We start from the raw sequence: 72,089 nt of genomic DNA, 5'->3' as shown, positions 1-72,089 counted from the left end.
GACACATCGATCATTATATTCAAGCAATGTGCCGGAATCCAAGACAACAGTAGATGAAGGCGTGCAGAAAGAAATATGAGTTTGTGGGAGGCAAGTAAATGAAGCAATGCTGTTTAGGTTGATGGGATCAGTAAGGGCACAAAATAAAGTCTTCAGGAAAAGCAGACAAGCAACAGTATCATTTTGCAATGAGTGTAACTCGCTGATCCGGTTAAACTTTTATAAATCCACTATTTTAATGAAAAAAAACCAAACATGTTTGAATAAATGCTTCTGTGAAATGCAATAATATTGATAATATTGAAACTTTTTGGTAGTTTTGTTACATTAAAAAAATCACAGAGCGCAGACTCTCATAAATGTGTCTTGAATGCGTTTGCATGTATGTAGATTATGAGGGAGAAAACAGTATTATATATTGGCAATTTGTTTCCATGGGAAATAACCCTCTGATCTGGTGATGTATAAAACCTTTACAAAGTGAGAGTGAGGACAGAGAGAGGGGGGAGTTAAAAAGAAAAAAAACATGAAAAAATAATTTAGAGGATGGTTAGCAGAAGAGGAAGAGCTTGCATGGTTAACAGGAGGGAACTAAGCTGAGGGAACCAAAGCCACTTTTTCAGGAACAGTGGCTTGAATCCTGGTTCCAGGAGAGACAACTTTGCTGTATTAAACTCAGTCTCCCCTAGGTGTGCCATGCAGTGGCCTGAAACCTTGTCTCCTGAAACCAAGTTTCAAGCCACAAAGTGGCTTCATGTTCCCTTAGCTTGGTATCATTAACCTGACATTCTGTTGACACTTTGGCTGACAACTTGTTTCATATACAGAAGATGAAGGGAGACAAACTAATGCCTCTCACTGGCCTGTTGGCATAGAGATGAGCGACAGCAGCTGAGCTGTTATAAAAATCCAAAAAATAATAAGACAGTCAGAAAACTATCTTAATTACGATCATATATTATTTAACGTATTCATTTAGAACCAAGCTGGAGGCTGGAATGCTATTTGCCACTGTACTGGTATATGTGCTGGAACTCATTAGGATTCAGTGCTGTTTTTATTGTTATTAGTTGGTGAAAATTAACACCATCCACCCTCCAGACACCCGTGCTTTGTCACATTCTACATGAACAGAATAACTGCTTTGAATGTTCACATATCCAAAGACTGCTTATAGACCTTTTATATGGATTTTGGATGGATTTTATATGAATATTTCGTTATCATCCAATAAGCGGTTGATTCTAACATTTGTTTAAAATCTCTCAGTGAACACCTGAATTACAGTAAAAACTGCTTAATATAATACCTGGTTATGAATCAACTGTATATTGTAATCAAACATTCCCTTCTGCGGTTCGACCACTACAAAACCTACCATGTGATTAAAATGAAGATGTACAAACATCATCACATTAGGATATGTTCACTGTATTATCAATGCCTTACAAAAACAAAAAACAAAAATAATAATAAGATAAAATAAAAGCAATGTTCTCGGAGGGTCGGTTTAGTTTTCGTTAATTGTGTATTATTATTATTTCGTTAACTACGAATTTTGAAACCAATTAGAATTCAAGCATTTTTTTTCTTCATAAACGTGACTGAAGTGTATGTAGGTGTACAGTTCCCATGATATATATATATATATATATAAGATCTGATTAAACTATTGCTGTGAACTCAGTAGCCTTGAAGGCTGACATTTAAAAAAAATGAGGACCTCAAAGAACATCCAGCAACCTTCTTTATCTTGTATCTTTAGCACAGCAACTTTTTCTTCTGCTCTGCTCTCCTGCTTTGAGTCTCAGTTCACATGATAAGGCAGATCCTGCAGCCGGCAGGATGAAGAGCCAGTCCTAGTTTTCTTTTTTTCATGTCTTCCGGGCATGCCTTCAAACTCTTATCGGAAGCTACAGTCCTCCTGCCAGTGTTGTTCGTTGTTTCAAGGTATCAAACAACGCTAGAGAGCATGTTGCTGCCAATGGCTTGATTCCCAGCCACTGAAGTTCTGCAGGTGCTAGAAGCATTTACCCGTTTCCACTGAAAATTAAACGCCTTTACAAAATCGGTTCCTATGTCTTAATGCTGAAAAAGGTAGCTGTAACAAAGTAAGATATTCGATATTAAACATTTTGGTATTCAGCAATTTACAATATGACTTTGGTTTCATATTCTTGGATATATATAAAAGAAGTGAAACAGTGAAAATAAGACAAGCTAACTGGGATTTAAACCTAATATAATAACAAATAGCATTAAAAAAACAAGAACAAAACATGTGTTTCTTTCACATCTGCATGCAAGACCTATACAGCAAATAGAAATGAGCGACAGAAAATATTTAAGGAATTATTACATAAGCAACAGCCAGTTTATTCCGAGATCCATTGTGGAATGTTCTAATAGTCCATTTAAGGTAATTGTATTGCACGCTCAGAATGCATTTACCAGGGGATCTTTTCACAATGTATTTCTGATATTTTAAATGCTGATTGAGCATGGCATCGGAGGTCCGGCACTGAATACACAAAGCGATATATAACTATTCTCAACGCATTTCAAACGCAGTCTCCAGAAACAGGTCAAGGTAGACTGGCACAGAAGTTAATTAACAGGTTATCACCAAAAAAAAAAAGACAACCCTTAGAAAAAAAGAAGAGAATAGTTCATGCATTAGCACAATGACAACATCCACTTATTTGAATAAATGTCCAGTATATTGCATACGGGCAAACTTGGGATAAAGTAACATGGGCATTGGCAAGTAATCCATCAAATCGTAGCTTTACTATAGAAAAAACATATATAGCATCCAAGTGATTCAGTATCTCCTATTGTATTGGTACTGTGTCTTCTCTAAAGAGTGCAGTGTAATAGGCAATTGGAATGTCTATTTTGCTTTATAAAGTCCCAATACCTCATCTTCACAGTCACCCTGATCTTCAACCTTCTCAGGTTTTCCTGAAGAAAGGAAATTGTTACATGCTTTTCTGGTGTGATCCTTGGTCGTCAGTTACCACTTCATCACTAGCACTAAATTGAATTGAGATTAGTTCAGGTAGTACATTATAGGGTTATAGGACAGCGATTGTCTGCGTATGGCGAAATATTGGCACCAATAGAAGGGAATGGACCGAGGATGAAAGTAGAGGTCTGTTTAAGTGCTACAAGTCTCGATATACTGTAACCCATACACAGTCGCTCAACGCCCTCTAACTATATTATATACTGCTTTATTATTAATACACAAAATCCACATGTATTTGTTTTGGAATCATTAACCTGTATTTAGTCCCTTGTCAGTTTCATTAAAAAGAGAGAAAAGGTTGATGAACAGAATATCGTTAACTGGCTGAGTTCGACTTTGCAGTTGAATGAAATTCCAAGAGGTGCCTCAGGTATGATTTCTGAAGGCATGAAGCAAGTGACGGGTGATGTCATGAATAGGGTTTCTCTGTGATGTATCGTGGAATACAAAAATATCAAGTTAGGCTAATTCTAATTGGGGTCTGTGACACCTGTTATAGAACAGTAAAATGCTAGGATTTTAAAACTGCTAAAAATGAAATTAGTGAATAACAAAATTTGCTCAAAAGCGAACCAGTGCTGATTTCCCATCTGCAACCAAATGTTAAACTCTGTAAAGCATTAGCTCTTTTGAACACCCAATCCCAGTCAGGCAGTCCAAGCTGTAGAATGGATACAATGTAGAGCGTGCAAGACCCTACCTGGCCTTGGCTGTGAGTGATACAAAATGGTCCGTCACAATTCAGCCTTGGAGCTCCGCAAATAACAACTGGCTTGTGCTGTGTACTTGAATCGACCGGCTGATACCTGAAATGTCTTTTTAAACGTAGTTGTAATTATGCACATATTTAATTTATGATACTTCACATGAATCATGTAGCTGACTGATAAGGTCATACTGGAAAAGGGAATGTATATTCTGGCACAACGAATAACACATTGTGGAACACATACTGTCAGAAACCATAACACACTGGATAATCTGTAGTAAAAACAGCAAAGGGATCTAACTGTCTGTTTCAAAAGTTTCCTAATGTAGTTAAGGTCAAGAAATATGTCTATTGACAAGGTGTCACTCTCCTGCAATATTTATTTGTTTTCGCTGTGTGCATGTATCTTCATGTGAGGATAATAAAACATGAAAGAGATACATATTGCCATCAGAATTTCAAAAGCGCTAGAGTAAAACGAATACGGGTCTGGAACATTGTTTATATAGTATTTCTGTACAAGCTGACAGCCACAACGAGAATAGATAAAGTTTAATACTACTACTACTACTACTACTACTATACTAATAATAATAATAATAATAATAATAATAATAATAATAATAATAATAAAAAAAAACAAGTTTGGCACTTTGGTACACATTGTGAAAAATGGATCCCCTAGGGCATTGCATCTCGCAAACCCAAATAAAGTAAATCTCACAAACAAAGCAAACCAAAGGCAACATTTTAATAATGTCTCCTAGCAATGACGGAAATGGAAAAAAAGGAGTGACATTTTATAATTTTTTTTCTTATATTGTTCAATGCTTTTGCCTGTAGGGATTAAGTTGAAGTGCTTGAATTTCCAAAAGCCCAACCACAGCATCTGGCTGCGTTTAGTTTTCTGTAATTTTGGATACTTTATGAAACTGACTGAATCTGTGGATGACCTTCGTATAGCAGGAGTTCCCCAGATAGTATTTGTAACCCATTTCAAATTGCTTAAGTTAATGATAGAATATGGTTAAGCGATTTTTGTCATTAATATGTTAAACCAACAAAGAACAAGAAATCTTAAGGTGATAGGAACGTTCAAGATAAGTAGCTACGCAATTTACTTTGTTCCATCTGACAAATAATGAACACTATCATGATCCCAATAATTCCGATGCTACAAAGTTTGTCAATTGACCTTTAACCAACATCGTCGAAAAATAAAGCAGCTAATAATAATACATTAAATATATTCGACATATATAAATATATATATATATATATAAAATATATATATATATATATATATATATATCCATCCAGACCAGCATCAGTCTCAAATCCGGTATCAAAATACTTTTCAGCTCACCAATTCGTAAAAACAGATACTGACAATTTGGTTTGTTGTCTTGTTCTTAGTTCACTTCCTTGCAGTTCAAGCTCATTCACGATGCGTTTAAATGCATTTCTGTATTATTACTTGTAGTACTAGGGTTTTCTAGCAGGTTTTCAACAGCAGTAGCTGGATCAGGTGTTGTAGGTGAGGATGGTAAATGTACCCACTCCCGTGAGCAGGAATGTCATTTGAAAAAAGCCTGTATACACGCGGATCGATTTTAAATTTGATTCGCACTTGGTGCTGAGATGTCCCAGCGGGCTTCTACTGTCTATTAGAGCCTGCTAGAACTGGAAACTGATTGGCTGATGGTATGGAATCGTTTTCTAAGCATATATACATCCCTCCACTGCTAGTCTTTTCCACGTGCCCTTTATCTTCAGCTTAGCATGTAAACACTGCTTGTGCTTCAGCAACATTACTGCATTATACAGTGAATGTCAAAAGCACAGCAGGGTGTCTCATTTGTATTATATACAACCATTCAGATCTCTAGGGGAATGTGTGTGTATGGATCTTCTTGGGCAACACTTGATCTTCTCAAATCAGAAGAATTCTAGGGTGACCATGTTCACCAGACCATTTTGAGACAGTTTTTAATGTCAATGGCAATGCATTCTGGGTACTGTTTTACCTGTCTCCGATACCTTTCACGTGTCTCTCCTTTCAGAGAAGCATGACAACACTTACCAGTCAGGGCATTGCACTGTGGGTTAAAAAAACCAAACTGTCCCAGTAACACGAAACATTGTTTACATTAGACATTTCTTCTAGAACAATTAGGGATGAAAGCATTTTCAAAGTTCTTTTTGCAGTGACAGTGTAAAAATCACGTTTGCACGTGCTCTTCCGTAAGAAGCCGATTGGTAACACTGCTCAGAAAAAAAAAATATATATATATATATCAGGTCTGTCTGGGACTCACGCTCTGTCACTACAGATCTAGTAGATCTGTCTGCATAATTATAAAACCGACACTCATTTAATGGCTTACTGGTGCAGTAAACTACATTTAAGTAAAGCTTGAAATTAAAATGTAAATGAATAGGGATTCACGTTTCAGGGTGCTTTTATCAATAAAAAAAATACTACTTATTTCAAGGTATGTGATATAAACTTGTGAAGGAGAAATAACTGCTGGCATACAGGAAGATCCAAATGCTAATAAGTTCCTGAAAGGGCCACTAAAATGCTTCAAGTACTGTTCACTCTTAAATTGGCGATGTGCTAAACTTTTTTTTTCACTGGGGAGGCCACTTACTGTAAAACTTTCCAGCCACAATTGTTTGATGCTGTTGTTGCAGCATACAAATATCCAGAGACTAATTATTTTGCTTCTGAGCCATGATTTTCACATGCACTGTGCAAATCTTTCATTTTTATTTTTATTAGGAATGTGCCTTCTGATTTATCCACTGAAACAGAGGTCTGCTAAACAAGCCTAATTCATCTTTGTTTCCAGTTTGCTGCTCCTTTCAAAGCTGCCACTTTGTCGCCGATATGCTTTGGATGATAAATATGGAATGAAGGACGGGATCCAAATAGTCTCTAGATGTGCAATTGAGCGAGCAAATTAGCCAGGATACCGTTCAATTAATCAAACTCAATTTGTATCAACAAGGACCATGAGTGCTTGATTCCATTCTATTAAAACCACTGATAGTGCAATTAAGTAAAATACAACAACTGACACATGCCTAACATTCTGGCCATAGCAATTAGAAAGCAACAATGGGACAGCTCTCTCTACCAAAGTAAAAGGGAACAGAATAATGCATGTATCAACGTTTTACATTGAGACGACACTACAACATGAATTGGCATATTCTGTGGAACTGATTAACCTAAATAACCAGCGAGAACTTAAGGGCTACCTGTGTGGTGCTGCCAGCTAGGCTAGGTTTCTCTTTCAAAACATCAACATTATTAAATTGCCCTGTAAATATACTTCAAAATACAATTACCTGTACTGTAGTGCAATGTTGTTATATTTAACAGACGCACCTGGTGCACGGATGTAAGTCTGTACATTAGCATGCATTTAACAGTTATTATGTGGAGCATATTATTTTGTTGAAAGCATATGTGTATATTAAATAATGGAACAGCAGTGTAAGTACAGCTAATGTTAACATTATCACTTGAAAGAAAAGCCAATAACCCTACATTAAGTGTCTCTAATTACTTTGTTTGTCAATAGTAGTTATGTTTTAAATACATGTGCACTTACATATAATTCCTGTGTTACAGAATAGTCCCTCATTTGCAAAACCTTTGCAGCTATGGAAGGTAAGTTATAATAACTTTGAAGCTGTTATACGATACACCACTAGTACAGCAGAACTAACCTCGTAGCAGGATATATCAATTGAAGCAGCTGCCTAATTGCTGACTGCAGTAGATTCAATATGCTGATCCAGCCCCGTTGGTGGTGAGACAGCTACTTTCAATTAGAGTCATGACAAGTTGTACCATTTGAACCAACTGCAACAGACAGTAATATAAAGCAAGAGTTTTGTCTGATCACAGTCTACAAACCCATTTTAACAGGCTCTGTAAATCTGGGATGGACCCTTTACTTAGTATTTTATTTTCTGTCTGCATTTAATTGGACCTCTGAATCATAAACGAGAGCACATTGTAAAACACTATGATGTACTGGGGTGTTGTTGGCGTACCCCTGTATTGCTTTATGTTTATTTTTGTATCGTATTTGTGCTGTGCACACCAGTACTAAATAATAATTCAAACCATGCAGTAAAACGTTAAACCCTGCGTCTCGGGGATTACCTCTAGTATTCTATTCCTTTGGGCTAGACCCAAAACATCAATCCAGGAATTGCAGCTCCTTAAAAAGCAGATATATTTTATATGAGTCTTTTCTACATTTTTTTTTATTGAGAGAGGAGCCTGTTTAACTGCGACAAGCCAATTCTTAAGAACTGAGGTCTGTGAAGAAATATTGTTTTAGTCTGCCACTATTTATAATGATTGGATATAGAACCCCCCTATACAATGACTTCTTACAGTAGGGACTGTATTACAAGTCACAGTAAAATATCCGCTTTTTGCAAAATTTGGTGGTGCTTCTAAACATATTACAGTACCTTACTGTACTCAAAGCTAATGAATATCATCAAAAGCATGGAGAGGAATATGAAGGGAAGCACCACGATGACTGTCAAAGATAACATGGAAACTGACCTTTTCACTTTATCGGGAAATAGATAATGGTATTGCATAGGCAAGATGAACCTGAAGAAATAAAAAAACACAGCTCTGGAACACAAGATAAACAACGGGATGTTGCCACCAGTGTAATCTGATTGAGCTAAACAGCCTTTTACTAATCCGATCTAATGCAATCTGTACTAAACCCATAGCCTCTCCCTCGGATCAATAACAAAGCCTGTTTTGAGACTAATCTGCTCTATAGAAAAGTATGTTCTGTGCAGGTTTGATTAAAGAGTGTTGGCATGGGATGTGCTCATGGCATATCAAAAGCATGCTCCAAGTTCAAATTAATTATTAGCACTGTGCCTGGGTCATGATGCACCATTAAAAGTAGTCTAGGTCAGTTCACCTTTAACAGTGTGCTGTGTGTTCAGGATCAGATTAACGGTTGTTTTTGAGTTAAAAGGTCGATGTGTTTATTGATTTATAGCAATTTCACATCCTGCTGTATGTTTGATGAAATCATACTGCTTTGCAATGGCTGCACCGGCACAGATCAATTATGTCTCCAATATCTCCAAAGAACATATATGAACAAGTGTGTCTTTCTATCCATCTTCTACACTCGAAAACTGCCATTCAAAAGATGTGAGCAACTTCCAAAAATGTCAAAATGTAGTTTATAACTAAATTCAGACCTTATTATCTTATTACAGTGTAATTCAGAGATTCTTCACGTTAAGTCTGTAGCCAATGTTTTGTTACTCGTCTAAGTATTTCATAATATATTGCAATTCAGTTTCACCCTGACAGGCTGTTTTAAAGCTGTAGAGTATGTTCTCAGTATGTTTCAAAGGCTGATCTGCTTTGTGGTGTTGAAAAAGGACCAGCCTCAAAAGAGATTTTCATCTGCAATAACATACTTATGAATCGCATAAACCCAAGCAAAGTAGATCAAAATATTACTCCAGGCTTCTTTATATTAAACAATGAATCATGTATCTGGATAACAAGCACACCCATAACCGTGAATGTAGGCTAACAGCCATTTGCAAATATTGAATCATAACCAGGAGGTCCCCCCTTCAAATCCTGGCTCACTCCTTGTGTGACCCTGAGCAAGTCACTTAACCTCCTTGGAAATAAATATTTTCAAATAACAGAATCCTTTTTTTTGTATTCAGTTGGTTTGTACTGGTTTGCTGGTTTAGCACAACTGAAAATCAGTTTGATTTGTGAAATGGATATTGTTGATTAAGTGTATTTCTACTTGAGGTATGAGGTGAATGTTTATCACCATTATTAGTATTTTTAGGTATTCATTGTTTATTTTAAAATTGTAGTCTCCCCAATTTGGAATAGCCCATTATTTTTAGTCTCAGCTCACCGCTCCCCGCGCTGACTCGGGAGCGGTGAAGACCAACACACATTGTCCTCAGAAGTGTGTGCCATCAGCTTACAGGAAAGCCTGCAGGTGCATGGCCAGACCACAAGGGTCGCTGGTGCGCGGTGAGCCGAGGACACCTTAGTCTACCTAAGCACTCCCCCCACCCCGAATGGAACTCAGCCAATTGTGCACCGCCCCCTAGAAGCTCCCGTCCACAGCTGGCAGTGGAATAGCCTGGACTCTAACCAGCAATGTCCAGGCTATAGGGCGCATCCTGCACTCCATGCAGAGCGCCTTTACTGGATACGCCACTCAGGGGCCCCTGTTGTCAATATTATTAAATATTACTATCAAATGCAATTAACACACTTGACGAAAATCTGGTTTAGTAAGAAACGGCATGATTAACCTCAGTTCCCTTGGGTAGTAAGTAGGACAAAGACGGCAATTCTCACACAATTTAACGGATGGAAGATGATGTGGAGAGCAATCCATTATGCTGCTGGGATACGTGTTGGAGGTGCAATCAGAAACATGCCATGTGTGCACGAGAAATCCAACATGCTGCCAGGGATTAATTTTCCCCCATCAGTGGCTGTTATAGTGAAGCATGGGCAATGCAATCATCTAGAAAAAATGTTTTTCAATATACTTTGGTCTTTATAGTCCCTGAGCGAATTTAATTACTTTCTGAAGCAGCTACATCTCAGCAAGGTAGATACATACCAGCTCCTTTAGATGAAAATTATTTAAGCATTTTATTTTAGAGACTGGAGATGTGCACTCTGTTTCTTTATGATATAAAACAAGTTTGATAATGCAAACGTACAACTAGACAAACAATTAGGGTGTTTTCTTCATCACTGTCATGATACTGTCATTTCTTTGATTTTTTAAATAACAAACAACAAAAGCATACTTTACTCATGAGCAGCTAGCCAGAAGATACAATGAGATTGAGATATTGGTGTAATCGCAAGGACAGGCTAACAATAAACAGTTGTCCTGCCAATATCTATTCATAACCTTCATTTTCACCTGTCCATCTTCTTTTGTGCTAATTTTCAGGCAATTCATATTACTATGAGACGTTGTATGTGGCTTTTATATTTGACTAAGGGCTTTATGTGTAACTTAAATACATTATCTGGGAAAGCAGCAGCAATGTTACTCAGTTTTGTAAGTAAGCAAATGCTATTTGTCCTAAACACCAAAAGTCGTTTTAGTGTTAATTGGTTAGAATTTTGTAGCGGAGCGTTATTCGGCTGCATTTTATATTGACTCAAATGAATGTACAATTATAATGCACCGTTCACTCGTGAGGCAGCAATATACAAATGAAATAAATCTGATACTGTGATTGGCTAAATTAATTTCAGCAATATGAAATTCCACCTGTATAAATAGCATATTCTATAATACAATGTGCTGACCACTTATACAGGGACTTTTTCTATGAATTACTTGAATGGGTATGGTGGTAAGCACCAAGATATATATGAAACTAAATCCACGATTATGAAAACATTAGTATACATAGTAAAGAGACACTGTTGTTGTGTTTATGATAACTTTCAGGTCAGGTGTTAACCGGTCATTCAACAGTGAGATCATCAACGCTGCTTTCTGACTATAAATGATAAGATTCTTCATAGCAAATTGGCTCTCAGCGTGTTTTATGCCTTCTCCCAAATCCAATAAGCTAAACTTAATAACAACATGTGTCACTGATCATCATTTATATTACACATATACATTACTATCTGGCACCATTCCAAGAATCCTTGGAATATTTATTAGCCTTTGCAAACATCAAATACAACACAGGCAGTATCCCGGTACTGACAGGCAGCTGAGATGAATGGGTTTAGAATTAATTAAAACAAATGGAAAATCATTTGTAATTAAGTATTTTCACACTTTTTTTTCAGACAAAAAGAACAAGCTGGCAGCCTGACTAATTTTATTTAACCTTTAATAAATATCTATCTATCTATCTATCTATCTATCTATCTATCTATCTATCTATCTATCTATCTATCTATCTGTCTGTCTGTCTGTCTGTCTGTCTGTCTGTCTCTATCTAGATCTATCTGTCTATCTATCTATCTATCTATCTATCTATCTATCTATCTATCTATCTATCTATCTATCTATCTGTCTATCTATCTATCTATCTATCTATCTATCTATCTATCTATCTATGGTCAAAGCTGGCCAGCAGCAGGAATAGCAGACACAGAGGCAGAAGGCTGCCGTTCAAGCGTTTGCTTTGCACTTTTATTCTTTAACAAATTGCTGCTCTACAAAGAGTGCAAAGAAGAGTGACCAGAATTGCATATGCAGACAAGCTAAAATAATTGAATCTATTCAGTCTTGAACAGAGGAGGCTATGCTGCAATATGATTCAAGCATTCACAATTCTAAAAAGTATTGACACTGTCGACCCAAGGGACTTTTTTGACCTGAAAAAAGAAACAAAGACCAGGGGTCACAAATGGAGATTAGATAAAGGGGCATTCAGAACAGAAAATAGGAGGCACGTTTTTGCACAAATAATTGTGAGAGTCTGGTACCAACTCCCTAGTAATGTTGTTGAAGCTGACTCCCTGGGATCCTTCAAGAAGCTGCTTGATGAGATTCTGGGATCAATACAACCAAACGAGCAAAACAAGGACACACAATGTTATTTATAATAATAATAATAATAATAATAATAATAATAATAATAATAATAATAATAATAATAATAATTGAGAAATGTGCACAAAGTAGAACAAATAAATAATTGCCAATGTAATCTACAATTATTGTAGAAATAAATATGCAAATAAAAAATACAAAAAATGGATATCGTTTTCATGCATATCTTTTATTAATAATCATGCTGTCAGAATCCTGTACTCAGAGTAACCAGCTTGAGAATGGAGTGCTCTTTTCTGTCCCTATGGACCTATAATGACACCAGCCTGTCATTAACTGGCCAGTAATGGCCCTTTTCATTTGACATTATTGCTTTAATATTGAACAAAGAGATGCTACTGGAAAATAATTACAGGGATTAATAATGTTCGGATCCTTAGACATGGTCTGCTTGATTTTCATTACATGAGAGTAGATGTTTAACTTCATGCTGATTTGAACTCGGCTCTCGCCAAGAAAAGCACCAACTAAGACGTAGTTTTGCAGTAAACTAATGTGATCCATCTGCATCTCCATCCATTTGCGTTGTCTTAAATCTGATGATATAGATATCCTTCTGTCTGGTGTTGATTGCTGACGTGTAATGCTGGCTCCAGGGATCAGCTCATTTTGCCTCCCCAGCGCATCAGCACACACAGCGGCTGCGATGCTGGCTCCGGGGATCAACCCAGTGTGGTCTCCCCAGTGCATCAGAATGACAACTGTCTGGATTGAGCTAAGTAGGGTACATCTCTGGGGTCTTCAAGTGGGCATCTTCCATCCTCGGTGTTTCGTTGACTAGCCCACAACACTTCAAGAGGGAATCCATGAATTTAAATTAATGTACGATGCAATGAAATTCGATTATTCATTTTTCAATGGCCATAGAACACTGCAGTTTCAGAATGAGCTTGCCATCACAGTGTCCAAGAATGCGGCATTTTAGAACCACTTCCTATTGACTATTAATTCACATCAGATCTGCAGAAATGTGTCATTCATTACAGCTGAAGCAGATGGCGATGGTCTAGTGCTACTCCCTTAAAAAAAAAAAAACATTGAGTCACACCTTCAACTACACTGAGTGAACCCAGGGAGCCAAACTACTGATCTACATCCTCGAACAAACGTGTTTAATCAATACATGGTGTTTGCATACTGCCCAGCCAAGCCTTCACAGCCTCGACCATTTATCAGAGTGAGCTACAGCAAGTCATTGCCACGGTTCCCTCTGCTAGGATTTGTATTCCTCTCCTAAATTAGAAAGACAAGGTGGATAACATGAATCAATACGTTGGTACAGGATTCTAGGAAGCCAGCTGATCGGAGGAAACAAACAGTGATTAGAGGAATCTGAACACCGACCATTAGCTGCTGTCCGTCTTCCCAGGTGCCTGTTTATGAAAGTATTTCCCATTGCTGGCGGGACCACTAAGAATTAAACAGTGAATACGAAAACAAGTATGCAGTGGAATTATTCATTTCAACGTCCTACTAAAGCATCAATGCCTTATTGATATTTGAATGCAGTAATTTTTCATTATTTCTCACCGAAATTAATTGCTGTTCCTATGGATCACAAAGCCTAACCTTTTTGAAAATGCTTGTTTCACTTTATATATTAGAAAATAACCCTTAAGGAATTGTGGCAGGTGCCTTTTCCCCTCTAATATGTTTTTTTTTTGTTGAAAAGTTGATGAATGGAACATTTAATTATTTTAGACGGCTTGCAAATAATGCTGCAACCCAAACGTTTTCAGGGAAGTCTGCGTAATGCTACAGATAAAACTTACATTCCAACAGTATGTGTTGTAAATTCACCTGCAATCTGTTCAAGCCACCTCTCCATTTTCCCACCCTCTTAATTCTCATGCAGGGATGGACAGAATTAGTACTGTACATATACTTGTGTCATTTGTAAACAGGCTGCATACAGTCTGATCACTCAGCCTACAAAGCACTAATGGATAATCTTTGTCAATGTTTCTTTAGTGCTACGTTAAAAGAAGCTATGTCAAAGGAACGGGACAAAAATTGATTTGAATGCTCATACAGCAGTGTGCAAACGTATTAGAACACCCTGTTGCTTCTGTAGTTTTGATTTGCTGTGCGTATGAAATCAAACCACTGGAACTGAAAATCTTGGAAAATTGTCAAAATAGGCAAATTAACGATCGTCTAATTTAACTGATGACTTTAATAGGCCACACATGCAATTAATTTAAAATATCATGAGAAAAGGAGCAAAGAGCCATAAATGATTGAATTAATTAGACTTGTTAGAACTTGTTTAAGAAGACTAATTAAAGCACAAAGTGGTCTAACATTTTCACACACAATTGCCTATTGTTTCTATATCACTGATTACTGACCGAAAATTTAAATTCTCACACCCAGAGGTTTTCTTGCAGGGAGGTATATAAAGGATATCAATGACAAATCTTCTAATACATGTGTACATTACTGGAGTTTATATAAAATGTCACATTAAACAAAAGACAATCCGTAGGGAAATAATAAAATAAACCCCAACATGAGAACTACTGCTGTTTATATTATATTTAAAACTCTCATAGCACTGTCTTGGGCATTTCTAATTCAGTTACTTATCAGATCTATATTCCAGACTGTTCCCTCGCCAGCTGTCTAAACTGAGAACAGCATATGGTTCTAAATAGAACAGATCTGAGTGATTGTGTTACATCTTCACCATGCCCTCTTCAGTTTACTGTGGTGTCTGTCAACTTGCTTATACAAAGTTTTAAATCCAGATTTAAATTAGAGCACAAATAGAATCTTTCATGAACAGCCTCACAATGGGAAACATAATAAAAAAAAAAAAAAAGATATGGAATAAATATGCCCCTCCCTCTCCCATGATTAAAATGATTTCAAAAAAAAAAAAAAAAAAAAAAATATATATATATTTATATATATATATATATATAGATATATAATATATTATATTATATATATATATATATATATCATTTAAATCATTTAACTGAAAGCTTGTTTACACAATAATACTGTTCCATTTTCTTGGAGAACTCTTGAGTGGCTGTGTTTCTAAGGATATCCATTCATGTTTCCTTGGAAACTGAAAACTGTTTTGTGACAATAATTGAAGGGTTTTATAATCTTTGCTTGGTCAAACCTCTCATGTTGAGCTGCATGAATGGCTTATGGATTTTCTCTCTCTCTCACACACACACCACTTGTATTTCAGGATGATTACCTGCCCTGCACAGTCATTGATTGCAACAGTTACTCTACAGATGTCAAGTTATAAATTCGGTTTCCTGTTATAAATTCAGTTATAATTCAGGCATTTGGATAATGTTCCAACTGTTTTTGAATAACATTCAGTACAACTGGGCTGCTAAACAGAAAGCAGGCTTTCTGAGGTGTCGTTATTTATTCAATTTTACTGTATAAAGTATTATTATTGTATTTTTTTTACAGCAGGGATGGTAATCGGTTTCATTCCTTGGAATGTTGTGACACAACAAGACTCACATTTCAAACAAAGGTCTTACTTTTGGAAGCAGAAAAGCTAAACAAGAGAACAAGGCAGATGGTTGACGTGAGTGCTTTTGAATTTGACCGCTGGCCCCATATCTAAAGAGAAGGAATCCACCGCCCTCTGACAGAGGAACTAATCTGCTGTGGCCTCGTTAGTAGGGTGGAATGTGACAAAGTCGCGCACTCCCCCCCCCTCAATCAAGGGGACAGTGGGATTGCATCAGCAACAGTTAGGTGAGTTTCCTTGAGGTTTGAATAAGTTAGCGAGGAGGAATCCACAGGAAATACCAGTCCGGAATCTCAGTCTAGCTTATAAAACTGTGAGAAGCAACTGTATTACATTGTTATACTGCAGTTATAGATAACAGCAATGCCAGAACAGTTACAGTGTTCTGACTGCCAGCGGTGGGCACATTAATGAAAAAAAAGTAACTTATTACTCGTTACCCATAATATAAAACATAAAACTGACTTAAGCATGTGCTCTTTTCAACAGATATCAATACAGAACTTCTCCTGTTTACTGAAACATTTAGACACATGGGTAGTAATCTATCTGAATAAAACTTCTGGGATGCTGCAAATCAGATGAAAAAGAAAAATATAACCCCGATCAACAGTACGCTGCGGTTTTATTAAAACCGATTTCCTTTAGTAGCGTTGACACTTTCAAAGCAATAGATATGCTTTACTTATGTAGATTGAGAACAAATTGTTGCATCTCTCCCAAGTGTATCTTTTTCCCCCCAAGCCAGAAAACATTGGCAAATCACATTCGGCCTGATTTACTTTCTTAACATATTGCTTGAGGATGGGTACAGTTCTGGTATGGATAGCTGAATAAACGTGTACGTTTGGTAACTGGGCTGGTCACACGAACCCTTTGCCTCCAAGCTGTCCTGGCATAATGCAACAAACATTCGCTATCTCGTGGACAATGGAGAGAAAACCAGTGAAACATCTATGTTATTCAGGATTGTGCTTTGACCAAAAAGCTACCATGAAATACGGACTCAAAAAGCTACAGTGAAATCAGTTGCATGAAATAATAGCTGATTCTGATATTATTGCTCTGAAAAAAAAACCCTAATAAACTACGGAGGTTGATGCTCAGTAAACTGGGGAGGTTTCAGGGAAAGATTAAGATACCGAACGTATCTCTCCCTCGAATTTAGTAGTTACAACTTGTTATTAAAGATAACATGTGCTACCAGTAACTGAATGGCACTGTGTGATATATAGAACTACCAATATTCAATATTTCTTAAGCATCTTAAAACCAGGCTTTCACAATAGGCAGGCTAATAGAGCTGGATGAAGTGGCATTAGTCTTGGACTTTCAGCCCAGTCTCAGTGTACCCTGCCAGACTGTGTCATGCAAGTCTGTTTCCAACATGAATCTGTGCAACCCCATTTTCAGGTGAAGCAACTAGCCATAGCGACAGGGACTGTTAGAAAGCTAATGCTCCTCCTTATTGCATTTCAGCACAATTAGGTTCTCCTGAACCCTACTGAAGGGTCACCCAGGTCTGTGCAATTCCAACTGGTCCATGCTTGTTTTTTTGTCTGTTTAATGGACTGTGAATTAAATATCAAACACTTGCAGCAATAAAATCTGTCTTTGCAAAACCACTAAAGCCCATTACCAAAGCTGCTTCACCAGAGAACCGAATGCCTCTAGATTGCATCACTTGCAACCCAAACTTAAATTCAACTCAATGCTTCACTTTGTTTAAACTTACAGTTTAATTGCCTTTCTGGTATTTCTATTTGAATCGTAGACTAATTCAGCTTTTAATATACAAAAGCTGAGTGCATATTAATTCAGTTCACTGCTAAATCTTTCACATCCATGTATTGACTTTGCAGGGTTAGGCAGGTCATGGGAAAGTTTCACGAATATTGATTAAGGATTTAAAACGAAAGTCTCTCCAATACAATTAAAAACAGGTTATAACTTTGAATCCAAACTGGAGGACCTTTTCTAAGGCAATTAAACATGAGGGCCGAACCCACCAGAACTGAATCAGTCCAAAATGGAACAAGGCTGGTTTTTTTTGTTTTTTTAATGATTAATTACATTTTCTACAAAAGATGATCTGCTCAAGGAGTAATACTTAAGCATTGTGTCTTAGCAACTTGTACGCTAGCGGCATGCACAATAAGGCAATGTGACAGCTGTTTGAGAATGCCTCCTTCCCATTGTCCATATGTCCAAAAGGCTACTTCCTGGAAAACTTAAAACAGACTGGACAACACTACTACATTATACATATTTTACACAGCATTCTTTAGCCTTGCCTTTCGAGGTACCCCTAAGTGGAGAGGCTGATGGTAGGGGTGGGCAGGCTAGCTGCCCTCCATATTAGACAAAGCCAAAAATGAGGTGGAGGCTGGGGAGGAGGACATGAACTCTCTGCGCACAGCTGGGATGTAATGAGTTGAGGTAAGATATAAATCCTTTCCTTGCCGACAATTGTACGTATTGTTTATCGAAGGGCAAATAAGATACTAGCTATTCGGTCTGATGATTTGATTTGCTATTAGAAGCGCCTAAAACGCGTTTGATGTTTCCGTGATTTGATCTAATGTTCGGGAGTTCCCTGCCTGCACCACCGCTTTGCTTACTGGGCTGTGTGGTACTGGAACTGGGGCAGGGTTCTATGGAACTCCCATTTCTCTGTCACGTATCTACTTTCCCCTGGTTGTACTTGCAGGTGGCAGCCGATGGAGATTTTACTATAGTGAGGATTAATGTCTTTTACTTCTAGAGGCCTGGGTTGCAGTCACTCTAATTTAGGTTACAAGAGTCCAAAGACTGGAAAAGGATGAACACTGGAGCAGACTGAAGATTCAACCAACCAACCAATCAATCAATCAAAACCTTTATTTATCCAGGTGAATCAATTGAGAACAGATTCTCATTTTACAATGACGAGCTTGCAAGAGCTTCACAGCACTATTGCAAACAACATTAAATACAATAAATAAGAAGTAAAAAAAAAAACACACATAATCAATCATAAAATATAAAACACAAAACTCTGCAGCAACTTAGCAGGCACAGGTGTCAGTCAGCAATGAGTCGACCCTACGGCTCAAAGCAACCTCAGATATGATCCACTCTAATTTGAACTTTTATTGAAACGTTGGCTGCTGCAAATTGACGACCAAAAACTGTTGATACCCTGCATGGGAAAAAACAGTTTAATAAAACTGGATCTTAAGTTTGTACAACAAAGAACAGAGCTCCAGTAAACTATACAAGTGAGCAGGTGTTTTCCAAGTTAAGACTGTGTAGATTAACATATACTAGTGTCTCTGTAGCCTTATATGTAGATAGGGATAGTGAATCAGATTCATAAGCCAGTTTACCAATGAAAGCAGGCCAGGATGTTTCCCGGATGGTTTAATTCTTTTGACACATGCATAACCCACCTGAAACGGGACTCTTGTGAATGTTACAGCCCCCTCTGCTGGAGAACAAGAGCAAGTCCTCTCATCTTCACAGATACTGTTTCAATGATACATGACAAACTTCTCTTAACCTACACTGCAGGTCACAGCAAACGTGTTCAGAGTGCAACAATATATCTTATGGGGTCTGGTTTTAGAAGATATATAGTGGTACCTATATAATTGGTGTGAAATTACAATGAGCTGTACCTTGAGAAAGTAGATTGAAGTTTATTGAGAAAAAAAAGACTTGCTTTATGCATTTAGAATATTAAGTGAAAAGGGTACTATAATTTCCATTTACAAAAATCTATATTTTTTACAGTACGAGTTGCCTCTTTTTAGCATCAAAACCTGTGGACAAAATCACATATGTAGAATTGAGCAAAACGAGTATTTAATTAATGTATGACGTTTATTCATCCAAACTGTACCGTTTTGTTTTATTTCAAGATAACAAGATCCATTAGCCCATTGGAAGCGAATTACAAAGTCACTACATGTATAATTCTACAAAAAGTTTCCTATCTATGTATCTATTTTATAAAGTATTTTTTTTCAAAGTTTTGGCAGGGCAATTTCTCGAACTCCACAGAGTTCACACAGACTGCTTCAAAAGTTCTAAAATGTAATTAGAAAAAGCGTGAGCGAAGGGGTTATACTGTAGGCTACTGATTAGTTTAGCTCATTGGATTCCAGATTTCAGAATTAACGATAGAGCTATTTTTTGTCCATAACAGTTTGTCTTATTATTGATATAAATGAAGCTTTCACCCCAAAACGGTGATATATAGTGAATGAGGAGAAATGAATCTTTCCTCCCTGATCATCATTACATTATCATTGGGATTGATGTAAATTGGAAACTTTCCAAATTGCTTACTTTAGGGACTGCTCAGACTGATTAAGCAGTGACTCTTATTTTTAGCATACTGTGCATGTTCTTTGATATATTGGTAGACCTAGAAGATCTAGATTTCATTTGCATTTCAACAATTCAATTATTTTTCTGTTCCCTGCATGCAGTTCCAGTTTCACTTCTTGCCATTTAAAGACAGTAGTGCTTGTTGTGCAATCACATGCGTCACGAGATTACACGCTCCCTAATCTGTTATATCTGCCGGATTTCAATCCCAACTCGCTTCCAATCCCTCTTATTCAACCTCCCGATTGTCTTTTTCAATGTGATATAGCCACGTATTACCTTCTGTAACGTTGTGGGCTTGGCTGTGATTGCAGCAGGATTAATCAAGTGACTGTATTTATCCATTCTCCAGTGCACCACTCCACTATTGATCAACTCCAGCATGTCGAGTGGAATCAATGCAAGAGTTACTGGACAGGAAACATGGAAACAACTCCGGATAGGGCTTTGCAAGCGGTCTTAATTGGTTTCTTCGTGATTTTAGAATGACTTGATCTGAACCGTAATCCTAAATCACCAGCACATTGCAACATTTCCATCCAGTCCCTCAGTAGGGTGATTATTTGGAATAATATTCTCTACATCAGTTGCGGTTGCATGTGCTCTTTGTGTTTAGTTTACTGTTTTTTTTTTTGCTCACTCGCTTAAATGCAAGATCTTACCCCACCCCACCCCACCCCCAGTAGCTCTCTAGTTATAAAAATGAAGCACTAGTGACCTGATGAGAGCATCAGCCGTTTCATATTCTATATACCCTTTGCTAAGCCCCTTTCCAGTTGGGTGAGCGGACTAGTGGAACTCAATGTATCTCTCTCTGCCGTGGTCCACAGATCACAGTACATGCTTAAGAATCTTTCCCCTCCACCTAGCAGTCTGATCCTGCCCTCAGTTCAGTACATCTCCTCCTTCCCCCCTGGGGGACTTCAGTTCTACAGTATGAGCTTACAGAACCTAGCCTGCCTTGAGTACAATTAAAGAGCTGGAGCGCGTTTGTGTGTATGAGCGGCATTATGTAACTTAGGCGTCAGAGGTTAATGAAAAGGAAATGCATGTTTTACAAAAAAAGTATTCATTTATTTATAATAGTTCTCAATCTTTGACAAACAGAACTGGCCATTATTGGCCTTGACCATAGTTGTTTGTCAAAGACATGCATGCTCTGGTGCTTACAGTACTTTCTGACATCGGTGATCACTGGCTGAAGAAGCCCAATGAAAGACTATGGGAGGCTCATCCATGTTGAATAAGTTTCCTTCTGAATAGACTACAATAGAACAGTATATAATAGAATAGAACAGAACAGTATATAATAGAACAGAACAGAACATAATATAATAGAACAGAACAGAACAGTATATAATAGAACAGAACAGAACAGAATGTGGTTAGTACGGATGTTTCAGACTGAAGTAGAACCTGTGTTTTTTCCACAGCTAGACTAACAGCCTAGTCATATGAATATAAAATGCTCTATGCAATGACTAACCACCAGCTGAAATACTAAAGATCTACTGGGTGCATTTGTTTTTTTATTACATGTAAGTTAGTTATGCTGGCTTCAGATGCAAGCATTCATGCTCTCATTTTTTTTTAAATCAAATATTGTACAGCAGACGTTCAAAAAGGGTACAGTAGGTCATCGAGTCAAAGACAATAACGGCAAAAAAGGCTCCTAACATTGACGGAGTCAGATGATAGGTTGTCAAACCTCCTATTCCTTTAGTGTAAAAGTTATTAAAGAAAAAAGAGTCATACAGGTCAGAGTTTTATTTTTTATTTATTTATGTGTTCAATTTATGTTGGGTGCAGCAGCATGATAGCATAACACTGTTAGCGGTATAGACAAATGTAGACAAATAACCTAAGAAAAAAGAAGAACCATTCTGTCTGAGGGCCTGTGCATTTCAAAACCTCCGAATACATCTCTGATTCTGTTATTGCTTCCAGTCCCTGCAATGGTCTGGCTTAGAACTCCCCTGGCTGAGAGAAACCCCTTGAGGGGGTGTGTGCTTATAAAATACAGTTAGGAAAAACTGTCTCAGTATCGGAAGAGCTGGGATAAGGGAGCCCTGATGTTTGGCCACAAAACAGAAACCAAGGCTAAAGATTTAGAGTTGGAGATGGAGCTGTAAGACAGAGGCAATTCAAATCTGTGGGGAAATATACAAAATACTGCTGACATTGTAAGTAGAAATGTAGTATTTGTATTAGTATATAAAACTGTAAATCAAGTAAACATAATTATATACAAAAATGTATGGTTTAAGTACATTAGACGCATTTTTGTCAGGAACATCTTTAGAAACTCAAACAAAAACACACGATATGAGACTTCTTATAAAGACAAAACATCTGTTCATTTAACAAAACTATAACCTCATATACAATAAATTGTATATGAAGCCACTTTAGCAGTTTATTTAAGATAATTGTGATGACAATATAGCTGCAGAATATAGCAAATCTGTAGAAGACTGCGAATTCCGTAGGAGCCTCTGAATTCTGGGATTTCCAAGGAATTACGTTATCCACACATTTGGATTGCCTATATCGCTCATATAACTGAATCCTGGGGTGCAAATACAGTTCGGCTACTGGATGTTTCATACTCTGCTGTGAGACAGAGTTGTTGGGAAATTTCCAGCACTCCTTGCAAGAAATAATTAAAAGTGTCCAACTGCGACGAATGATTCCAGCAATCAGAACTACAGAGGTGAGATGTTTTATTCACTGGTTGCTTGTTCCGATAACACCAATAGGCAAACTGTTTGGCAGGTGGATGAGTTTCACCAATGGCAATATGACTGTGTCAATGTCATTGCAGAACGTACAGAGGTATTACGACAACAACAGCAAAGCACAAAATAAATAATTAGAGGAGTGCTTTGATTTAAAGTGTGATCAAGATGAGTTTAGGAACAAAAAATCTATCTAATGCTTAACGATGCACCATGCATTGCTGCTCCAACAGCATAAAAACCCAATAACATTTCTCATGGAGTGTGGTATCTTAATTAGGAATGCAGCTGTGAGGTATGATTTACTATATTGATTTGGTAGCTTTATGAGCTATCAGGGAAGGAATACGTCTGACCTCTTGACCAGAACAAACGTGCTCCCAGGGAAATAAAGATAAAGAGCATGGAGGCAGAAATGAATTTGTAGAATCTGTAAGCGGATATATTAAATTGATGATGCAGCTAATGATGATGGCAAAGAAGATAGCAGACCATAGATTAGCACAGAGGTTATGGAAATGCTTTTGGTACCTTCGCAATGAAAGACACAGAGAGAGCAATACGAATTGGCGTTCTGGTTCTGGTTGAAAACAAGGATGTTAATCTAACCATGGAGGATGAACTTTACACAAAATGCAATTAATACAAATGTGTGTGTGTGTGTGTGTTTTTTTTGTTATATTAGTGTTTTAAATTCACAAATGACAATTAGTCTAAATGACCTTTCTGGGCTGATTGCGTGCATTGAATTAAATACTAGCATGTGAAATATATAGCGCATAAGTCAGCACTGTTTTAATTAAACATTGTGAGCAATTCATAATTAAAAAAAAAATGTTTTGCAAAAACTCACCGAAAAAAACTAGATTCATGTTTGGCTAACATGGAAAATCGTGCCAATGTGTGCTCCAAATAATTTCACTCATAGACCTATTATTAATAGCAGAGAGTAGGTGTGTTTTTGGCTGCTTTATTTTAATGATCATGCATCATTCTCACACCATTTTACAGGTGTGCACACCTTTTTGAATCAATTCAACAAGTCGTTCGAAACGTATACAGTAATCACAAGCTTTCATAGAAACTAACAAACTCAGAAAAACAGCATGTGTGCTGCAAACAAACAAAACCCTATCCTGTAAAGACTCCAAACAACCTGCTTTACAACTAGGAAGAATGCAATGTTAGATAATATAAACCTTCTTTGAATAACAAACTCAAGAATGTTTAAAACATACGGTGTAGTGCAGCAACTTATCTTATGGGCATGCCATTTATAAATAACCCATGCTACTATCTTCATATTTCTACTAGTTATATTAACTCTATATTGCTATGTATTGTCATGTGTTCAAGTAAAGGGTTGACCAATATGTATTGAACCGGATGCAATATTTACATTTTCATTTTAGTTTTTGCTTTTGTTGGCCACGACGATGCGTTCTTCACATCCATGTAGCAGTTTACCGTATGTATAACATTGCATCCAGTGCAATGAATAGCAGAGGGTTTAGATACGATTTTAAATGCTCATCTCTTTCTAATTGAATTCCTCAGTTTGTGTGGCAGATATATGCACTGCGCCTCACTGAGATGTCCCAGTCTCTTCCATCGCTCAGATCCCCAGTTTAAGGCCTCTTAAAGAAGTCTTTTCTGAGAACATATTGCATCAGTTGTGTCAAGTCTTAAATTGTTGAAACCTGGAAGCCGTATTCAAGAAAAGGCATGATATAGTGAAGCACTACCTCTAAGCTTGGACAGTAGCTAAGTAAACCGCACCATCTTAAGCTACTGCCTGTGTGTTTTATATAGTCCCTAGATAAATCAAGCATTCCACTACTCTAGGCATCATAAAAAAATGAAGAAATACACTGTGTGTTCTGTTCAAAGAAATCCGTTTTGGAAATGCTGAAAATGGCTCGCTGTTCTATTGCTAATGAAAGAGATATAAAGAGCCCTGCCTATGGCAAAACAGCTAACTGAAGCAAACGCAATGCAACAGTCTGACCCAAACAGCTTGTGAGGAGCAGCTTTGGAAAATCTGTGACACAGAGATGATTTATGTTTTAATTGAGAGCTATGGCGACCTCCCCATTGCCTACAGAATGGTTTTAGGTTTAATATCTGCACGATAAAAAGAAAGAAAAAATAGCAGCCGTGATTCGGTTCTTCCGAGAGTAATCTCAGAGAACAGCACGACACCTGTGACAATGCCAGTCTACCTTGTCATGCAGTGTCTTGCAGTGAAATAAGTCTTACAATCCCTACCAGATGCAGTAACATCAATGGGGAGAATACAAGAGAGACGTACTGTAGGTTGGATTGACCATTTCTAGCAATACAATTAGCCTAGGTAAAATATGCACAGCCTATGGTTTGATATTCAGATATTATATTTCCATATTCATATGGCATCCTAGGAACAGTTTACTACCAGGGTTACGGTGCCCTGTTGAACCGATACTGTAGAAATGTACAGTTTGTGTTTCTAGAGTTTCTGTGTAACAATGTTGAGAGCTCAAAGCATAATTCTGCGTTTACTTGAGTTTCAAATACTTGAGTGTTGAGTGGCAACAGGGCAACAGTGATTTAACGAGGCAGCACATCTGTGAGTATTAATAACATTCAGATCTGGAGACTGAGGAGGCTGGGAGATATTAAACGATCTGCCTTGTGCTCTTCAATCCAATGTGCTTCAGTGCATCTGACAGCTTTAGTTGCACTGTATTATTCTGGTTAATGTTTAGTTTGTAATATCACGTGTTTATGGATGAAAATATATACCTGACTCCATATCCGTGGGACATAAACAGCATATTGTATGCAATATTCAGACAATTCATATTAAAAGCCTTGCGGGAGAATGACAACATTAACCCACTAGATAGCACTGTTGGCTATGCTGAAATCCCATGCAAACAAATTGCATATATATATATATATATATATATATATATATATATATATATATATATATACATATATATACACACACACACACACACACACACACACACACACACACACACACACACACACACACCTGTATAATGTACTCTGCATGTACTATGCCAGAAACTCTGGAACAGAACGAGTGTCAACATGCTCAATTCTTCAGATCGCAGGTTAACAAGATTAGAAGCGGGCAAACAGTTAACTCGTTTAACTGATGCGACATCCGCAGGCCTCTATTTGTCAGTCCAGTCTACAGAATGTCTGCTATTTCTCTCAAAGCCTCAGTCGGCTACAGACTCAATAATGTATAGATCAGACAACCCCCACAGCTCCTCAGATAGCAAACTGTCAGGCAAGTGCCAGTGTACTGTATCCGTCTATCGGTTTGATTGTTTAAAAGTGCATGCTAGGAACTGGGACATGATCACACTTACCCTATTCAGGCCGTCCTGAGTGTGAAATCCTGGAAAACTTGAATTACAGTTCCAAATAATGTTCTTGTTGAAACAGACGTGTGTTGTTATTATTATTATTATTATTATTATTTATTATTATTATTATTATTATTATTATTATTATTAATACAGAGACACACACGGTACATCTTTTGCTTACATTTAAGTAGTGCTTATGTTTTCAATGAGTGGCAGGCGAAACTGTGTGTGTGTGTGTGTGTGTGTGTGTGTGTGTGTGTGTGTGTGTGTGTGTGTGTGTGTGTGCGTGAGTGCGTTGGGGGGCTCTTATTATATTGCATATGTTTTACTTTAAAATGACACCACAGACGTGTCAGTCCGGCAGGCTGGTGGTTAATGAGAGTGGGGAAGACGCGCAGAGAGGCAGAAAGACGCTGTGGAGAATGATGCTATTCTGATAAGCTCGACCTCTCTCTCTCTCTCTCTCTCTCTCTCTCTCTCTCTCTCTCTCTCTCTCTCTCTCTCTCTCTCTCTCTCTCTCTCTCTCTCTCTCTCGCCCTCACGTAAGGTGTATGTCTCGACTTCTCGAGCACATTCAGCCAAACGCAGTCAATCAGTTGCGCACATTGGCGTTTAACAAAAGTCAAACTACATCCCAACTGAGAGTCGCAATCAGAAGGACTAGTGCTGGAATCATTTGAATGAAGTGGGTGTAGACATTTATTTCACTTCACTCAAACCTATTATTATTATTATTATTATTATTATTATTATTATTATTATTTTATTTAATGTGTTTATTTTGGTTAAAAAAACAAAACCCTTAACACCTCTGAAATCGGGGAGACGGCTGGGACTTGAGTGATGGTGCTTTATGAGCTTTTACCCTCTCGTGGTTTTCTAGCAACACTGGAATATATTTTTTTATCGTTTTAAAATGAAAGTTTAAATGACACGACTGTTTGGGAGTCAAAACGGTGTCTAATAACACTGTTCTGATTTAAAGGACGACTTGTATCTGTTGAGGACCAGCTGCGCTGAGAAGACTTTAGCGGAACGATGCAACTGCGTTCTTCCAAAACACACTGACAGAATCAGAACTCCGAAGCTGAATCGCTCCTACTTCTGTTCCTTTTGTTGTTGTGTGTGTGTGTGTGTGTTTTTTTTTTGTTTGTTTGTTTTGTTTTCCGTTCTTGTGGCTAAATATATAATTTTAGAGATAACTCACACTTGAAGTCGTGTCTGGTAAAACATCAGCATGTTCTTACTAGCCTTTTACACGGAATAAAGCGTTTTACTTACCCCTTTTCTGTGGGTACACCCAAATTCGGGAAATATATAAATGGGTGACTACCTGAAGAACTAACCCCGAAGAGAAAATGCGGATAAAACAGTTCATAGCACTAAGGTAAGACAAATTTGAATCTATCTTTATTTTGTTTACTGTATTATTATTATTATTATTATTATTATTATTATTATTATTATTATTATTATTATTATTGTATCATTTCTGTAAAGCAACTATTTTGTATATACATAATTTAGATACATATTATAATTAATTAATAGTTGCTAAACAACATTAAATAAATTAATTTGTAATTTGGCCCAAATACAACCTAAAAAAATAAATGAAAAAAAAAGACCTATGTACGAATTATAATTTGACATTGCTTTTGGGTGGGGTAAACAAGTATAAACTCAGTGCTACCCCAAAATGCATTATTTTCAAAGTATTCTAGCAATATAGGCTACAGTTAGGAACTCAATTATAAATCCAGTTTCGTGTCAATGGCTTGACAATGCATTATTGCTTTGTTGCTTTTAATTTAAATTATCGTGTTTCTCAAAGCATCCGCATTTTGATGTGATAGCTACGCCGGCATTCACAGAAGCTGAGAATATTGAATTGTGGAGATTTAATGCATTTGGACGCTTCATAGCTTGTTTTCTTTAAAGAATTCTCATGTACACAATTACTATACGTTTCCACTGGGGGGCGCTATTTTCACACGCTGAACCCAGACCCCCAAATGGATTGAAATCATATAGAAGACAATATAGCCTTCTATAGTCATATAGAATGACAGTGCTTATAAGTAAGGTATGTCTTGTGTACAGGCTGTGGATACTGTATACATTACTGGAATATTGACACAAACATATTGGACACGCTGGAGCATATGCGCCTCAAGCATGACATACATATTCATTATAAGCCACACTGTGAAAAAGAAGGCAAAACTAGGTATGTGTTGGTTTTCCACTTGGATGGTCAGAACGGTTCCTCTCCTTAAAGACTGCACAGCACTTGTTTCACAGCGTTCATTGCTGTATGTATTTATTCAGCATTCCGTATGAAGTTTTCATTTTGGTGCACATTCTTATTTTTTATTAATACTGGCACGGTCTTGAAACCATTCATCAATGTATGTCTGTTGCTACAGAAGGATCATTCCTATGTTCGTAGTTTGCCTTTTGTTTGAGTGTTTATTGATTCAAACGTCACAATTGCAGTGTACAGAAACCCTTGGGTATTATGCTGACACCCATGACTTGATTGCATTCATTTCTCTTCAATGCCACTCAAGCGACTTGTAGTTTACACTTAAGCTAATACTCTACTACTATTACTGCTAATAATAATTTTTACTATAGACTTACATACCGAACAGCACCAGCATAGTGTTGCAATACAGCATTCATTTTAAAAATTGGGTATGGGGTGCTCCCGAGAATTGCATCCGGTAAAGGGCACTCCATGTGGAGTACAGGATGCACCCTATAGCTTGGAGTTCGCCGGTTCGAGTCCAGGCTATTCTACTGCTCGCCGTGGACGGGAGTTCCCAATTGTCCGATTGGCCAGAATGGGGAGGGCTTAGGTCAGCCAGGGTGTCCTCAGCTCACCACTCACCAACGACCCCTGTAAACTTGCTTTGCGCCTGCAGGCCTGCCTGCAAGCGGCCCAGAGCTGCGTGATCCACTGACGCTGTAGCTCTGAGGTAGCTGCGTGGCGGGGCTGCAGAGTGAAAGGAAGGGGGCGGCTGTTCGTCTTCATCTCTCCCGAGTCAGAGCTGGGGTTACAGCGGTGATCCAGGCTTACGAATTGGGCATTTCAAATTGGGGAGAAAATGGGGTAAAATACAATTGCCGATTCCAAATTAAACAAACAAACAAACAAACAAACAAACAAACAAACAAACAAAAACAATTTGCTTTGATATATCTATCGCAATATATTGAATATTAGGTATGGTTAAGATGCCCACTCATACCAGCTTATCATGTTTGCAATTGCCTGTTGTATAACTCCATGTCATGCTAAGTGAATACAGTACGCGTTCTGTACAGTTTCTAGACTCTTGTAGAAGCACACTCTTTATATCCCCAGTAGCTGCTGATTCCAATTGCTGATATTTGCTTAAAAAACAAAATACAAAATCAAAAAAGCCAGTATAGGCTGTTAAAAAAAGAAAGAACAAATCTAAATAAATAACAGATTACAGCATTTTTCTTTAAATGATTAACATGAAAGATAAAAAATCAAAATAAATACATTGCCACCTTAATCTGCAAAGTATTTCAATTATGATGACACTACGTAATTATGGCTGTTGAAAATGTTCACTCCTGCTGACTAATGCTCTTAAAAGACCAATGAAAGAGAAAGGGGTTTAAGGGCAGACACACTAACGAGCAGTGTCAGTTCTGCATTGCTGCCCGCCAATAGACACAACTTGCTTGAATGTAGATTGTAGCCAACAGCAGACTTTACGCACATCTTGTGACAACTAAACCACCCAAAGGTCCACACAATGTGGGCCAGCAAGCAAAAGGAGCAATGATCTGGAAACTGAAGTTTAATTGCAATGCAGGAGACACCAAAAGCTATGTTTACTTAAATCTGACATATTCCAACGTTTTCCTTTCCATGCAGTATGTTTCAAGATAACTGAAATGGCTGTGTAGTGGTATCAAATAAAGCACTGTTACTAAACTGTAGAACTAAGGAGATACACACACACGCACATGCGCACACACATGCATATGTGCACACTCACACGCACATGCACACACACTCGCACATGCACATACGCACACACATGCGCGCACACACACACACACACACACACACACACACACACACACACACACACACACACACACACACACACACACACACACACACACATGCACACGCACACACGTACACGCGCACACACACGCACGCACTGCACACACACACACGGACACGCACTCGCACACGCACTCGCACACACACACACACACAGACATAATAGCTGTTTAACCTTTTAGTGGCAATGCCTTTTTCCCTTTTATCCACTTTAGGCACTCCACTGCATTCTAATAGTGTGTGTACCGGGACCCCAGCCCCCAATATATATATAGTTCAATATCTGTAGCTGCCAATGATATAGTCTGCCACAGCAATAGTTCTTTCATGGGTTATACAATTATGGTATAATAGTGGTGTTGGTAATTTTCAATCTTTTTGGAAAGGCATCCATTGTATTGTTTTTCATTTAGAGCAAGAGTTTTGTAGTGTAAATACAGCCAATTGGCGCATGATAGGTTTACAACATTATAATAGTTGATTTGCAGCCATATGAATAGCAAACATAATTAAATCTGTCTATTGCTGTGAGCACTGCAAACCCTCTCTGGTCTTTTTTTTCGAGAAAGACAAGTTGCGAGTAGAGTGAACGAGCACAGGGTATGTTAACACAGGCATGTCATTTCACACAGCGTAGGAACACAGCATGGCTTCATACGGTTTTGTTACTGTATGCTCCTTCAGTGTATAATGTATGCTATCTGATGATCTTCTGGCAACAGCATTGTTCACATCCCCACATCACAGTCAATGCGGGACCAAACTAGGATCCTTTACGCATGATACATTGTTAATGAACAGAATGTTCTGGAGTTCATTTCTCTGTACGCTGCGAAGGTCTATTGTTTGGGCTGCAAGTTACAACTATAATCTCTATCTCAGTGTGCTAAAATGTTTTTTACCAGACTATCAGCTACAACTGAGAAATATTGTATAAATGGTTGAAGTAACACAATGTACCTGGTAAAGCTTTACTCTTTATTGTCTTTTTTAATTGTTTTATTACCCAATATGTAATTTTTTAAAACAAATTATTATACATTTTTTTATATTTATTATTGTACCCTAACACACCTGTCACTTGTCAGTGCAGGTACTTGATCACTCCAACTTTTTTTTCTTTGGAAAAAAATGTTATAAAAATGTATTTTGTGATTATAATAGGAATTAACAGATCGAGTGCCTATTTAGAGACCTTGAATACCGATACTGGGGAGTTTAATATTTTTAAGCATGAAACTTCAATTCTATGCGTACTTACAGTTTACCGTTTTGCACTGATGGAAACTTTCTGTAAATATGAATCTCTCTCTGCAGGATCCAATATAATGGTCCTGTCAGTACAAGAGCCACAAGGGGATGCTTTGTTTGTCTGTCTCAAGAACATGAAGATCTGGCTTTAAAAAATACAGCCAGCACCAAAGCATGCACTCTATCATTTTCTCCCTGCATTGATCCTGCACAGATTTCCGTGCTGTTGGCAGTGAGTGAGCGCTGGCTTCTACAGTTTGAGAGCGGCATTGAGGGCCATCATTAAATCCGAGTGAGATAAATAAGAGGCAGAGCTGAGCTCTGATAGCATATTGAAAGAATGCACTGTTATTCTGCTGATGTACAGTGGTGATCTGAGCGTGCAGACAAAATACAGTGTAGAATATACTGTGCTGTCTACAAGTGGAACACCTCAAACATTCAGTGTTTGCTAGCTGGCTCAAACTAGAGCTCTTAATAATGTACTGATATGGTATTCAAACACCCACGCAATGATAATTCATTAAAACATCCTTTATACATACAACTCAAGTGAAACCTGCTGAATAATGTTACGTTAACATATTGAATGACGTACCGCTTCGTAGTTTTCTAAATACTTAACTGACAAAAATTGAACATTTTGACATTTCGGAATCTAACATGAAATACTGTATCACTATTATGGCTTCCTGTAGACTTTTGCGGTATCATTTTGCAGTACATGATTACATGGTGTTAAAATATCTAAATTATGTTCATATAGTTTATTTTTGTTTAAATGATGTCTCAATCCTAAAGTTGTAGGTGATTCTAAACTTTTGTCCATAGCTGTAAAGTTGGGTACAGAATGATGCCATGAAAGATGATCACGCCATAAAATCTAAAAGCTTTTTTTAGAGCAGTTGCTTTGTAGGTATCAACGTTAGATTTAATTCTGTATTTCAGAAAAAAATTCAAAAATCCATGCAGAAGATGCAGATAATAGATAAGATTCTTGATAATAATTTGTATTGTGCTTTTGCAATCTTGAAGGAATTGAGCCCTTGTTCCATAAATCACTTTTTTTTTCTTTTAGTCTAGTCAGAAAAGCCATTACGGTTGAGATTTTTCTTTCTCTATTTGACAAATGGGAACTCAGTGTTTTCTCTATTATTTTAAAACTACAGTATGCCCTAAGTTGGCACTAAAATAATTTGCAACACTATAATGCATATCTCAGTGGAATCAACAGAGTCTGCATGAAATATTAATAATACTGTAACAGCTGAGATTTGCTCACGAGCTACGCAGATGGGGGAACGAGAGAAACGCAGGAGTCTTAACGAGTTTCTGCATTCTTTCTATAATTCAGATGGATACTTACTGTGAAGGATAATCAGAAAGTATAGCAAATGCTAATTTCCCTGCTAATTTACGGTAGATGCATTCTGTTTGCTACAGACTGTCATTACTGCCTTTTTTCAGTCTCAGACGGCAACTCAAACAGACATCATTAGAATTTCACATAAAACATTTGCAAATGCAATCTCGGTTTTACACTGGAGTGTCTGAATTTCCTTGGGATTTTATCTCTGTATTAAAAAATCTTGCTCGAATGCACCTCTAGTTATTGTATCCTTCGGCTCTATACAGTAATCAAACCACTGAAACAAGGATTTTGGTTTGCAATCACTGTCACTGAGCACACCTTTTTTCCCATCAGCGTTTTCCTTGCAAGATTTGAACTAGTTTAACCCAGCTATTGTGGCAGCATGTCTCTTTTCATATATTCATAGATCAAACAGTTGGTTGTATTAATTTGTTTGAATAAGCTGGTCCATCTTAAATGCATCTTGTTTACTAGATGATCCTTTAAAGAGTTCAATAGAGCAGAAAGAAATGAAGCAAGCTAAGTACTGTAGAGGAGAATTGAAATATTGAAGTAAGGACTTGCTATTTGTTTTCAGGTAGGTCCTGGGGAACTGGGGAAGATGGGTCCAAATGCTGAAGGAATAATAATAAAAAAAAACCTGTTTGTGAATTTTAGTGCTAGTGTTGATGAGTTAAGCATATGTTCTGGTAGGTGCTCCATGCAAACTTCCCCACAAGCCAATGTTGATAAATTATATGCACTCAGAGACCATGCATGCTACGCAGTCTTGAATTTGTGTCAACTGAGCATGAAATTGTAACCAGAAACTCTTTCCATTTGTGACCTAAAGCAGATTTAATCCCAGTCTCTCAGAGATGCACCTCCTAGACTGCATTACAGTCTTTATTAGCTCAGATGAGTAGAATAGAAGGTTAATGCAAGTGTAGCATGGTAGGGGCACAGGGATTGGATATTGTAAACTTATACCTTTTTAAACGTGTTATTGATTTTCAATTAAAAGAAGGTGTGCATTGCAGCATTCTAACCTCGTCCTTTGTCTAATCCTACATTTTAAAGCTTCAATGACATGTTGGTGAAGCTTGTCTCTAGGGTGATTCTTGCAGCAAAATGGTTTAGTTTCATTATAGTTGAGTGACTGATGACAGTGACTTGCTTTGGATTAATCCCTCAAATGCAAAACAAGAGTAGCTGCCATGCACAGATGTATACATCTGCTTACCGCAGACAAATTGTAACACGCTGCTAGAAATATAGGGAACCACTGTTTGATGAGATGGGACCATCAGAAACAATATTTTGGCTCACACTTACAAGATATTGTGTCAATCATTCTGGCTTTTTTCCCCCTATAAACATTAGTGAACCTAAATGTGTCTGTATTATTACTGTATTATTCCAGCTTTTCTTCAGGGAAAATTGTTGGAAACTAAAGGGATCCTTGTGAAAAACAGGAGGAAATCTGTCCTTTGCATTTCTTTGAGTTTCTTGATCATTGAAAAGTTTCATTGTTCTGGGTGAATTTCCTCCAAAGAAGTGTGACGTCGTCAATCTTATTGAGATGGGATTAGTGAAACGGTCACCGAGCAACCTGTGAGTTCTCTAGCAGTGCCAAATTCATAGAATGAACATGTGCAGCCTTTGAACAACTCTCCAAAAATAAGATCAAATCTAGAGAAAATAAATGCATAAAGAGAATGCAGACTCAAATGCCTGTTCAAAAGCCTAGCTACACTTGAGTTTTCACAGTATTTGAATGCATTAACATTATGTTTGCTAACATCCATGAAAGTAGTGTTTAACTTCAAAGGCATCAAAAAAATAAATGCTGTCATTATAGCTCTACTAATCTGCTGTTGTGCTGCTTGATTAACCAGATTTTTATGCAAGTGTCAGTCCCCTCACAGCCCTCTATGACTGTACCTGAATAACAGTGGAGATCAAAGGGACATGTCCCAGGTCCTGTGACATAGGCCAGATCAGAGCACTACCCCAGCAGGCGGAAGATCACAGCACTGTGCTTTAACTGGCTCCCTACAGGGTCTCTATATTCCAAACCCGAATCTTGTTTCCTGAATATCAAACCATACCGAGGACAAGCTGCTGTGTGTGGGGGGGGGGGGGGGGGGGGTGTTGAAGAGCAGAACATCTGAAACAAACACATTTCTGTCTCTTGTGCCACACAGATGTGAAATGTATTTTGTGTTGTTTTTTTTGTTTTGTTTTCTCTTTAAATAATATACCGTGGGGTCATTTTGGAAGATCTCTTTATATGGTAGATTTTCACTTAACGCACATCGCAGGCAAGTCACCAGACGTGACCAGCATGTGCCTAGGATTGAAGTACGCATGATAGAGCAATGAAACTTAGCAACAGTAGATAATGAGGAAGAGGACAGTGTGGGTGGCATGGATTGGTTTCATATGAGGCACCGTGGTTTGTAACTGAGCTGAATGTGTCTGGGGCTCAGGTCATTACAACAGCAATGTATACAAGGTGCATATTTTTGTGGCTTTCTGATACCAAGGATCCCTTCGTTTTAAAACTGCATATTTGCTTATTCTGGGCCTAGCACAGCCTTGACACCCATACTGTTAACAAGCTGTCTTTAAGTAGAGCCTTTTGCTCTTCATCAGAAAGCCATTTTCTAAATGCAGAAGATGCACCGGTTGACATTAGAAACCAAATTCCATTAATTTGGGGTGTTATGAATGGTGCTGCATAGTCTGAACTGGGCTTTGGCATTTCTGGAGCTAGTCCAAATACTAAGCCCTTGGATTACTGTCTCACTCTATGTTGGTGACCACCTATGGAGCTTGATTTGCAAGCCTAAGCAATGTGCTGTCATTGTGCAGTGGGAGATTTAACTCATGATGCAAATTGAACTGATCGGCATACTGGACACAAACTTATTAAATATTTGATTTTAATTTGAAGTACCATAGTAAGAGGGAGAGTGAGAGACCCACATGCTAGCAGTATGTCAAAGCTATTCTTACATCACACCGAAGGATATAGAATTGGTCACCAATGCAATTGTGACAGCTCCCTGGGATGTAAGCTTGAATAACCCGCGGATTAAGAGAGATTGTCTTTTACCCTAGTGGGTAATGTGCTCGCTTAGCAACCACAAAGATTTTGGTTTGACTCACAATCTGATAACCTTGCTGTACTTCTTTATATTGTAGCTGGTGTCTGGTAGACTAGAGGTGTCCAGGGCCTGCTGTGAAGGAATATATCAGCCTGCATGAAAACACACAAATACGTTGCTGAATACCGATGGGTTTCCTTGCTAAAGTAGTCCCTATTTCAATCATGAAACTCATGCAATAGATTTTTTTTTTATTTTTTACTTTTATTAAAGCTTGGACTAGACAACACTACTACTTCATACATATTGTTACACTGCATTCTTTGGCCTTTTGAGGTACCCCTGCCCAAAAATGAGCTTAGGTAGGGGTGGGCAGGGGGGCAGGGGATAGCTGACCTCCCCGTTAGACAAAATTAAAGGAGGTGAACTCTGGCGCACAGCAGGGATGTAATGGATAGAGGTAAGATATAAATCCCTTGCTGCCGGTCATTGGACATATCGTTTATCGAAAGGCAAATAAGATACCAGCTAACCGGCTGACGATTTGTTCTGGTATTGATAACGTACATCAGAAAGTTTGGTTTGGCCTTTGCACAGCAGGGCTGGACTGTGGGAACAAGAAGCATGAGAAGAAAGCCTCCCTCTCTGGGGTTTTAAGGCTAAACTGCTTTTTCGTTTCTGGGTTTCTTCTACAGAAGGCATCCAGGCCAAGCAATCCTTGTTTCATTCGAACATCATGATATTTTTACAGTGTGCATTAAAAATGTAGTAACCAGCAAGTTATGTCATACCCATGTTTATCTGGGTGAAATGCCAATACAATGAAACAAGGGATGGGGGGGGGGGGAAAGCAAAACGTTGTTATAGACAAGATTGCATTTGAACGGAAGGCAATTTCAAAGTGCCTCAGTGATGCTGAAGATAGACTACTGCTCCCCTGTCACCTGAATGCTTGACAGCCCACGAGCAATTTAATGTAGCTGTTCACTTGAAGCAAATCAAATTCAAATTGCCCCATGATCTTCAGACCTTAGTATCAGAAAGGGCTTCTGTGTGAATGTTGATAGCAGACGTTTGTTTTTTTTATCCAGATTCCCACAACTTATTACAGAAAGTAGGCCACCGAGATACGCTATGCTATTGAGAGTCAAAGGCTTAAAATCAGAACCTCTGAAGAGTTAATAAAGATAGTAATTCGCAAAACGAACCGCAGAATTGGAGTAGAAAATGGGAGGCTTGTGGAGCGAGGAAGGAGGATGGGATACTTAAAAAAGTATTAGCTGAACTGGTAGCCACGGACTGAGGTTTCATGAGGTGTCTATTATATTTGTGTAGCCACTGGCTATATCTCGTGACCTAATAGAAAGTCATTGAAAAGGGTCTAGTTTAAATGTTCAAATATTGTTCAGCATTATGTGCCCAGCGCATATATTGATTTCATATGTTTTCTTCTTGTTTGTCTAAATGCATGTTTCTATGAAAGCTTGTGGCCTTTATTATACATGCTGAACTCCTTGTTGGATCGATCTCTAGAGGTTTACAATGGTGAGGGAATGAAACCAGCTCATATGCATTTTGATAACAAAGGGTTCTCTAAAACACCCCCAAAACCCCACACTCTGGCTATTAATAGATCTGTGAGCGTGAGGGAGGATAAGATGAGATGTTTTTAATTCTTTCAGCAGTTTAACTTTATAGCACAGCTACAATACGATAACTCATGAAACAGCGCGTCGTATACAGAAAAATGTATACGTAACCTGTGCACCGCAAGCAAGAGGCAAAACCACAATGCAAAAGAGCCGGGCTCATTTTCCATCCAGGGTTTTAGAGCTTTTAACCTCCTCTCATCTCACCGACAGGGGACTGGGCAAAATCTGTAATGGCAGTGTATCACACAACGCTGCCCATTACATACATATATAAGCAGTACATGCAGTACTGCATATCATATTACTTTACTTGCTTGCTGTTTTTGAGTGGAATTACCTTTCCTATTATCTGGAGCAGCGTGTAGTTTTGAGATCTGCAGTGTTGAGAGGGTTAAGTGGAGATTTCAGTTTGAATGCGAGAACTAATAAAGCAGTTGCAAGTGTAATAACAACCCCTCTCCACTTCCTGCAGTACATGTGTTGCATGTTTGCCCCCAGCCTGTATGGAAATCATGCGCTGAGAACACAGGTTATAAGAGGGAACCTGCGTTGAGCTTCTTTCAGGCTGAAAGAACAGAAAGGGATTCAAGGCAGGCTGTCTTAGATCACAGGAATAATGTGCAGAATCATTAAACATGTAATGCTCAGCAGCATTCAGGCGGTGATCAAAGAGGCTGAAGTGTCACATGGAGAGGAAGACCTCACAGCCAGATAACCTACTGGCACGGCCACCGTGCAATCTGTTGAGGTGAAAAACCTGGCTGTAAATTTAGACCTTTTTTAATGACTCCTGCTTCTGTACGTAGGACCTGTATAGCAGTCACTAAGAAGGTACAGTATTACCTGAAGATGCTGGGCATTAATACTCCTGCTGTAATATGCTATTGTGTAGAATTCTGTTACATATACAATATACAATGAAAAGTATATATACTTAGGCATTCAGAAAAATGTGTGTCATATCAAAATAATCTGACATGATTCGTACCTTCATAGATTAGTCATAATTGTGCCTATTCAGTGCTGATGACAGTTAATAAGCAAATTGCTAGATTGGTACTGCAGTAATCAGATTTTATTTATTCATTAAACAAATGTAATATTAACTCACTTATAACACACTACAATCAAGAATAAATACAGCTTTTGTATCCAAAAAACGTTGTGAAATATATGCTGTATTCAGTAGAGAGTGGGCTGGAAGCAAGTCCTAGTGGTGTCTAGGTAACAGCAATGATGCTGAATACAGATAAGTTCTACATCTTAAGACTGTGTTGCTGCCGTGTTACACTGTAGCTAAACTCATACCAGCACAGCATACTTTGTGTTTTCTAGTCATTTAAACTGCTTTAACCCTTTTATGTCCCTATTGCAACCTTGTGTTTTTTTGCTGTAGTCATTTTTAAAGGACAACATGTTTGCATTGTGCAGGGATATGGCAAAGTCTTCACGTGTCGAAGCAAAAACATTTGACTTTTAGGCAGCAAAGATTCAAATTCTTTTCCCCCCTGCTTTGCTTCACACATCTGTCTGGTCTGAGAAGTGTATTTACCAGTGCTGTTCCAGAATACATTTCTATCTAACAAGTTCAGTTCTTGGATGCAGTTCTCATTTGCAAGATTCAGTAATGTTGTTTTTTTTATTTTTATGTTTTATTTATTTTTGAGTTGTAATCAATGCCTATTTGAGTATAAGGCTGTCTGGATCATAGCCAAACAATTGAAAACAATGCAGATGGTGGAGACGGCTCTAATTGATGTATTCTTTACCCACTTGATATGAAAGCACAAATGCACAGCATTAGCAATATCTAGACTGGACTGGACTGATAATGCTACTCATCCACTTTTATCATCCAGTGAGCATCTCAATAACATTCTCTGCCTCAGGGACTTTATTTGCTTATCGCATATAATGAAATTACAGTCGTTATGAGTTATGAGGTTTTAAAGTATGCTTCTGCAGTTTTTAATTTTCATGTTTGTTTTTTTTTTATCTGTATCAGCTGTGACCTTTGCTGGCCCCACCTGGTCTGTAGTAATCGTACGATGAAGGAAATGGGACCAGCAGAGTTCAAATGTGATTTCCTTGGAATCAGGAAGTACTCATAAAGGAACTGGAAACTAGGATTCTGCTAGCTAAGATAGTGCCTAGTGGATTCTGATGCACCTCACCACTAGAGGGAGCCAAGATGCTGCCATCTAGCGAGAGCAGAAAGACATGTTTCTCATACTTCGCAATCAAACACAGAGGGCAGGTGCTGTACAAGCCAAGCCAACAAGCCATCGATTCTCTCTTACTGTCCCTTTGGATATAGTGTGTGGGTGGGTGTGTAGGTGTATAAGTGTATTTTGACAGTGGAATATATCACTCTTTGCTAATGGATAACACCCACACTGGCCTTTTCTTGTGTGTCTAAGTAGACACACACAAGATGACCCAAAGGAACAAGTAGCTCCCATGTTTATTTATTTATTTATTTATTATTATTTTTAAAGCACGGATCACTTTGGCATGCAGCACATCCCACTCCTGTCTGTTGCAGTATTCTGTATGATTTAGAGCTGTTTGATTATATTAACTTTTGGCATGTTATTGAGACTTCTACAAATGTGCAAAATTATATTTCACCCATAAACATTTATCTTGGCGCTGTTTTGTTAAATAATATTATTTATTTATATATATTTATTGCTTCGCTTGCACTTTACCCATCCAGGAATGCTGAGAAATCAAAACCGTAAGCAGGTTGCTTGTTTAATTTGCCTGTATAGAAGCACCTAGGTAATTTATGGGTATGATTACATTTTAGACTGAGCCAGCATCGGAATATACTGACTAAATACGGGGACAACAGAATCACAATTTCCCCTTTGCTTTTGACTTTTTCATAGAGCTCAAAATATAAGTTAGCTGTGCAGCATCCAAAAACGAGTACTTAAGATCGATCTTTCTTTCTTTCTTTCTTTCTTTCTTTCTGGATATAGTGTATTATTTACACCCCTGTTCTTTGAGAACAGAAGGAGCAGATCTTCAGGATTCACTAAAGCATCGATCTGTGTAACAGTCTTAATCTTGCCAGACAATGTGTGAATTGAGATGACAGGTCACCAATGCTGAGAAGCCATTGCCAAACCAATGATGATAGGGTGCTAATTAATGAAAGCCACTACTATTCAGATGACTCCGTCCAACCCCCCAGTCTCCCCGAAAAAAAAAAAAAGAACTGATGCCTTACGATTGACTGGAAGAGGGGTGAGGATTGATTGGAAGAGGGGTGAGGATTGACTTGAGGAGGGGTAACGATTGACTCAAGGGGGGGTGGTGACTGGCTCGAGGAGGGGTGAGGATTGACTCGAGGAAGGGTGACGACTGAGGATGTCCTAAAATGGACACTGTACATGTAGAAGTGTGTTAACTATTTAAAATGCTTTTAATCATGGTCCTCAAATTGGCATCCTAGGTTTGACCTTGTGAGTAGACTATATTGCCAGGACTTTACATGAAAAGTGAACATATTATATAATTAGCTGATGCACTATTGCACTACTAATATGTCATTGTAGATATAACTTAATCTTATCTCATTACATCCTATTTCATATGGTATTTTAATAGTATTATTTGCACTTACTGTAAACTATTTTGCATTTCAATATGCATTGTAACCCTGTACTGCCCTGTAACACCTTGGATAAAGGTGCCTGCCAAATAAATAAATAATAATAATAATAATAATAATAATAATAATAATAATAATAATAATAATAATAATAATAATAATAATAATAATAATAATGAACCAGCACCAATATAGTAAAATGTAACACAATAATAAATGCGTGCTTTAGTAGATAACTGTGAATTTTCTGCTCCTATGTTCCTATTTTCCCATGCACTGAATTATATGTACAGTGTGATGAGGAACCCATGATAAGATCAAGGTATGTCACTGAATCAGAAGCTGTGCCCATGCTGAGTCACACAGTAATCTGATTTCAGACAGGCGTCTAAAAAGATGCATGAGCTTGGTTTGTTTTCTTTATATGTGTTTACAGTATATCACATTTCTTTCTACCATGTCTACTATAATATTGCATGTACTATAATAGACCGGTAACACTGTAGTTTAGGGATCTGTTACAAATGATTAGAAATAATAGCAAAAAAAAAAAAAAAAATTGGCAAAAGTGTATAATAAGTGTACTGCAAAAGCAAAGCAGCCCCATACAACTGGTGAGACAGACATATAAAGACAGACAGGCTGTATCCGTTACAACTGATTATGAACAATAGGAAAAAAAATGGTACTAACAGTCATATTATTTCTAATCATATTCTGTAATTGTTAATTGCATAATTAATAGCATGTTTATAGCTTGTTTAAAATAACTTATAATGGATACCTAAATTAAAAAGTGTTACCTAAAAGACCTGGTGGGGTTGAATTGCAGTTTTGTTAACGTTTCTGATAATATAGGCAGTTTATATAGATATAATTATTCAAGCATGCCTACTGCAACAATTGAAATACTAATTATACACCCATTTATCTTATATAGACACTAAGTAGATATACTCCAGTATGAAAACAGTATGACAGTAACCATGCATTCACTGTTCTTTCCCTTTTTTTTGCCTTTGCAGTTCAATGCCTGGCTCTAGACGAGGTGGCCCTGCTGGATGTCATGCTTGGATTCTACTAGCGATGATTCACCTTACCATGGACTTCTGCTCCTGTAGCCCTGTAACTCAAGGCTCAGGACTCAAACTCATATCAAGGTCTTTGCCCCGGCACAGGCTGCCTCACAGCCCCCTGTGGAACTTACAGAACGCGCACCACTGGAGAGCCCTCAGTCCTTGGTGGAATAGAGCTCTTCGTCCTGAGCTGCTGCACCACAGGAAAGAGGAGCAGGCACCAACACAGAGGAGTCATAAGCACAGAGGATCGTTACTTAAAGTCCTTCTTTGTAAAGAATGCCAGCCTAAATATTCTTCTAGTAGAAACGCAGACCCTTTGGTTTCTCTTCCAGCCAGAAACTCAGCTCAAGTGACCTTTTTGAAAAGGCCCAGGAGGCAAGTCAGCAGCGTGTGGGATAGTTATGACTATACCCCGGAAGGGTGGACAACAACAGTGCCTGAATTTATAGAGTGGGGACCGACCGGGGAAGATGACACAGGCATGGGGGAGGATAAGCAGGAGCACAAGACAAACAGAGGGGCCCCAAACTCCACTACGTTTAGAAGAACCACAACCACCACCACTGCTTCTATGACTACAACCAAACAGTCCTCGGTCACAACAAAAATGAGTCATGCAGTGATCACAATCTTCCCAGGGAAACAGATGACAACGGAGTCCAGGCATGTCCGAGTAATTAGCGAGACAGCTAGACCGCCCAAGCAACCTATAGACACAGCAGGTACTCCTAAAATTCCACTGAGGTAACAGCTGCCAGTGTTGTCGATTTAGGCAAGTGCATTTGCACAAAGGCTGGAGTACATGAACAGCAACATATTTAGGAATTAATCTTGCTTCGACCTTTTACTTTTGTTTACTTATTTATTTTGCTGCATTGAATCTGGTTCTGCTATTACTTTCAAGGCTTCCCAGATTATTACCTTTATTGACATAGAATTGTAGCCTGGGTTTTTTTGTTTTTTTTTTGCTCCAATTTGTATTTGATCCCTATTTTTAATGTATGAACATATTTTTTTAAATTCATATTGAATGAAAGCAGTGTTTTTTTAAGGGAGGGGTGAGGGGGTGGGGTTAGGGTTAGGGTTATAACTATGACTCACATGCCCTAGATAGAAATTTGAAGAAGACCTACCTGTACTTTTCATCAAAATACTTGAACAACCCCTGTATTTGAGTCAGAAAACTCACAAGGTAGATTATTTATTAAAACAGACTAGGCAACTATACTACAATTAATTTATACTGCGTTCTTTGGCCTGTGGACTTGCCTTTCGAGGTACCCATGAATTAGCTTGCAGATAAGTGGAGAGGCTGGCCGTAGGGGAGCCATGGGCAGGGGGGCAGGATAGCTGCCCTCCCCATTAGACGAAACCAAGTAAGCACAGAGGTAAACTATAAATCCTTTCCTTGACGATCATTGGACATAGTGTTTATCGAGGGACGAATCAGAAACCAGCTATTTGATTGATTTCGTCTGGTGTGGGAAGCGCCTGACATATATTTGACGTGATTTTAATGAATGTAAATTGAGTTCCCTGCCAGAACCATCGCTTTGCTTAATGAACTACAGTGGTCTGCAGGATACCCTTGAGAGAATGCAGTGTGTCTGTGGGGCTTGCAGGCATGTTGTGTTTCAGATAGCAGTGACCAGCACTGAGGGCTTTCTTGTTTTCAGCTAGCCGGGTTGGTTCATGATGCTGGCCAGGAGCAGGTTGAGCTGAACAGCTTTATTAAAATCCCTTTACTGCAATGTCTGTTGTCTCCACTCCTAAATGAGTCTGTTAGCAGTAATCCTGGTCTGGGATTTTATATACAGCTATGGCCAAAATATTTGCATCACCCTATAGATTTAACCAATTTTGCTTCATGACGTCGAGGTTTTGGCGTTAGCTGTTCCTGTTGGGTCGAGTAAGACTCCAGTAAATATTTGTTCTAAGTCCCAACACCAGCTCACCATCAGAGGCTGGGATTATAAGCAAGCTTCTTAAAGCAGGCCTTCACAATGAATTCAGGGCAGCTTTGGAAAAGAGTCTGTATTGCAAGTAATGGAACAACCATCAACTCTTAAAAAAAGTTGTTGTATTTTTTAATGTTGATGCAGCACCCTCTTAAAACTGTGCAAAGCTAATTTTTTAAAAAGTTTTTTATTTTTATTGTACGGTCTATGGATTCTAATTCAAATTAGATTTGCATTGATCATTTACTCAGTTAATCCAGCTCTTTTGCCAGGTTGTAAACTAGCCATAGTGATTTTGTTTAAGCATCATCAAAAATTGATTTGGGAAGACATTGCTTTATTACTTTGGTGCTGGAACAAAATCACTGCAGTCAAATAAATTAGATTTAGCAGCAGGTGATTTAGACCCTTTGCCTCTTAACAGACTGATGTGTCAGATATTCCACACTTACAATCTCTTACCTTTACATTGCTGCTGCATTGCTCACAGTAATATCCTCTACACAGCAGCACTTTATTATTTTTTACATTAAAAGGTAGACTTTTACACATCATCCAATGATAGCTATAGCAGGAACTGCCCAAATAATTCAAAAGAATAGCTCTGTTTTATTGTGCTCCACAACATGTAATATAGTGAAAGCGTGCTAAAGCATAGGTAACCCTTATAAAGCCCATAATAAAGCAGAAAGGATTACCTTGCCTGAGATGTACAGTTGTGCAAGAATTAAAAAGCTGTATATGAACTACAGATCCAGTGAACTAACCAAATTAAAATTTGGGCTCAGCCAGTTCCCTGCTAGTGTCTTTAAGATTTTATGGTAACCCTTTACATTACGTGTCAGTAATTACTGTGTGCTTACATAGTAGTTACTTAGTAAATACATGTGTTCTTACACAATTACAATGCTACTATGTATAGTTACAATGTATTTAATGTGTACAGTTTTTTTTTGCATGATATAACCCTATCCGTAAACCTAACTTTAAACAGAACCCTAACTCCTTTTCTGATACAAATGTGTGCTTACATATGTCTTGCAAAAATATTTACATGTTAAATACATTGTAACTATGCATAATAACTTTGTAATTATGTGTAAATACACATGTATTTACTAAGTAACTACAATGTAAGTACACAGTAATTAGAGTCCCAATGTAAATGGTTACCGAGTGTATCACTTGCAACGTGTTAAGCATCCAGTAGGTGGTGTTGATGTATATACTGTACAGTAACCTACAGCTTTCATCTGTACAGAGATCCATTTGGAAGAGAAGTTATATAGTTACAAGTTATGAGTTTATATGTTATCACACAATCTCTCAAACTGGGGGGTCAGTATCACATAATATGCTACCCGCTGAAAACTTCTGCTTTTTTCAATTTTCTAAATTATAAGTATAACGCTTTCTAAAATAAGAGAGCAATCGCAAAATAGAGCACCACATAAAACATGCCATTACAAACTGGATGACAGCAGGTAGCAACAGCTCCATTATCAATGTTTGTGACACATTTTCAACACAGGAGAGCTATTTACTGAGCTTGTATGCTGGCAATGATAGGCTTTGGCAGGAAAATAACAGGACAAAATGGGTCAAACTGACAGTAATAAAAACGGTCTAGCAAGTGGATAGGACTCTCGGAAAGAGAAAGGATGAGATTAAAATAGCCAGGAAGAACACACATCTTGCATGTGTCTGCATTTACGTAACAACAGCCACTGGGGCCTGATTGATCATTAGCTTTGAACGCCTGTGCTCGATGCACTTTGACTTTGATTGGCTGTACCTTCTGCTCCTCTCAAGTGTAAACCTGAGAGCTCAGAAGTGCTGATACCACTGGGAAGACTGCTCATGACCATCCTTAACTTTTAGTCACGTAAAAAAGCTAAGAGGCTGAGCTTCCAGAAAGAGGCAGTATGTGCTTCATGGTGACACGTTAGTCGTTGCCAAGAATAATAATTCTAATTTTTAATTAGGGGCTTGTAAGCGGATTTGTTGCAGAAAACTTAAACAGGCAAGCAATCCCCCAGTAGGGGGCCACACACTAGTTGTTCAATTAGAGGACTAGTTATGGGTCTTTTGTTTGAATGTCAGATTATTATTATTTTTCATTCCTTCTAATGATAGCACCCTATTCCAATTAATTATTGGAGCATGAGCTGAAATTAGAAGTGTAATTGTCTAAAAGAAGAGAAAATAGCAATTGTTTTTCATTTGGCAGTTTGAGCTGGATGTTTGCCACTGAAGTACTCAATATATTTGCTGACCTGGGCCAAGTATACAACTAGATCAGAGAAGTCTTTTATATACGTCTTTATTGAATTACACATTTGTTAAACTTAAAGAAAAAGACGATCAATTTCTTAATTCTTATCATCCTCATTAAAGGTCCTGCTTTCATTGTGTTGAAGATATGTTGGTTCTTCGCTTGTTAATTTAGGATTAACAATTTTATTATCTGTTGTCTTTAACAGGCGCACATACATTTGTTCAGTGCCTTGTCCTGGTTTTAAGTTTTTAAATCTAGAACTATTAAGGAATACGTATGAGCGCCGTAGAAAAAAACAAACTCCATTATTCCTCAGTCTGCTGAATTAAGAAGTCAGCTACTATATGGATTTTTATGATCTGACTGCCATGCAAGGGAACAAATAATGCTTACAGGGAGATGTCAAGAGAAAGTCAGGCTGATTCCTGCCAAGAAACAGAGGTTATGGCTGATCTTTTATTGAGAGTGCAGCCACAAAGAAAAAGTGAAAGGAAAGACAAGTGTTGTATTATCCAGGTAGCACCATAGCAGATGTGTTAAGTCCCGTTTAATGCCCATTTCTGTTTTTGAGATGTGTTATAGCCTCACATATCAGACAGCTCTGTGTTCTTGTTAAATCTGAAACACAGTTCAGACTAGCAGTAAAGTCCATACAGAAAACCAGCTCTTATATGCTCTAGAGGGGAGATTTATATATTTATAAAATATGTGAACAAATAAACATTAGAGTCACATGTAGAACTGAAACATTTGTCAACACAGCTAGTTGTATCTTGTGCCATCTTTTTTTCAAATAAAAAAAAAAATTGTGACAGATCTAATAAAATAGATTGATGAATACTTGCTTATCTGGTCTTAGCGAGGATGCACCACAGACAAACGGCAATCCAAGAAGGAGTTTCTTAGTTCTGAACATTTTTATATGTGCACAGGTATCTTGGTTGAGCAGCAGCTCCACTTTCTTTCATTGACACTCCAGCAGTCACAAGGACACTCGAGGGAGCTACCAGTAGCTCACTACAGAGATGCTAGTTACCACGGCAACCGGAAGGAAAGGCCTGGATTCTTGTTGTTGACAGCGTTGCACTGTTAAATAAAAGAAAAAAAAAAAACAACTTAAAGCAAACACTAATACAGACACATATTGTCTGACAGGCAATTTACACAGTGGCCACGTTGTAAACTTAATCGAATGAAAAGACCCAGTTTGCGGCAACGCTTGTAATAGGTCTATGCAGTTCACTTCAGGGCCAAGCCTTTTTTTGGTTTTGTTTGTAGGTGTTGACAGCAGATGCTAGTACAAAGGTAATTTAGACATGAAGTGTGTTCTCTTATTGATGTGGAAATCTCTAGACAGTTCTTTGTTGATTTATCCCTACACCTAATCCAACACTTTGCGATCCAAGGTGATTGCATTGTAACTTTATCTATAGTGAGAAAGCAGTTCAGCTAATTGACTCGCATCTTTCAAGGCTCATTTCTTAGTCTCGGCTCAGCAGAAATGACAAAGAAAGACATTTTGACACAGACATTAATTGGCAATTCTGAGACCAAAGAGAGCGTTTCCCCTGTGGAGGAATGTGCGTCGGACCTCTGCACACTTCAGCTGCTGGCTGACACATTTTCCATACTAAATTGATAACATTTGGCTGTTTGTTTTTGAGCATCAAGGGTGTCCGCATAAAGAGTATTAGTTAATATGAATTGATCATGCACCTGCTTTTGTGTTTTTATAGGAAGTGCATTAATCCCCATTTTTTGGTACCAGCAACTGGAAAAGTGTTTTATTGTGATGCTTATAACTTTATATTTATACATCCAGCTGTTATTTTTTGCAAACATTTAAGCTAGTTTATTTCAGCTAGTGGTTGACTTGAGATTGTCTGATTGTGGGATAAAATAAGTATTATTCATGGCAACAAACATGAGCTCTAAAACTGTACATATGTCAATACATTACTGACCAAGTGTAAAATGTTACTAGACTGCAATTAAAAATTCAACCGAGTGGAGCAAACTTCAGGTAAGATCATTCTGTGCTTAATAACGCTCCCCTTTGAAGTCTGGTACCATGCTGATGCAACACATAAGCATTGTATTGGCACGCCCTTGAGAGACCACCTTTCTCATGCCCCCAAGCAAAATGCACTTTCTTTTTGGAGGGCTGTGTCTGCTTCCATTGGCCTCTCATTGCAATCAACGTCAAGGCTCAGAACGCAATGGAGGGTGAAATGACAGGGCCCTTATTCCTCGTAATCTGGGTCAATCAATTCAAACAAAAGCCCCTGGAAAGACCGCAACTCAAACAATGTCACTCACAGGACACAACACCGCAAGCACAAGGTGAAAAAGGATTAGCTTTCACAGGAGCAATAGAAATACTCAAATGTGACTAACTAAAAATGATTACTATTAGTATTGTTTCTACACAAATAACGAATGCTGTCTGTATTCCTTTGAAGTCTATTCTATTCTATTCTACTCTTTATATGTGTACTTGAAGCATCATGTTTGACTGGCACCTGTGCATGGGGTTGTGGGCGCAGGTCTAATAGACCTAAGGGAGCGTGTAGCTCAAAGACTCCACATGCTTTAGCTCTGTTCCCATTGGCTAGTTTTGGGGATCTCTCGACAGCGGAACACTCACATGTGGTTAGTGCTAGAGGAAGTAGAATGAAGGCAAGAAGAGTACGAGTTGGTTGATGGCTACAGGAAGAGGGGCGGAATTGTAAGGAAATAGTATAATAAGGCTTAGGGTGAATTAGGAACAAGGCACTGCCCTCCAATTATGTTTTCCTAATAAGTACACATTGGCTTTGTGTATTGCACCCCTTTAATCAGCAAACCTGTACAGCAAAGGTGTTTGAAATCACAGGCCACTGATTCGGCTTGTAAGGTAAAAGTCTTTCCTAATATAATAATAATAATTAATAATTAATAATAATTCCTAATAATTCCAAAACTATATAGAAAAATATATATATAATATATATATATATATATATATATATATATATATATATATATATATATATATATATATATGTAAAATACTGCCAGATAAAATGTTTTACTTATTTCAAGAATAGTGCCTGCTAATTAGAGAGAAAGGGGAGAAGGAGCAGAACTAGGCTGTACTTTCATTCATCTTCGTTTCGTACAAAGTGATGCGAAATTAGCAGTGCATCATATTAATTAGTCACAAATTAGCAATGTTTTACTCTATTGACATTCATTGTATCTGAAAGGTACCAGTTAACAAAAGGCAGAATTTCCACTGCCAATTGCCCCATGGCCAAACAGGTTTAAGACCAAAGTTAACATGTAACATGCACAATCAGTAACACTTTATGTTGTGTCTTTAATTACTGTGTATTTACATAGTAGTTATTTAGTAAATACATGTGTACTTACACATAATTACAATGTTATTATGCATAGTTACAATGTACTTAATGTGTAATTTTTGTTTGCATGATATAACTCCAACCCTAACCCTCACCCTTTTCTGATACAATTTTGTACTTACATATATTGTGCAAAAAGATTTACATGTTAAGTACATTGTAACTATGCAGAATAACATTGTAATTATGTGTAAGTACCATTTTTTAAAAATTATGTACAGTAGCTACTATGTAAATACACAGTGATTGGAGAGACTTCTTATAAAATGTTACTGTTTTATCTTCTAAAATGTGTTTATCTGAATGTCCCTGTCAATGTTATAATGGTACAGCCACTCTACCAGTTAGGTCTACTGTATCACAGCTCACTTGCATTCTCCTTGCATTCATTGCTTTTTTATTACACACCGGAGATTTGAATGGTTTTGCTGTTTTTGAAAGCTTGGATCTTGTGTTATGTCCTACCCTTTTTTTTTGTATTTGTTTCCAGGCCTGGCAGTTCACCAGATTATCACAATCACGGTTTCTCTTATCATGGTCATCGCAGCTCTGATAACAACACTGGTCCTAAAGAACTGGTAGGAGAGAGACCCTTCATCCATCTTTTTTAGTTTTTGCCCCTTTTAAAAACTTCAGTAATATAAAAACATGATCACAATACATGTAAAGATGCATCTTTAAAAACAACAATATCAGCCACTGCTCTTGACATGGTTTTTGTGCTCGTTTATTCATTTCAATGAAACACACGTTTGCAATTGGGTTTCGAATTTGTGCAATTAAGCTGTAATTGCAGAGAAATATATATTTTGGAATATTTTAACCTCCAATGTAGTTAAAACAGGCTTAAACCTAATTGTTTTTTTTTTTCTTTAGCAGGAAATAAAGTGATGTTAATTGATTTTCTTGCCGGCTATTTTGCAGCTGTGCACAGAGTGGAAACGGACGACGCAGCAACCACCAGCGAAAGACTAACCAGCAAGAGGAAAGCTGTCAGAATTTAACTGATTTCACACCTGCCCGAGTTCCCAGCAACATGGACATCTTCACGGCCTACAACGAGAGCCTGCAGTGCTCCCATGAGTGTGTGAGGACAGCAGTGCCGGTCTACACAGACGAAATGCTACAACAGACCCCTGTGTACAAGACAACCTTTAATGGAAATAGGTGAGTATCCCTTTAGAGATGATAACCCTCTGGGTACAGGAAAAGGTGTTATAAAATTATGTATTTATTAGTTTCAGCACAAGCGCTATCTAAAGTAATTCAACTGGGGTCTGTTAGAAAGAATGCGCTAAGGATAAACAAACAGTTTTGTTTTTTTAAGACATTGTTAATGAAATCTTACCTTTCCTGTTACACATTTCAGATCGTTTGGTGTAATCTGTTGGTAAGCCCCGGGAGCCTGTACTGTTGCAGTGGTGTTTTCTTTGCTGGGTTTAGGTTGAGTAAAGATAAACTTACATGATATTCTCTGCTTAAACAGACTGTTCATATTTTTTTGTGTGTATTATTGGTGCAGAGATTTGGAGGGTAATCCCATAACAGGTTTTACTGTCAATCAAGGACAACTCACTGTTGCCCCCAAGGTACAGAAGGAATCAAGAGATATTGTCCTCCAGTTTAATAATGTAATCATGGTCAGACAGACAGATCAGAGTAGTGTATCTTCTAGTTATAAAATTAAACCAGCTATCTTGATTGATATATGTAGCTGACAGCATAGGACAGGAATGGAATATGGTTCCTAACAGAAGTTGTAAAACGACAATATAGTGGTGTAAAGATTTGTTTTTCAGTCCATTTCATCAAATGTCTACATTTGTATGTGTTGTTTCATTTGGATTTTAATTTATTCATGTTTTTTTTTTTTTCACTGGGCTCCAAGCGTTTGGTTGACATACTGCCCTGCGTCTCTTTATTGAATCGGATCTTAGCATTGTTTATTTTTATATTGATGGCGGTCTTATCTTGAAACCACATCAGCACCTGGTAAAAGTTAAAAGATTTTTTTTTTTTTTTTTTTGTTTATAAGAAAACAATGCTTTGTTGTAAAATAAAAGTAGTTGCCAGTATGGATTCAACTTGGTTCGTAGTTATGACTCAAACAAAGCACCCAAACTACATTTCTACATGCCACGTAGGACATTTCTATACCCTTTTAAGTTATCTTCTAACAAAGATAACTTGCCTTTAGAGCATAACTACAGAAGGCATTCAGAACAAGCAAAATAGGATTTCCTTCCAACCACAAATTGAGTTATATCCTGGAACCAGACCTGCTATGTAGAAGTATAAATCCATTTGCACACTCACTGTTTTTCCAGTAGCATCTCATACTCTTGCCACGCTCATAAAACTTATAAAGATCCAACTTATATCAGGTATATTCTGCTTGAACCCTTGCAACATATTTTATGTGTGCTATTCCATCTTAATAGGGATTAAAGCCAGATCTCATACTCACTGTACCTTAGAGCAAGTTCGTTTATATTTGATGGTATAAAAGCTGGGATAATAAAAGCTTCTTGTACTTCATTAAGCTTAAAAAAACCTCTAATGGTGTCGGTATGCTTCAGATATTCCTGGCAGGTCACTAAGCTTAAATCCAGTTTGAAATCATGCTTATTGTATCACTGTGTTGGCTTTGTGATCTGTTCTGTAGCAGAGATCTGTAGGGCAGAGATATTGTATCTGTAAGCTATCTAATGATATAATTAAATTTTGTAAGACCCAATAATATTTTTTTTATTGGAGATTAAAAAAAAAAAAACCCAACAAAACAACATTGAATATATATATATATATATATATATATTATATATATATATATATATATATATATATATATATATATATATATATATATATATATTTATAGCAAATCTAAGGTTTCTTTTTTTTGGTGACAGGCCTGCTTATTAGGCCTGCATGTTGTGTGTTAAGTATCAGCTCGCGCAAGCCCATTTTTCTGCTCGCTGCAGACCCTCGCCTGCTGAACGGCAGCTTATCCCAGTGGCCTTTGTGTCTGAGAAATGGTTTGAAATCTCCTGCTGACTGGCCGAAGTCCCTTTACTTCCTGTGGGCGGGGCAAACTACATGTTTCTGTTTCCTGGTACGTACAGCTATTCATACATTTTCTTACCCAACCCAACCCCATCCACCATTTCCAAGCCGTCTCCATGCATTCAGAACACTCTGACACTAAGCAGGGAATCCTTTTTCTTTTAGCCCCTGATATACCTCTCTCCATTGATTCTGTATGTTCAAAAAATAATACGTTCCCTTCGCATGCATATAGACCAGGCATTCATAATAAGAACAGGTTGCTTCCCTTTAGGGGGAGAAACCAAGCTGTATGAGATGCTGAAATAGGCAGAGTCTGCAGTCATTAAACTTGGAATGCATTGATCATCCCCCCAACCCCCCACCCTGAACTGATAACTCCCACTTCAGATAATTCACAGGATAAGGTAGGGTATTATCAGAGCCTACTAATGTGGTATCAGTGTTGTTATCATCATTACAAAAATCATGGTCTGTTGTCCATTTCTGCATGGGCCTGCTTTGTAAGTCAATAGAGGTCTAGTTTATGATTTAACACAATCTGTATTATTATTATTATTATTATTATTATTATTATTATTATTTGTTAGTAATGGGATTGTATACTTAAAATCTCTGCACCAATTGTAGTCAACTGCAGTATAGAAGAGACCTTCTGTATCTTAAATGCAAATCTACATTTTAACTGTTTTCATTATAAAGCTTCTGCATATTGAAGCATACTGACAGTACTGTGTAACACTGTGTGAGGTCAGCATGTTGTGTTTTAAGACACTGAGCACTTATATCTGTGTGGTATGGTAAATAGCACCCCTGGTTTTCAAAGATAATGGTATATACCGGATTCTGCCGAGTGAATGCCATAAAGTTATAGCTAAGTCAAAAATGTGTGTAGGGGAGGGTTGGTGGGGGCGTTGGCTCATGCAGGGGCGAAATGACAGCCATTATTGCAGAGGGAGTATTTTTAACATTAGGTAGATAGATTAAGTTTACAATTGGGCATGTTGACATGATTTAATGACTGTGAAATACAATTCAGCTGTTTTGTTTTCAAATGTTTGTCAAAAACAAACATTAACACTTTAAAACTGCAGTGTCTGGTGCAAAACCACATCATGAAAAAAACACAATTGTAGATGAAAAACGCTAAAAATGGGCAATTTTTCATACTGGCAAAATCTAATATATATTATATATTATAATATATATATAGATATATTATATATATATATATATATATATATATATATATATATATTATGAGGAATATTCACATGCACTGCTATAAACATGCTGAAAAACAGTACCTTCATTTAGTCAACAGCTGCCAGGGCTATGTGATTTTAGAATTCAATTTGCTAACTGAGCAATGAAAATTCTAATGAATTGACAGCAGCAGCAGCAGGGACAGTACAATCACTCTGTTTCTTGTTTTACTTGTTCATAGCAGCTTTCTGTTAAATGTGATCACAATGAATGCTTTGCACTTATAGTTCTAAAAGTACAGGACAGGATAATGGGCCGGGACAGTAGAAAACCTCCAAGTGCAGAATTTTCCACAGAAAACTATTATTTCTTTTTGACCTAATTTAACTAGAATAGAGGGCCTGGGGGCCTTCAAACTCAGTATGCTGGTTTCTTAGCTGTATGTTGTATGAAGGTTTGAGATGGATACAAATTTTTTTTTTTTTGCGCATCCCCCAAGAACCAGCCAGACACATTTATATTGCACCACCAAAGCCTGTGTTAAATGTCACTCGGGGTACGATGTGCAGTATACAGTATAGTTACCCTAAATCAAGCTGATGAGCGTTACTCACATGGTTTCAGTAGTAACAGACACATGATCAAACACTGAAAGGCTGCTCAGAAGTGCTCAACTGAAATACCCCAGACCCATTCGACAAAGCTGCCATTAAAAGAAAATCCATTAGCACTTAGCAATGGGACATTATCTGCACTATCCGTGTAATGGCACACACTGCTGTGCAGTGCATCCTCATTGCAAAGTAATATTGGGTGGTGAGGCACGTTTCCATCAGCAATCTTATTTAAGTGTCTCATCTGAGATCTTTTATAAAACATTGTGTCAGGCTTATTACAGTATCTTCTTGTAGCCGCATTCAAAGGAAGAGCATCTAAACACAATGGAAATGTATCAGGAATGTTCAATCCCTATTGAGTACAAGTGTTCAAGGACAGGGATTAGTTGGAATGCCTTTCAAGCAGGGTACAGTTACACATCATCTTACTTTAGACTTTTTTTTTTGTCATACCAGTATATATCCTTAAGGGAAACGAGGATACGATTTTAGTATTGGACAATAGGCGAACTTGGTTGTTCACACAATAAAGTTGTATTAAATATTTTGTGTATCATGCTCTGTTCTTGACGCAAGTGCAGTGCAACAGAAAAATAGAACTGAAATAAAGAGATAGGACTTCAACCAGGGAATGATGGGACCTATGAAACACCAAGATTCACACCAATAACAGAAGCATTCAATGAAACTCATCTTTAAAAGAGGATGGAAAGGAAAGCACGCTTGTTGACATAAGCCTCACAAATTCATATTTATGTTTAGTGGGTGAAGCAATATATAGGAAAAAAATATGAGTCATCTGTGATAGAGACTGGTATTAATGTGATACAAACAGTCATCTGAAATGTCATTGTATAAGATGTTTAGACGGAACTCTGATGTAACAGAGTACTGTTTAATTATTGCTGTTTAACTACATTTTTTTTCAGCCCGCTCAGGGTCAGAGCATCTAGAAAGTGGGCAGCCACACTGACCCCTCGTTCTGCTTCAATTCAGGCACTATGACTGAGAGACCTTTGATTTATTGGAATTAAAAGCATTTTTAGACAGCTGGTATTTGATGGCTCAGTATTTACAGGTTCCACAAACACGTTCTGCTACACAAACCTTTACTTTGCAATTCCTGCAGCAAACAGTACTAGGGGAGTGCCATGTTGATATTGGATTGTTAGCTGTTTCTTTATGTGGTTTTTAAAGAGCTTTTCCCCCCCGTGGAAGGGATTTTAGGTATTTTCCATTTGTTTGAACCTAAAAGGCTATTCGAACATGCCACTTTCTCCTTTCACAAAGCAGGAGTGGAGCTTTATAAAAGAAGTGCTGCAAAAAAAAGCTAGCTCAGCATGTCTAATAATGCTTAATGGGGCTACAAAAAAAACAAGAGAAAAACAGGTGGCCAGCCATCCTATTGACAGGGTTAGGTCATGTGTAAGCCACTGTGTAAAGTACATAACAGTGTGTTATTTATTTATCTATATACTGGCATAATTGTGGTCTGGCAAGTATGTATTTTAAAGCTTTGCTTAGCAATTGCTTAAGGCAGTGGAATAGCAATCATGAAAAAAAAACAAAACCAAAACAAGCATTTTAATCACTGTTGCTGTCGGGGCTAAGTAAATAGCAAAACAAATCATGGTTTAATTTTTCACTCAGATACCTGCTGTTAGTGGAGTTTCTTTTCCTCTTTTCACTTGATTTGGTCTGCTTTATGCTTTGGTGGGTTTTCTCTGATCTCTAACCTTTCTGCACCTGTGAGTCAAATATGACAATTAAGCAGCATAGAGCGTCCAACAGTCTTGCCAAAAATAAAGTGGAAAGGAATTTCAATTTCTGAAACTGCTGATGTGCAATTCGTGTTCAAGAGACATTACACTCACTTTGGATCCAATTATTTCTGTGTATGGAAGGGCTGTAAGGGGTCAGTCCTGAAAGTATGTGTTGCTTGACCGGACCTTGCAGTTTGAGGACAGAATACATAGATCTAAGCTTGGTTTGAAGACATTTAGCACATTTTTGGGAAATTCAAGACAGGATAATAATAATAATCAATTTTAGGATTGTGTTGCAATTCTTTTTATATGAGATAAATTAGTTGGGGGATAACTTTGGCTACAGCAATTAGACAGTTATAAAGGATTGTGACATACATCCAACCAAATTATGATCCAGCACTGAATGATTCTTGATCTGCAGGAATAGTCATTTATGAGGTTCTTGTCACATAGTGCCACTGTCATGCCTGGCGATAGATGTCATTATGTTTGCAGGTCACGTTTATACAAGAAGGATTCCTTCTTGTATAAACAGTTTTGAATGCATGGGGTTTAGAGTTCATTTATTAATGCTGTTTTCTGTTTCTTTCTTCCAAGGATTCCTTTGGTGAACCTGTAAAAAAAAAAAAAAAAGAAAAGAAAAGTAACCTACAGGTTTCTTTTTATGAACTGTAGGATGATGGACATATTTATTTTTCTAAAAAAAACAAATAAACAAATGCTGATACTTCTTGATATTTTGAAGATAAGTACAGCATTTATATATATATATATATATATATATATATATATATATATATATATATATATATATATATATATATATATACAGCTTACAGGACGAGAATGTGAACCTGCATAAAGAGAAGATTTATCCTGAAGATTACGGAATATTCCAAAGGCTTCTGTTTGAAAATGTTGGACTATGATAGAGAACAATGTGCCAATTATGCCATTACGTGCCACAAACTGTACAGAAAGGACCTAATAAGGATGCCATGGAGGACTAAAGAAACCATATCCCGCCATCAGTCATTACCTTTGTTTTTTGATAATGTTTTTGATTACCTTTTAATGTTACCGCTAAAGCACTATTCAACAAAAGAAAATATTCGCTTTCAAACTGTGCTGACTGCTTTGTGCAGTTGCTCTTTGAAGAAGACATTTCCACCTGCTTCCTAGTTGTTTCTGTTTTGTATGTCGTCAAGACTGCCATATTTTTATAGAGAGTTTTAAAGTAATGACTCAGAAATCATATTACAGACACCAGCAGCCTTTCAATACTCCACTAGGGCTGCATATTTGCATATCTCGTATTTTGTGAAAAGAAATAATCTCGTCCTGAGTAATAAGGTCACTGGGGGATTGTGGGATAGTATTGTGCTGTGTTTTAAAGTGTAGTGGTACTACATTCAGTAAAGAAAATTTCCCGAGCAATGAATGTTACAGTCGAAAGAACATTTGTCGCTATTTTTATTTCCTCTCTACATATTTCAAATCGCCTTCTCAAGATCCACGCGTATATATTCCGCACAGAACCCATTCACTGTTTCTGGGTTTTCGCAGTCACCCCAGATTGTTAAAATAATTTTCGTTTCTTTGTTCTTTCACATGTCGCCACAATTATCTTTTTTTTTGGCCAAACTCTTCTTGACAGACAAAGCTTGTAAAGTGTACCTCTGTTCCCCTGTCTTGCATCTTATCCAGCCTCTTACGCCTCCTTGCTGCTTGATGACAGAGTCCCATTGTGGGTAAGATATAGCGAACCAAGCCAAGGCCGATGTGGCCAGCAGTGTAATTGGGTTACAAGATGATTGCTGAGTGGGGTCTGTGAAGCAAGTTGTTATTGTTATAAAGTAAATAATGATACATATATATATATATATATATATATATATCTATATATATATATATATATATATATTTTTTTTTTTGGTTGAAAGTTACTTTTTTTTGAGGAAGATTCTAAATTGTGTTCTACTGAGATTACCTTTTTCTTAGTTGCTGCAGCAAGATTACCATGAAAGAAAATGAAATTTTTGGTATTTACTTGCACGACTCCCTTAAACCATGACCAACTTTTTAGAAATTAACACTTAAAGCAGCGGCAGTATCTCCTGGAACAGGTTTTTCTAAAGGTAACTCAGACAAAATGATATCGCCTACCCTGCGCTGTTGAAGACAGACCTGTTGACAAAAAGCAAAGGAAAACTCTCTGCTTCAGCCACATAGAAGGTCCTCTCCTAGTAACACAGAACAGTAAATCAGCAGCCATTTAATACACCTTGTTAGTGTATTTCACTTTCAATCTATATGTGCTTGCTTTGAAAAGCTGTGCGTGCAACATAAAAAAGTCAAGCAAAGAAGTTATGCTGCATGTGAATGCCCATGGAAGGGTATTGGATGCACAGTAGCAGGTTTATAAATATATACATGAATGACACCCAGTTGGGAAGTAACAGGTAGGTGGGTTTAAGATTAGTAGGATTCTGCAGACTGAAGTATTAATTTCCATTGTTAATGCACTTGCTCTAATTGACATATGCCTTGTTTCCACAAAACACCTAACAAGGTATAATCGTGCACCCCTAACCTCAGTGCTCTGAATCAAGAGATCCTGTCGCGTGGATCTGAGATGTTCAGGTAAGCCAGTGGCACTGCTGACTGTTTTTTTAACAACAAATAATTAAACAGTGAGCCATATGACCTTTGTAATTTATAAGTTGAAATGTATTTTCTATATCATTGACTTCTATTTGTGTACAGTGACGTTCAATTTTTTTTTAAAAAGGGCTTTTATTTGGGGAGGTCTTTAAAGATGTGACGACACACCTGTTGCTTACACAAATCAGTTTAATATTGTGCCAAACGCCTCGCTTTGTATTTTCAACCAGTTCTTACAGTAGACTCTGTCGTGTTCATTTTCAGGTAAACACTTTAAAAGGCCCAATTTTTAGAGAAAATTATACCGTTTTCTAAAATATTTAAATGTTTTTTGGGGGGTTTTTTCCCATGGGAATACAGAATTGGTTAAACTTTGATAAAATGGACCAAAATTTCAAACAGCAGCAGAAATAAAAAAGTGAACTGTAGATAAGAAAACTTGAATACCAGTCCAGTGCATTCACAGTGCTAGGAGTACACATGGCATGTGCGCTGTATCCTAAGCAGTGTACTTTATCTGCTTGCCTCCATACAAGTTTCATAGATTAGCACAAACAAGCATCTGATGGCACTGCAGTTGTCTTTTGCTGTGAATTATGGAATCACCCATCTCAAGTTTCCATGGATACAATATGGGTAACTCTTTACATGAAGTGTCTCTAATTACTGTGTATTTGCATTGTAGTTGCGTAGTAAATACACGTGTGCTTACACATAATTACAATGTTATTATGCATAGTTACAATGTGCTGAATGCATAATTTGCTTTGCATGATATAACCCTAACACCAGCTCTAAATCTAGTCCTTTTCTGATACATTTGTGCATTTACATATATCTTGCAAAAAGATTAAGTGCATTGTAACTATGCATAATAACATTGTGATTATATGTAAGTATGCATGGATTTACTAAGTTTGATCTAAATACACAGTAATTACAGAATCCAAATTACAGAAAATTCAAATTTCGCTGTTTGTGGCCCCCTTTAAAACAATACACTGAAGCACACCTACACATACACAATGTTTACACCCCATATCCCTATGTACCCCATTATCTTCTTTATTGAAACTTGTGGTAACACTTTATTTTATAACGCATTAATAACAATGTTGTTACCTAGTAACCACTTTGCAGTTATCATTGCATTTGTATGATGAAAACATGACTTAATGATACATTCATCGAACATGAATTTGTTATGAAGTCATCTTTAATTGGCGTTAAAGTAATATAAAATGTATCTGGATTTTATTATTTAGTGGGAAACAATGTACATTGGATTATCAGTAACCAGAAACTGTGAAGTAAAACAAATGAAAAGCAGTACATTTCCTGTGTCAGTATTAGCAGCAAATCTCTAATATATTATTGAGAAGAGTTAAATGTGCCATGACGATCAAGGACTGTACACTACAAGCCTGCATCTGAACAAAAAAAAGAACAAAAAAAATCCCCACTTGAATTCGTAGAATTATGTTCAGGTTCTAGCCGCAGCGACGCACCTGCATGCTAAAACCTGCATATTTTAGGCTTGTGTTTTTCATTTTGCTTTGTTCTCCCTTCTTTGACCTTGGTAACTGCCTGGCAGATACAGGGCATTTGTTCTGAACATTATCTGGGACGCTCTGCTCACAGTTTATTTATGGCCTCATGAATATATTGCTGTGAGGATTTTGCAGTTGTTGGCAGCCTGGTTTAGATTTGAGGTCTACTTCGTTTCATATATGGAGACAGCAAAGTATCCACTGACCTGCTTCATTAATCTGCACACAGACACACATAGCCAGTCATTTCTCTGCACTTCCATAATGTTCCTCTATTCCCTTTTCTAGAAATAACCTCAATTTCAAACCCTTTTATGAGGCCACATACTGCTTTACTAGACAACAATGCACAGGGTACTGGTACAACGTAAATCATGACATAGACCTAATCGTATATATCCTATAATCTGAAGTGCTTTATATGTATGAATTGCTCTCTGTCATACTGACTGTCTTACTTTCTACACTATAGTTGAATTCTCCACAGCCTTCCAGTAGTTTAAGCTTTTGTAAATGTCGTTGACATACAATACGTAAGAAGGGCTTCTATTTGGAAAACACTATGGGACAGAATTGATAAAAACAAAAATATTAAAAGCTGACATATTTGTTCTGTGTTTCTGCATTCGCCTAGGAGAATGTTGATCCGAAACTATAGCCGGATATTCAAGCTGTACTTAACAAAGAACAGTAAGATGCATTTATCATTAGAAACATTCCAAACCTTTCTGAGCAGCACAATAGAATGCAAACAGGACAATGCTACATTGTGCTCTGATTTATTTTTTTGGTTGTCAGTGAAATTTTAATTTGCATTGCATCAAACTGCATAAAACATACAGATACACAATATTCCATTCAGCATGGAAAAGCATACATATCTGACACATTTTTCTGATTTTCCCTGAATTGTGGATACTTTTTTTTTTTTTGACGTTGATTGCCATAATATTTGGTGTATTTTTTTTTAGGCTTGGAGAAAGAATAGCACTTTTATAACAAAAAGGAATGCTATACAACTTGGTTTTATCAGTCGTCAGGCTGTATAACATTGTGCTTCAGCAGGGACTCTGGAAAGCTTGCAAAGGGCTGACATTGATTATATGTCTGCTGTTTTGCATTTGAGTTTTTCAGCACTAGGTAATGATATCAGCAGAAACAACAAATCACAAAAGAGAGCATAATGAGGTGCCAATGTGATATATACTAAAGCATTCCATTGAACAAGATCCCTACTACTGCTGTGCAATTTGCATTCCTAATATTTTCATGGAGTAAGGCAGTGTATGGTGTTAAACATGCAGCAGGCTCATCTGAAGTGCAGTTACAAATCACAAGCGAAATGAGTATGGACGACCTCTATAACACAACCTGACATTGGTGGCAGTGTATGCTAAAAAAACAGGTAATTTTTATTTCTGGAAAGTGATGAACAGCACTACAACCCACAAAACTGCAGTTTTTTTGTTGCCATAACATTATGAAATGTTTATACCTGGTGGAATCTTTATCTTTTTATATTTCTGTTTAATATATCAAGAAGTATCTCTGTTACTTTTATATAAAAGGAAAAAATATGTCAGTCATGTAGAGATCAGTGATTGTGTCGGTTAGATGTTGTGTTTTTTTTTTTTTTTGCGTACCATAAACTACTGTCTAATGAATCAGCTCTTTTTTTCTTCTAAGTAATGGTAAACTGTTCAATTTCTAAGTGCTATTGATTTGGTTATTCTTGTATTTCTAAGCTCTGTATTTGAAAGCGCTGTAAATGCAATCCTTATCCGATTCCTCCCGTGTACATTTAGTACTATGATGTTGCTATTAAAAAAAGTATAAAATCACATTCTTTGTCTTTCTAAAGAAACACAGTCTTGTATTGGCAGATAAGTATAATACTATGATTGGTTTTCACACTCCTGGTTGTCAGAATCGGAGCTTACAAATCACATCAGCGGGAGCACAATCTCAGTTACTGTTGTAGCTCTTAAGGAACATTTGTCTTCAATTAAAGAAACCCTGTTTTTACAAAGATATGAAGACATAACAGTGTATTAACTAACTACCACTGCTGTGCAATCTGCCCCCTTAGTTTTCCTGTTTTACAATCAAAGCATTTTTTTTTTTGCTTTTTGAGTGTTTTTTTTTATTTAATTATTTAATTGTTGTGGTATCCTTGTATTGAACACACACACACACACACACACACACACACACACACACACACACACACACACACACACACACACACACACACACACACACACACACACACACACACACACACTGGATTCCTCTACACAGGCACACTGTACAATATATCAGTAAATCATCCAGTAACCTCAAAGTCATTATCAGATCTCAAAAGAGACATCCAGTCTCCCAGCAGAACACATATTAATGGCAACCGATGAAATTCAAAGTGTGGGTGTGTGGCAAAGTGGTTAAGTGGGTGCAGGAGCAGGAGTGATGCAGTGCGTGAAGAAACAAACAAGGAGCGTTATAATCCAGTTGGGAAGGTATTTTTTATTATGTCCAGGTCTGGTGACCCCAATGTGTATTGCACGGCATAAATAACAACGGGTTCCTAAATAATAAACACAGATACCCGCCCCACAATAGTACTAACACGGTCACCAGCCCTGGGTGCATGCAGTAGTGCTCATGGAGGGTGATACAGTTTATTAGTCACAATCGCGCAGTGCTGTTCCGGGTTAGTGCTGGCCCTTGGCTCTGGAATCGTGTTTAGCCATCTAGTAATATTCAACACAAGACAATTACAGACAAACCAAAACACTCACACACATTTTTATCTCTCATGGGGTCTCTCACAGTCCTTATAGTTCAAATGCTTAAACCAAACGAAGGAACAGATTACGATTCTCTGTCCCCTTTGATGCTGCCACACATAACCCCTTGGTAAACAAGTGCAACCGCATCTCCAACATGTGGCTGCCACGTCGTTCCCCTTATGGGTGAATGCGTTATTACAACAGAGTCTCACCCCCTTCCAGGCTGGCTGACTTCCCTTGAACCCCGGGAAAAACTGTCAGATCATCCACGGAACCCTGTTCTCGCTGCTTGGTGCCCGCACAGGTTGGGAGGGAGATTTACCATGAATCATTGTATTTCTGTCACAGGGTGTAACAGAGCATTTTGCATGGGACAAATCAACCACTAGATCTACACAGTTACAGATCAAGAACAAATGTTTATGCAAGCGCATTGCTTTACTACAGCACAAACCCAGCAAGGATGGTCTTTTAATCATGATTGACACATTTAGAACAAATACTGCTGATTGCACATGGCTGTGTGCTGGGACACTGAGGACTATGCAGAAATAATTACGCTGAAGGTTAGAACTGGAATAAGTTCTCCCTATGGACAAGAATTTAGAATCTGACCTCTATTGTCTGTGCCAGCTACTCATGCTTGCAATTACTGAAACCTACAAAGGAAAAACTATACTAAGAAAAAGGAAAAATTATATAAAAAGTCTACTGGAAGCCACAATAGTCACAGAATTATCAGGTTTTCGTTTATGGAAAACTACAAGGCGGTATGCAATTCAATACGTTAACGTAACATTATACAGAAGGTTTCATTCAACTTTATGAAGTTAAATTAGTTAGTTCTATAGGGTGCTGTAAAACTTTTGGCCATAGCTGTATATGTTTTTATTTTGTTCTTTTTTCAACTATGTTGGCTTTGGTAGAATATATAAGGTACAATATAAATACATATAATAAAGCACAGTGTATTGTGTCAAAAAAGCAGTAGATTCTCCTTGCTGCAGAGAAAGTGATTACGATCAAGTGCTCATTCACACAGCGTCTAAATAACTATGTATTTGTCCTGGTGTGAGCTATGGGTTGGCATTGGCATAGGAGTGATTACCCATGATTTATAATGTACTTTTTTATTTTGTGGTAAATGGAATAAGGTTTTCGCATTCACATTATGGTCCTTACTGTTGTGTACAGTAACTACTGCTAAATTGAAGTGTTTATACCAGTTAGGAATCAGCAGTTACTATGTTGTACAATACGCATTGATATCCCTAATGCCCAAACATGTTTTTTGTTTTTTTTATGAGGAAGCTTTATAATATACAAATTAGCATTTTAGAATACAGGGAGTGAAGTTCTTCATTTTGCTATTACCTCTCCCTTGCTAAAATATTCTCAAAACAGTAGACCTGCATCATTCAAAATATCAGAATCACACTGGCTCAATCCCACAGGAACCACGTCTTTCGAGAGTGCTATTTCTCACTGAGAAGCTCACAAGTTTTGAAATAGATCCAAGATGCAACGCAATGGATTTGCAAGTCATTCTAATCCACTGTAAGTACCAGGAACTCGCAGGTTATGATTTCATGGCTGATTAACAATCTGCCAACATCTAATTCTTATTAATGTATGCCCAAGGCTAGAGCCTCTAAGAGGTTGTCCAGTGTACTCTTAGTCATGCAGTTAGAGGTTTACCGAGCCCTATAATTGTCATTAATGGGGATTCTGCAAAAGGAAAAAAACCTTATGAACTTGATGGAAATACAGCAGAAGGGGCTTCACTGAGTGACTAATTTCTTTAAGTGTTGAGTGCTATCAAAATGGCACTAGGTAGGAAACAGAAATAAATGAAACTGCTGTCCATGGTGCTGAAATAATCACCATCAATTACATTATAATAGAGAAGTGGAAGTAGCATGCCAAGCATGGCTGAATAATATCAGATTTCTAAACCAGCATTGAATGTAATACAAACATCACGGATTGTAAAATTGACCTGGGTTCTGAAACTGTAAATGCAATCAGGGGCCTCTCACTTAGATACAATCTATATTTCATCATGTGCTTCTTTGGAGATGTATGCAAAAAGAAGAGAAACACCAGGTCAATTAATTTCAGAGGTCATAACAGTGTGATATTAATAATGCCCCTCTCCTTTTACCATGCTAATTACTGTGAACAATTTCAAAGAGTTACAAACTAAAGGGTCAATTTGAACAACCTATTTGATCTTCACATACATACAGTGCTTGTTAATTTATTTTTCTAAACAAAAAAAGTGGGTTTGCATCTTCCAAAAATATTAATTAATACTTTTTATTTCTTACAGTGTAGTATTCTGCACCCAAGTAGCCTGTTGAAAATACTCACTTTCTCTAAAACTAAGCATTGCTAAACAAAATGTGGCCGATGTGAAAGTCTGCATGGTACAATATTAACTAAGTTTTGTACTCTAAAGTAACGTTTAAACTTGTCAAAAGCAATAATCTTTATAGCATTGTTTTTGTTATGCTATTTAAAAGCTGTTGTGCATGTTGATGTAACTTGAACTACATTCTTTGGTGACCTTTCCGTGGATTCTTGTTTTTTTTCCTGCCGTGAAATGGATTAAAAATGACTGTTCTAAAATTGTAGCCTTAATGATAACTCATGGTAAAAAATATGGTTCACCCTGGTAAAGCAGAGGAAATGCATAGTATAAGCACAAGGGAAGCATGGTAAACAATGCTGAGCAGATATTATAAACTTTAATAAGGGGTATCCATTTTGCATTAGTTTATTGACAAAAGTAGTTTTTAAAACCTTGCAGCATTGAACCTTCCTGAATTGGATTTTCTCTTGCTGTCTGCTGCAAATCTGAAGGGAGATCACCTCTCAGCTAGAAATCTAGTCCCCATGCTCATTAATGCTGGTTTGCAGGAAGACAAATTGGTCAGAATATCATCGTATTGTGATGGGGATACTGTCAACTTGGGGAAGAGTTTAGGCCAAGTAAAATCGATTTACATTCAGACATCTTCCTCCCTAGGTAAACGACAAATGCATACATTCCTCAAGCTAATTGAGCAAGACTTACAGCTACATATTTGTAACAGTTCGCTACTTAAACATTCAGAGGAATTGCCTTTAAAAATAAAATCATCTAATTAGAGAGTACAGCCACATCTATTGCTGGCAACCCTGTTCACCGTTCTCCTGTTTTGTTTTCTTGTTCCTTGAGGAGTTCATGCAAATCCCTGAAAATAAGAAGTCCACAAATATATTGCTCTGCGGAACGACAAAATCAATGATGCATCAGACAGTTCTGTCAAATTTCTAAGGAGCTGGAGGTTAATGAAAATCAGAAATTGGATTTTGACCAGCACACGCTTAATTGATTTTGAAGTCAGATTGCTAGCGGAATGAGAAACATGCTTACGGCTCCATTATGTAACTATTACTTAAAGCACCTAGTAATGCTCAATTTGATTGAATGTTGCTTAAAGTCGGACCATGCTACATGCACATTTTTCCATTACTTGATATTGAAATGTTGAACACTTAGTTATCATGTGAATCAATCAGATCCTACCTATAATATTATTAATGAGTGAAGCTCTGTGGTTACCAAATTATGTATGCTTTTTTTAATTGAAATGTGATTGACAGCATTGAATAATGTGAACTTCTAATAAGAAAAAGTTGCACCACACTGTTTAATTAATCAGTAATTTCAGTGATTGATACAGAAGCAGATTTGAAAGTCTTTGACAAATGGCTAGTTGTAGGCCATTGGTTTACAGGTTATTCCTTATCAAAGGAAATAAATATGGGTGTTTGGCAAGTAACAGTGATTCTACAGGAATAGTTTGATGCACATTATTACCCCCACCTTCCCTGAAGCAATTAAGATGCCAGTGGTGGACCCGCATTCAATTCACAGTGTATTGGCTTTGTATTTTTTAACGTATTCCTATATTTTATTTTCAGAAACTTCCCTCCACCCCATCCCATAATCAATACCATCCTGAAAAAACGTGGATGGCCACAGGCCTCCCAAGCTTCACTTGTAATCCGTTCCATGATCAAACAGAGCAAAAACTGCAAATATGTCAAATTTGATCTTCTGCCGTGTGTGCATGAAAACTAAAAACCAGGAGACTTTGCCCTCAGTGATCACCTAGACGAGGCAGCAACAGAATTAATGGATGACATCCAGTTTCCTTCCCATCCGCTGCAGAATAAGATGAATGACCTAAAGGCCAACCCAGCCACCTATCCTGTCAAATTATACCCCACCAAGTATGTCATTTTCTCGTCTTCCTCCCGTCTTTTGCAGGATGTGTTGAACCTGCAGATCTTACAGTATGGTGACAAGAGTCTGACAAAGCCCCATTGATTTTCAATGTTGTATAGAAACCAGGGACACCTGATTTATTTGAGTGTTTGATTTTCAGTCAAGATTATTACTGCTTCAATCATTTCATACTACAATCAATATAGTAATCATTCTGTGTGATGAGTGAATAACAGCTTCTCAGTTGATCAGAATAACGTTTTCTGGACGGACAGTCTGATAATTAGTTCTTGAAAACAAAGTTAACCTTTCTATCTTCCATATAAACATCCTGAAATATGTTTTATGATTTAAAAAAAAAAAAAAAAAAAAGATCTTCAAGTTTCAGAGTTATCAAACCCTACTCTGAGCTGCCTGCAAGTGAACTTGTAATGAATGTACATATCTAACACAGACAAATTCATATACTGAGTCATAACTAATCCATTTTATCAGGCTGGGGTTATATTAAGCCTCTTGGAGTCTTTGATGATTCCACATGCGGACCGATGTTCCTGATGCGTTGCCTCTAGAGGGATGATGCCTGGCTGCATTACATTTTAACAGGCATGATCAACTTCTCCTTTTCCAACAGCCCTTGACTTCTTCAGTTCACGTACATTAAACAGCATTATACTCAGTCATACATATGCTCAGATCAATGAAGTGGACATGAGCTGCAAACAGCTGCCAGTCTGGGACCAAGCTAAAAAATTCACAGCATACAGCTGCCACCAGTAGAAATGACTGCCAGGCTGGATCAAAGAGTCAGAGTCAATTAGACAATAGCTGCCAAGACTGAAAGAGACTGCAGTGGGAGACAGTCCTTGGATTTAGAGCAAGTCATTTTTCTGAGTAACACAGGTTGAAAGACTCTGAAAAGCAATACCAGTCTGAATTTTAGGGTTGTAAAATGGTAAATGATGACGACAGATAACGCACTCAAGAAGCTCCTCAAAGGCGTTGAAAGGGTTACATTTATTTCCACATCGACCCACACCCCGCTCCCCGCCAATTTTCTACTCATTTCAGACCTGTCATGTTGCATTAGAGATTAGAGTGTAAAGTGATATAATTGCGTGCCATTTTTAATCTGATGAAGTTTTGATCTTTGCATTGTCATTTAATATGAACGATCTGGAGTTTCTCATTACTGGAAAAATCAAAGCGAAAACAAAGGGGAAAGGGTTTTTATGCAAAAAATATATGACAGAATCAGATTACAAATGTAAATGATCCTTTTCATGTAGCAGCTTGCCCTGAAGCTGCATATTTAAGCACCTATAACAAATGTAGTTACTTAGTTTCAAAGACTTTGGAAATCTCTTCATATAATATATATATATATATATATATATATATATATATATATATATATATATATATATATATATATACACACACACACAGACACAATTACAAACACGTGTGTGTCTGTGACTGTTACTAGTTAACGCTGCTGACTAGTCATTCACCTTGTTTGTACCCTATGGATTTCAAGCTACTGAAGCTTCAAGGAAAGAATCCCCTAGAGCCTTGTATGGTTCCTGGCCAGTAGGGGTTGCTATGATGCAGTGAGTTGAACCAGACCCAAACAATGTTCACCCATGGGATTGCATTGGCCAATGCAGCACTTGCTATGGGCCCTCAGCCAACTTGACTCATTCCACCTACCTCTGGCTATTTAATACAGTCTGCCCCTGTGAAGCCAGATTTTAACTGATTTTCTATTAATATTCTGTTTGTTTGCCTCGGTTTGAAATGCAGTAAAACATGGATTAGTTTTAGACATAAATGACATGCACACACACACACACACACACACACACACACACACACACACACACACAAAATCTGATTTCAATGCAACACATGCTCATTGACTTACCATTGTTAGAGAGGGTCAGTGTTTCCATGTTCTCGTCAATAATGTTACTGCAGCTCTTTTTCCAGCAAGTTAAAATCCAAAGTTGCGATTAACCAGATGGCTCTACGGCAATGTAAAACCACAGTGTACAGGGTCATAAGCACAGGTGTGTCTTATTAAACTCATAGTAAAACCAGAAATACATCAAACTGCTATATAATGGAAATCTTATTTGCATCCCCGGTATTGCAAAGCATTTTAGTATCTCCCTTAAGCAAAAAGAGAATACTTGGACTAGAAAATTGAATGTCAGCTTGTTACCAGAGATTTGAGCTTCTAATGGGTTCAGAAACCCCATATAACCTGAACTTGATAGGGCTTTGTGTCAACGTTTCTATCATTTAGGTGTCTGGTTTGTTAGAATTGGTGACCGACAACAAAATTGCAGCTAAATAAAAGGTTAATAATCAATGTGCAACTGTCACTGACATAACTAACATTTTTTTATGTATTTAAAGATGATTCATATGAATGTTGTTATAGAGGTTTTGTACTGAAAAATCCATGGGTAAATAATTTAGTGTTATACATCAATGGTTCGAGAAAAAGGAGAGTCAGGAAGACTGATCAGAGTGCGTACCTTCCGTCACATATCTATCGATCCAATAAATAAATCAGGACTTGCTGCTACAGGGGGCAGTATAAGAATGTTGCAATGTATGTGTCACAAGCAATATGCTGCATATAAACATTATGACCTTGTAAAGGTCACAGTTTGACATAATGAAACATTGATTTTATTCCATGTTTATCTTGCATTTTGTTTTTCCAGGAAATAAGTTGGCATAAATTATATTTGACATGTACCACATAGAGCAGATAACACAGTATACTTTAACAAGTAGGAAATAATTTTAGTTACAGCATAGAACATGTATAATCTACTCACCACCCACCAAATACAGCTCCCAATACCCCCACAAATAAATGATAATATTTCATTTAATTTGGAACAAACTGTGGTAGTTTTAGGCAAACTCGAACAGAAACAGCACATTAAGAGGTTTTAAACCATTAATGATTTTGGAAGTAGAGCTAGTAACATATGTGATGCTGCTGGTAATTTTACAGAGACAAGACCAGGAGCTAAACACAGTCACAGTTAAAAGATTAGCGTACACACCATCAAAAAGTCAACCAATCTAAACTGTACCATCCGCTGGAAAAAAAAAAGGGGGGCTTGATTTAGCTCAGATTAATCAATTTCTGTAGCTGAAAACTTTACAGAATTTCTTGACTAAACAAAGCCCTGCAACGCTTCCATTGGAGACAGAATTTAGACTGGACCTTTTAATCCAGACTGTAGAAACATATCTAAGTAATGATTTACATTAAGTGTCTCTAATTACTGTGTATTTACATAGTAGTTACTTAGTAAATACATGTGTACATAATTACAGTGTCATTATGCATAGTTACAATGTACTTAAATGAGCACATATTTCATAATTTGAGCATTAACCCTCATTTTTCAAGGCAACATATGTGTCTATGTTAAATTAATTCCAGGAATAAAGCACTCATTTTTATTGGTGTTTTTTTCAGAGGGATTTTTGACCCACTTAAAACATTATTGATATTGTTTTTTTTCTCTCCTTTCAGAAAACATTGAGACCAACTTTATTGCTTCATAACTAGACCTGTGGTCTTGCTTTGGGTAAAAACGACTTCAGGATGCTTCAGCAGCACCTGTAATTACTTATTTAGAGCAATTTTCCTGTAAGGTGAGGCTTCTGCAGAGACTTCATATTGCATTAACTGCAAACATTCATAAAGTATTAACCTGTGTCTTGCGGCCAATCAGCAAAGGGCTATGCAGCTTCACTTACTGGAGCTGCTTTGTTTTTTTAGTCCAAAGTTAGGTTTTTGTTACTAATGACTGTCAAAAAGAAGTAATTCTGAGGCTACAATATTCCCTTGCAAATCCTGTTGATTACCCTTCTGCT

General features: G+C 37.5%; 1 protein-coding gene across 1 annotated transcript; it reads left to right on the top strand.

Moving 5' to 3' along the window:
• Positions 1-27,140: 27,140 nt before the first annotated feature.
• Positions 27,141-53,649, top strand: LOC121329223 (adherens junction-associated protein 1-like). The gene is made up of 5 exons (XM_041274701.1): positions 27,141-27,796; positions 42,541-43,316; positions 50,728-50,815; positions 51,162-51,404; positions 53,222-53,649. The coding sequence occupies exons 1-5, from the start codon at positions 27,768-27,770 to the stop codon at positions 53,292-53,294; spliced, it is 1,209 nt and encodes a 402-aa protein (XP_041130635.1). The 5' UTR covers positions 27,141-27,767; the 3' UTR covers positions 53,295-53,649.
• Positions 53,650-72,089: the final 18,440 nt, after the last annotated feature.

The sequence above is a fragment of the Polyodon spathula genome, chromosome 16 (genome assembly GCF_017654505.1).
Source record: "Polyodon spathula isolate WHYD16114869_AA chromosome 16, ASM1765450v1, whole genome shotgun sequence".
NCBI classification, from domain to species: domain Eukaryota; kingdom Metazoa; phylum Chordata; class Actinopteri; order Acipenseriformes; family Polyodontidae; genus Polyodon; species Polyodon spathula.
Note: the sequence above shows the minus strand (reverse complement) of the source record. Positions and strands in the feature narration are given on the sequence as shown.

Excerpts from the sequence above, each read along its gene's own strand:
- LOC121329223 (XM_041274701.1), top strand. The coding sequence starts at position 27,768 with ATGCGGATAAAACAGTTCATAGCACTAAG. Across the intron at positions 27,797-42,540 it reads AAACAGTTCATAGCACTAAG|TTCAATGCCTGGCTCTAGAC; the intron begins GTAAGACAAATT and ends TTGCCTTTGCAG. Across the intron at positions 51,405-53,221 it reads ACAACCTTTAATGGAAATAG|ACCCTCGCCTGCTGAACGGC; the intron begins GTGAGTATCCCT and ends TGCTCGCTGCAG.